The following is a 72,089-nucleotide window of genomic DNA, read 5'->3' on the forward strand; positions in this document are numbered from 1 at the left end:
GTAAAGCAAGTTGGTGATTCTGCTAATCCTAATGACATTGTTGGGACTAGTAAAGTTACTCGAAGCGGAAGGATCTTCTCTCCAGAGATCTCACCTCCAGTTCCCGAAAACCGAGGAAAGGAACCGGTCAACCCTTCCCCGTCAGAGGCACCGATCGAAGCTACTACTGAAGACGTTGCCAAACGAGAAAGGGAAGAAGTGCTGAAAATCATCCGCAAGAGTGATTTTGATGTGGTAGAACAGTTGGGGCATACCCCGTCTAAGATCTCGATGTTGTCCTTACTGTTATCTTCTGAATCTCATGCCAATGCCTTGACAAAATTCCTGAAGACTGCCCATGTACCTCAGGAGACCTCCGTCGATCAGTTTGAAAACTATGTTGCTAACCTGACTGTTGACGATGGCCTAGGTTTTTCCAATGCTGACCTGACACCGACAGGGAAGAATCACAATAAAGCCCTGCATATTTCTATTGAGTGTAAAGGGATCACCTTGTCTCATGTGTTGATCGATAATGGCTCTTCTTTGAATGTGCTACCGAAAGCCGTGCTCGATAAACTTGACTGCAAGAGCGTTGAACTGAAGCCTAGTGACATTGTGGTGCGGGCTTACGATGGTGCAAAGAGTGTTGTCCACGGCGAAGTTGTTCTCCCTATCAAGATAGGACCTCAAGTCTTCAACACTACCTTTTATGTAATGAACATTCGTCCTGCCTACTCCTGCTTACTGGGACACCCTTGGATTCATGAGGCAGGTGCTGTAGCTTCGTCTCTCCATCAAAAGCTGAGGTATCCAATAGAGGGTAAGATCGTCACTGTGTGTGGGGAAGAAGAATACATTGTCAGTAGTGTGCATACCTTCAGATACGTTGAGATGGATGGTGAATTCTTCGAGACTCCGTCCCAGTCATTTGAAGTGGTTCCTCCGCCTAGTCCTGTCCTTAAGCCAACTCCCCTTGTGCCCGAGGTTATTCGAGCTCCTCCTGCCATGGTCTCTCTGAAGGACGCTCAAGCTGTGGTGGAAGATGGTGGCTGTACTGGCTGGGGTCAACTGATCAGCATACCCTACAAGTCTGATAAATCTGGTCTGGGATTTAGCTCTGAAAAGATGGTCAAAGATCAAATCAATGCTGTAGAAGATGCTGACAATGATTGCGACCTGGATAGCTGGATTTTCCCAACAATTGGTGACGGGCTCAATAATTGGAAGGCTGAAGACACTATCCCGATTTCCTTTAGTCAGGAGTAATTGTTATTGTCCATTTAGTATTGCAAATTTTTAATTTTTCAATTGAACTTCTCCAAGCATTGTGTCTATGCCCGGGGCACAATAGCTAATTTGTTAAGGGTTTTGTCATTTCATAAGCATATTCATATTCAATAAATCAATGGACTTTTTTCGCATTCAAATATTGCGCTCTTTATCTTTCCTGTCGTCTTTCAAACAAGCTATGCTTTCTTACACACACTCACGTAACAAATTGCAGATCCGTATCCACTCTGGATCCTATTGATAATAATTCCGCTACTGCTCATTATGACTTTGAAAATCCAATCTACCAAGCCGAAGATGGAAGTGAGGAAGATTGCGAAGTCCCTGGAGAGCTTGCCAGACTATTACTGCAAGAGGAAAGGACTATACAGCCGCATGAAGAGTCACTCGAAGTCGTAAATCTAGGTACTGAAGTAGATAGAAAAGAAGTCAGAATAGGAGCAGGATTGGAAAACAGTGTCAAAGAAAGACTGATTCGGATGTTACATGACTATGTAGAGGTTTTCGCCTGGTCTTATGAAGACATGCCAGGATTGGATACTGACATAGTAGTGCATCGGCTGCCTACGAAGGAAGACTGCCGTCCTGTCAAGCAAAAGGTTCGCCGCATGCGTCCTGAAATGTCTGAGAAAATCAAAGTCGAGGTTATGAAACAATTCAATGCCGGTTTTCTAGCCGTTACTTCTTATCCTCAATGGGTTGCTAATGTGGTGCCAGTGCCAAAGAAGGATGGTAAGGTGCGAATGTGCGTAGATTACCGAGACCTGAATAAAGCAAGTCCCAAAGACGACTTTCCACTCCCGCACATCGATGCTCTGGTGGACAATACCGCTCAACACAAAGTGTTCTCCTTCATGGATGGATTCTCGGGTTATAACCAGATTAAGATGGCACCTGAGGACATGGAGAAAACTACGTTTGTGACGCAATGGGGCACTTTCTGTTACAAAGTAATGCCATTCGGTCTAAAGAACGCCGGGGCAACGTACCAGCGTGCTATGGTGGTTTTGTTCCATGATATGATTCATCGTGAGATAGAAGTATATGTGGATGACATGATAGCTAGATCTCATACTGAAGAGGAACATCTCGATCATTTATACAAACTGTTTGAGAGGTTGAAGAAATACAAGTTGAGATTGAACCCGAACAAATGCACTTTTGGAGTAAGATCCGGTAAACTCTTGGGCTTTATTGTCAGTGGTAAAGGAATTGAGGTTGACCCGGCTAAAGTGAAGGCTATTCAAGAAATGCCAGTTCCCCGTACGGAGAAAGAGGTCAGAGGTTTCTTGGGACGCTTGAACTACATTGCCCGATTTATCTCCCACTTGACCGCTACCTGTAGACCCCTCTTCAAATTACTGAGGAAGAATCAAGAGATGATATGGAATGACGAATGCCAAGAAGCCTTTGACAAAATCAAGAAATATCTCCAGGAACCTCCAATTCTGATACCACCAGTCGAAGGAAGACCTCTAATCATGTATTTGACCGTGTTAGAAAGTTCAATGGGGTGTGTATTGGGGCAACATGACGAGTCTGGTCGAAAAGAGCATGCCATATACTACCTGAGCAAAAAGTTTACCGACTGTGAAACAAGATACTCACTGCTCGAGAGAACTTGCTGTGCTTTGGCCTGGGCTGCTCGCCGACTAAGACAGTATATGTTGAATCATACCACTTTGTTGATTTCTAGGATGGATCCCATCAAATACATGTTCGAGAAGCCTGCCCTCTCCGGAAGAATAGCGAGATGGCAGATGATCTTAACGGAATACGATATCCAGTATACTACCCAGAAAGCAATCAAAGGGAGCGTGCTAGCTGATCATTTGGCTCATCAAGCGGTGGACGATTACCAATCTATGAATTTTGAGTTCCCAGATGAGGATGTCATGCTTGTTAGTGATAATGGAAAACCTAAACCAGATGAAGGACCCGAATGGGGATCCCGATGGACTATGGTCTTTGATGGATCTTCTAATGCATTGGGCCATGGTGTTGGGGTTGTACTCATTTCTCCCGAGGGTTACCATACGCCTTTCACAGCTAGACTATGTTTTCATTGTACCAATAATATGGCTGAGTATGAAGCATGTATTTTTGGACTCAAAGCTGCTATAGATTGGCGAATCAAGTTTTTGAGCGTATACGGAGATTCGGCCTTGGTAATCAGTCAGATCAAAGGAGAATGGGATACTAAACATCCAAATCTCATCCCTTATCGAGAGCAGGTAATGACATTAATCCCATACTTTGAAGAGATTACATTTGAACATATTCCACGAGAAGAGAATCAGTTGGCAGACGCATTAGCTACCATGTCATCTATGTTCAGAGTCAGATGGGACGGGGAAGCCCCCAGGATTACCATTGAGCGACTAGATGAACCGGCATACTGTTATGAACTTAACACTGAGGGAGTACGGGAAAAACCTTGGTTCCACGACGTAAAAAGATATTTAGAAGCTCAGGAATACCCTGAAGGGGCATCCATCAATGACAGGAAATTCCTGAGGAAGTTCTCCGTTAAATTCTTTCTGAGTAAGGGAGTGTTATACAAACGTAATCATGACTCGACTCTGCTTCGCTGTGTGGATAAAAAGGAAGCAGAAAAGATTATGGAAGACATGCATGACGGTATTTTTGGGACTCATTCTAATGGACATACAATGGCCAAGAAGATTCTGAGATCAGGGTATTATTGGTCTACCATGGAAGCTGATTGCCACCATCATTCCAGAACCTGTCATAAGTGTCAGATCTATGCGGACAAAGTACATATGCCTCCTGCTCCATTGAACGTGTTAACATCGCCTTGGCCCTTTGCAATGTGGGGCATCGATATGATTGGAGAGATTAAACCCACGGCTTCTAATGGACATCGCTTCATTCTCGTCGCTATTGATTATTTCACCAAGTGGGTAGAGGCAGCCTCATTCGCTTCTGTCACCAAGAATGTGGTGGCACGGTTCATCAAGAATAGCCTTATTTGTCGATACGGCATCCCTGAAAGAATTATCACTGACAATGGTACTAACTTGAACAACAAGATGGTTACTGAACTCTGCACGCAGTTCAGAATTAAACACCATAACTCTTCTCCGTACCGGCCAAAGATGAACGGCGTTGTGGAGGCTGCTAATAAGAATATCAAGAGGATCATACAAAAGATGACAGTGACGTACAAAGACTGGCACGAGATGTTGCCATTTGCTCTCCATGGTTATCGCACTTCAGTACGCACTTCGACAGGGGCCACTCCTTTCTCTTTAGTCTACGGAACGGAAGCCGTCTTACCGGTGGAAGTCCAGATTCCCTCTCTAAGAATCATGAAAGAGGCGGGCTTAGATGAAGATGAATGGATTCAGACTCGACTCAATCAGATAAATTTGATTGATGAGAAGAGACTTGCGGCTGTTTGTCACGGGCAGATATATCAGAAGCGCATGACCCAAGCATTTAACAAAAGAGTCAAGAGACAGGTGTATCAAATTGGCAACTTGGTGATCAAGCGTATCATTCTACCACAGGGTGATCCCAGAGGCAAGTGGACTCCCACATACGAAGGGCCATTTGTGGTTAAGAAGGTATTCTCCGGTGGAGCCATGATACTTGCTACGATGGATGGCGAAGACTTCCCGCATCCTGTGAACGCGGACATAGTTAAAAAATACTACGCATAACAGAGACCCGCTAGGTCGACGTACCTAGGCAAAAGTAAGGGCATCCCGGCGAACCAAAAGGGTTCGGGCAAAAATTAGGGATAAACATATAAAGACGTGCACCCGGCAAGTCGAAAACCTGAAAAGGCGGCTTGGGCAAAAAGGGGTATCCCGGTGGACTGAAAACCTGAAAAGGCGGTCCAGGCAAAAATTAGGGATTAAAGCGTATGACTATGTCCCGTTTTCTGTCAGCTTCAACCAAGTTCAAGGGACTGAACAAGCCAATCACCTCTATCCGACAGCAGGAGATGAGATGCCTGAGGACATGATGACAGTAGTGGAATTAGAATCAATAGGACTTTTTCTGCATAGCTTTCTCTTTGTTTTCTTGACAATTTCCTCTTACTAGGATTTCTGTCTCCTGGTACACAAATTGCCTGTTTATAGGCCCTCTTTCAAAATCAATACCATTTCATTTCGGGAAAAATGTTGTTATTTTACTTTTCTGTTTTGTTTGCATAAACGTCCATTGATTTAATTTGAATTGATATATGCATTTGAATATGATCAATGTTTATCAAAAATACATGCCTAAAATGGAAATTGCAATTACTACGAGACTTCAGGACCAAGGAGAAGGTCTAACCATGCTTTCCAATGAATCCGTTGCTAATTTGATTCCCCGGCAACGCCAATTATTCCCCAGAAGAGAGTGGCATTACTAGACAAATGGGTCATCTTTTCCATCCCCAGCCAGGCTCTGTGGAGTGTTTTCACCGTCAGACAGAAATCAAGCATCCCTCAGCCGAGACAGGGTCATCAATACCAATGTCTCCGACCGACAGACTGAGATTTATCTCCCCAGTAGTGTTCCCTGGAAGAATGTTCAGACGCCTAATGCATTCATTACATCATTTCATATTACACACCTACATACAATTTTCATTCCGCATCATTTCATAACATATACATGCATACAATGCCCGCATTTATTCCGGACGCATAATTCATCCATCACATCATATCACGGCACACGCATGCATCATGACATTGCATGAAACTAACTTTATTTTTCAGGCTGATTATCCTTCTGATCGCATTCAAGATTCGAATACAGCTCTCAGATATAATCCATCTGACGAACGTTCTGACATCTTCCCAATGGTGGCATCTCTAAGCCCACCCCAGATATTCACTGCAAATACAACAAATATTATCAGATACAGCCTAACATACGGTTCATTCTGATTCAGCCCAACATATGACTCCTTCAGCTCAGATACGATCTAACGTACGATCCATTCTGGCTTTTAGCAACTCCAATACGGTCTAACGTACGACCCATTTGGATCTTCAAATCCTCGGATGCTGCCTAGCGTACGGTATATCCCGGGGTGTAGTCTAGCGTACGACTACTTTCTTCTTCAGATACAGCCTAACGTACGGCTCATTCTGCAACTCCAATACGGTCTAACGTACGACCCATTTGGACCTCCAGCTCAGATACGATCTAACGTACGATCCACTTTGATCTTCAACAACTCAAGTAAGGTTTAATGTACGACCAAGTTAGACCTTTATCTCCTCAGATGCTACCTTCAGACAGGTACATTTCTGAATGGTGGTCTAGTATACGGCTACTCCCTTACTCAGATGCTACCTTCGGACAGGTACATTTCTGAATGGTAGTCTAGTATACGGCTACTCCCTTACTCAGATGCTACCTTCGGACAGGTACATTTCTGAATGGTAGTCTAGTATACGGCTACTCCCTTACTCAGATGCTACCTTCGGACAGGTACATTTCTGAATGGTGGTCTAGTATACGGCTACTCCCTTACTCAGATGCTACCTTCGGACAGGTACATTTCTGAATGGTAGTTTAGTATACGACTACTCCCTTTTCAGCAGATTCAGCCTAACGGACGGCTCATTCTGCTCAGATATGGTTTAATGTACGACCAAGTTAAACTTTATCTCCTCAGATGCTACCTTCGGACAGGTACATTTCTGAATGGTAGTCTAGTATACGGCTACTCCCTTACTCAGATGCTACCTTCGGACAGGTACATTTCTGAATGGTGGTCTAGTATACGACTACTCCCTTACTCAGATGCTACCTTCGGACAGGTACATTTCTGAATGGTAGGCTAGTATACGGCTACTCCCTTACTCAGATGCTACCTTCGGACAGGTACATTTCTGAATGGTGGTCTAGTATACGGCTACTTCCTTACTCAGATGCTACCTTCGGACAGGTACATTTCTGAATGGTAGTTTAGTATACGACTACTCCCTTTTCAGCAGATTCAGCCTTCAGATGCTACCTTCGGACAGGTACATTTCTGAATGGTAGTCTAGTATGCGACTACTCCCTTTAAAGCAGGTACAGCCTAACGGACGGCTCATTCTGTTACTCAGATGCTACCTTCGGACAGGTTCATTTCTGAATGGTAGTTTAGTATACGACTACTCCCTTTTAAAGCAGATTCAGCCTAACGAACGGCGCATTCTGTTACTCAGATGCTACCTTCGGACAGGTACATTTCTGATCCCTCATCCCCAGCAGTATATAGCACACGCTGACTCCCCAGCGAAGGCAACAGCATGATGGATGATTCATTATACGGTCTAGCGTATGACCCGGTATGACATCCATGTCTTCAGACATCGTCTAATGTACGACACAATCGGAAGCTCGTCATCAAACTTCCTGAATGGCATCTCTAAGCCCATCCCCATCAAGACTAATGGATAGGCGCAAATTTTTGGGGCATTATAGTGTTCAATAATCTTTCACCTCCAGACCACGAACGGCACATACCATTCTACTCTCTCAGTTCAAGAATATTGAACAGGGGCAGCTGTCATACCCCAAAATTTGCCCGTCGATATTTCAAAGTATTCCTCAAGACCCTCTGACTTGCTCTGCAAGGCACTGATATCAAATGGACAAAAGCCCAGCTCACAACAGGCCCAATCCAAAGGCGGCCCAAAATAGCTTGCTCGCTAGGCGAGCAGTCCCTTCGCCTAGCGAACATTTCATCATGACACTCGCCCAGCGAAGCATCAGACCCAGGAAAAAGCCCAGAACTAGCTTGCTCGCTAGGCGAGCAATTCCTTCGCCTAGCGAAGCTTGCGAAAATCTGAAGTTTTGGACCTCATTTTAAGCCCATTAGGTCACCACCACTACTACTATAAATACCAGCTTCTCAGCCACGAAAATAACAGACGGACCCAGAGGGAGAAACACAGAAACCCTGCTGATCCAGAGAATTCGGAAGACGGAAACCCTGAAGGTCGCTCACCCGCCTCGAAGCTACCACCGCCCAGCTCAATCCGATACCTAGAGTGATCAGTTCAACATAGCAATTGCAAACAGGTTTGCGTATTATCGCTGTTATATGCTTCCAATTGATAACCGTTACCTACATAATGCATCATGATTAAATTTTGATATGTAACCTGATTTCACATGCAAATTTAAGTATGCTTGAACATCATGAACGCTATCCATGCTGTGCCTGTAATTTAATGTCATAATTCAAGGTTCCGGAGACGGTACGATTGCCAAAATTCAAAATCTGTGGCCGCTCGCTAGCACATCGCTAAGCGAACCTGGAGCGAATATTCGCTAAGCCTTCGCTAGGCGAAGCAGAGGCGAACGTACCAGTAGCTGTTCTCATGTTTCGTTTTATGTTTGTCTTATTGTAATCATGCATTATTTGGCCTTGTGACTATTGTGTTCATTCTGTAGTGCAATTTTCAATTGCACTTTAACTTGGTATTCTCACCCGTGTGTTTAATTTGTGTTAAAGCTCGCATATACTCAAGGAAGTGGCTGGCTAGATACTCCACTTTATGTGGGGAAGACTTTCATGGAGATGGATTCTAAATTATTTCACTTTAACGTGAAAATTCATATTGATTGCCTAACCAATTTTAATGTATTGATTCTTAATGTATTGATTTTAATGTATCGATTTAATGCGGAATCATCATAATTACCTAATGAACTTAAAATATGGACTTTAAATAAACCATACCGGACCTCTCTTTATTACCCCACGATTACGTAATACGGTCATGTCCCGCGAATGTGGGGATACACTTAGCAATGGCCCTTCGATTAAATCATCATAAAATAAATCATGGTCCCTCGGATGTTGCCTTCGGAAATACGATTTTGTCCCTCGATGACCCTTCGGTGTAGCCTACGGTTAAATGATGATAGTCCCTTCGAATGCTAAGGTATCCTCACAACTGTTGCCTTCAATGACCAATCGATGACCCTACGATGACCCTTTAACATCCAAAGGATAAACTACTTACTTCTCAATAGTAAGGACAGTTTTACCCTCATAAGGATAGGAAATGCCCGGAAAGACCTCGGACAGGTATAACCTTAATTGCTCATTCATAACCTAAAAAATACTTTTCACACCTCACACCTTTCAAACATCCTTTTGGAAAATCACCACTTAGCATACATCCGTACTAGGATCATTGCCGAGTTATATTTTTCTAAACTACTTTCAAAACACTAAACGAGATAACCACTTTGTATACATTCATGCAAGAATCATTACAAAGTTAAATTCTCCCTTTTCAAAACATCCTTCACACATTTCTCAACCACCTTTTTCAAACTAGGAAACATAAATGATTGAGCAATTAAGAGCCCATGGATAGCCATGGATACAAAGGGTGCTAATACCTTCCCTTTGTATAAAGTACCTCCCGAACCTAAGAATCTAAATTAAGGTCTTTCCTGTTCTTTTCCACCTTTCCTTATGGGATAAAAGAAAAGTCGGTGGCGACTCTTGCTAACCGCGACATTGCGATCAAGAACACAAAAAGTCCAGTTCACCGTATGACACTAGGGAACTGATTCCACCATTGCACCTTAATCAAGGCAGCCATATTAGCCAAAGCATCTGCTAACGGATTCTCTTCTCTAGGCACATGGTGTACTACCACCTTGGTGAAAAACATCAACATCCTCCTCGTATAATCCCGGTATGGAATTAAATGAGATTGATGTGTATACCATTTTCCGTTAACCTGATTCACAACCAAAGCTGAATCTCCATATATGACAAGGTTCTTGATCCGCAAATCAATCGCCTCTTCAATCCCCAAGATACAAGCTTCATATTCAGCCACGTTGTTGGTGCACTCAAATGTTAGCCGGGCAGCAAAAGGAATGTGGGATCCTTTCGGCGTAACCAAAACAGCACCAACTCCGCTACCATTCACATTAACGGCCCCATCAAACATCAGAATCCATTCGAATTCAGGGTCAGGCCCCTCCTCCGGGATTGGTTCCTCACAATCTTTCGATTTGAGAAACATGATGTCCTCATCAGGGAACTCAAACTTCATCGGTTGATAATCATCAATGGGTTGCTGGGCGAGGTAATCAGACAATACACTCCCCTTGATTGCTTTCTGAGAGGTATACTGGATATCGTATTCAGTTAAAATCATTTGCCATCTCGCAACCCGTCCGATCAATGCTGGCTTCTCAAAAATGTACTTGATTGGATCCATCTTGGAAATCAATAAAGTGGTATGAACCAGCATATACTGCCTCAGTCGGCGAGCAACCCATACCAAAGCGCAGCAAGTTTTTTCGAGCAGTGAATATCTCGTTTCACAGTCGGTAAACTTTTTGCTAAGGTAGTAAATCGCATGCTCTTTTCGACCAGACTCATCATGCTGCCCCAGTACACACCCCATAGACCCCTCGAGGACCGTCAAGTACAGGATTAACGGTCGTCCCTCCACAGGAGGCATCAGAATCGGAGGCTCCTGCAAATATTCTTTAATCTTTTCAAATGCCGCTTGGCAATCATTATTCCACCTGACCGTTTGATCTTTTCTTAACAACTTGAATATCGGTTCACATGTGGCTGTTAGGTGAGATATGAACCGGGAAATGTAGTTCAATCTACCTAAGAAACCACGAACCTCTTTCTCCGTCCTCGGTTCAGGCATTTCTCTTATTGCTTTTACTTTAGCAGGATCAACCTCGATTCCTCTTTCACTTACAATAAACCCCAGCAATTTACCAGACCGCACTCCAAAAGTGCACTTATTCGGATTCAACCTCAGTCTGAATTGTCTCAGCCGGTCAAACAACTTGGCCAGATCCACCAAATGCCCCTCCTCTGTTTGGGACTTTGCTATCATGTCATCAACATAGCATTCGATTTCATGATGAATCATATCATGAAATAAAGTCACCATAGCCCTCTGATAAGTAGCACCGGCGTTCTTGAGACCAAATGGCATCACCTTATAACAAAAAGTGCCCCATGGTGTGATGAACGTTGTTTTCTCCATATCATCTGGCGACATTTTGATTTGATTATAGCCAGAAAAACCATCCATGAAGGAAAACACCGAGAATTGAGCTGTATTATCTACCAACACATCAATTTGAGGTAGCGGGAAATCATCCTTCGGGCTAGCTCTGTTCAAATCCCGGTAGTCCACACACATTCTCACCTTCCCATCTTTCTTCGGGACCGACACAATGTTCGCGACCCAAGGCGGATAATTGGTGACAACGAGGAAACCAGTATCCAACTGCTTCTGAACCTCCTCTTTAATTTTCATTGCCATCTCAGGTCGAGTTCTGCGCAACTTCTGCTTCATTGGAGGACAATCTGCTCTCAACGGTAACTTGTGCACAACGATATCGGTATCCAACCCTGGCATATCCTGATAAGACCATGCGAAGATATCAACATATTCTTTCAACAAGGCTACCATTCTGCTCTTGACATTTTCCTCCAAAGCGGCCCCGATCTTCACTTCTTTTCTGACCTCATCGGTACCCAGATTCACAACTTCAACCTGCTCCTCGTGCGGTTGAATCACCTTCTCCTCTTGTTTTAACAACCTGGCTAATTCCTCCGGCAGTTCACAATCTTCTTCGCCTTCTTCTTCGGCATGATAGATCGGATTGCCGAAATCATATGAGAGTGTAACAGGATTGTTATCAATGAGATCCGGCGAATGATCGCACTCTTCAAGCAGAGTGACAGTGATGATCTTTTCGGCCTTCCAGTTCTGGACTTCCATCCCTGGTACGCACGGCTTTATCCATTGATCAATCTCACAGTCACTATCGACTTCTTCACCCACCATACAGATGTGATATGGATCTAGCATTCCAGCACTGGTGAATGTGAATGACGGACGACGTCCTCTTCCCTGTCCAGACGAGCCTCGGCCCGACTGATAGCCAACCCCAAATCTGTCTTTCTTGGCGGCGATGTCCATCATCTTCCCCCAACCTGGAGCTTCTCCATTCTTCACCACCTCGACAGCTTGCTTGTACGAAGAAATGGACGACTTCTCCTCTTCTTTGGCAAACAAAGCATTCTCCACCTTGACGGTTTCGAACGCTTGACTTGGTGTCTCAATAATTTCACCGTCCATCTCCACGTATTTGAACGATGATAGGTGGCTGACGAAGATGTCTTCTTCTCCACAGAATGTGACGACCTGCCCGTCCCATATATACTTCAATTTCTGGTGCAAAGTCGAAGTCACTGCCCCAGCAGCATGAATCCATGGGCGACCCGACAAGCAACTGTATGCTGGCTGAATATCCATGACATAGAATACTGACTTGAACACCTCGGGCCCAATCTTCACGGGGAGCTCCACTTCCCCAAACACAGCCCGCTTCGAACCGTCGAAAGCTCTCACTACCAGGTCAGTGGGCCTCAAGATCAACCCTTCACAATCCAGCTTCGCTAGGGCTTTCTTTGGCAACACATTGAGCGATGAGCCGGTATCAACCAACACGTGCGAAAGCACGACTCCTTTGCACTCCATGGCAATGTGTAATGCCCTATTATGATTTCGCCCATCCACGGTCAGATCCAAATCAGTGAAACCCAGCCTATGGCTGGCATTCACGTTTGACACCACCGTCTCCAACTGATTAATTGTGATCTCTTGAGGAACATAGGCTCTCTTTAATATTTTCAGCAAGGCCTCTCTATGCCCCTCTGAGCTCAGCAACAATGACAAGATTGAAATCTTGGATGGCGTCTGTTGCAGATGGTCAACAAGCTTGTACTCTGACTTCTTGATGATCCTTAGAAATTCTTCGGCTTCATCATCAAGTTCTCTTTCCGACCCACTAGGCGCCGGTGTCACCGCAGGAGTACCCTCGCTCACCACCTGCTTCCCTCTCGCCCTGGCTAAAGCCTCGGCCTTATCTTTCTTTTCTCTCTCTCCATCCCCACTCCTCAAAGCGTCAGGTGCAAACAACCTTCCACTGCGAGTGAAACCACTGGGTCCGGCATTATCCACCTTTGAAACGGTGGTTTCACCTGCAGTTTGATCTTCCAGTTTCTCCCCCATTACAGTATACTTCTCCACCATAATGCCATGGCACGACGTCATCTTTATCATAAGGAATTGGCCCAGGTACCGTGATAGTAACTGGAGCCGCATCTGCCATCGTTGACAAATCAACCGGGTCGAAATAAATGGTTATGGTAGAGACATCCTCCTTCACCAAGTCAACCTTCTCAAACCTGAGGCTTCCCTCATCCATCAGCCTCTGGACAACCTCCCTCAACAATACACACCCATCAGGAACAACAGTGCACGCAGCACAACAGTCATCACAGCCCGGGAAGACCCCATTCTTCAACAACTGTCTCTTGATCTCAGCCAACGGAGTCTTCAACTGATCCACATTTATCAGCCCGATTCTGCCCTCTTCAGAGATTGCATTCACCCCCATTTGACCATGCGCGAGCATGGGGTTAGCATTAACATTTGGAGATGGTGCAAAGTTGATAGCTTTGGAATCCACCAAGTCCTGGACCACATGCTTAAAAGCTTTACAATTTTCTACGTTGTGTCCAGGGGCACTTGAGTGGAATTCTCACTTGGCGTTCTCATCAAAACTGGGAGGCCTCTGATCAGGTCTCAAAGGTGCCAACGTCCTCAGCTGGACCAACCCCAAATCCTTCAACTTCTTCAGCAAGAATGAGTAGGTCACAGGTGGTCTATCGAATTGACGATCATTCATTCATCCTCTTACCCGGTACCCGGCCCTCTGCGGTCTCTGTTGAAATGGCGGTCGTTGTTGTTGTTGCTGTTGTTGATTATCAGTAGGAATGGTTACCGCAGCAGTGTGCTGGTAGTAACGATCCCTACTCTGTCCCCTCTGGGTATACACAGCACTGGTATCACCCTCCTTCTTTCTCTGGCCATTCCCAAAGGGCTTCTTCGATCCTGATGACGAAGCACTACCCTGGATTTTCCCCATCTTCAACCAACTTTCGATTCTTTCTCCGGCCACCACTATATCAGCAAAGTTGGTAACCGGGCATCCAACCATTCTCTCTGCAAATGTCCCCTGAAGGGTACCCATAAACAGATCTGACATTTCTCTATCCACTAACGGAGGTTGGACTCGGGCAGCCAGCTCCCTCCACCTCTGTGCATATTCCTTAAACCCCTCATTATGCTTCTGAGACATACCCTGCAGCTGGGTACGACTAGGAGCCATGTCAGTATTAAACTGGTATTGTTTAAAGAATGCATCACCAAGATCCTGCCAGCTTTTAATATCAGACGACCTCGGCTTGGTGTACCATTCCAAAGATCCCCCAGACAGACTGTCTTGGAAGAAATACATCCAAAGCTTCTGGTCCATTGTATAAGCAGAAATCTTTCGGACGAAAGCCTGGAGATGGGTTTCCGGGCAAGAACTTCCATTATACTTGTTAAACGCGGGCGCTTTAAACTTTTGCGGAATCACAATTCCCTCAACAAGCCCCATATTCGACATGTTAACAACCCCCGGAGTAGCATGACTTTCAAGAGCCCTGATTTTCTCCGCCAGCACCTGAATCTCTCTATTTGGTGGTTGGACACAGTATTGCCCGAATTGTTCATTAAGCATGGAGAACTGATCTGCTTCTCTGTCTTCCTCTCTATCCTCCTCAGCCCCAAAGAAAGGAGGAAACAAGCTATCCTTCAGATTGTTACCCATCGGACCTGGTCCACCGCATGTGGCAACACCAAAACCACCTCCATTATTTATTACTACACCACCAGTAGTTTTCTTTCTGAGATCTCCTCCATCCCTAGAACCCCCAAGGCCATTGTTGGACACTCCTTCCTGATTATTACCACTGTTGGCAACTGAAGCCCGCTCGAGCTTCTCCACTTTATAAGCAAGTGCTTTCTGCCCCACGGCAAACCCTTGCATAACATTGATCAGTTCATTCATTTTCTCCTTCAGCTCGAGAATATCTGTGTTAGGTAGATCCATCAGCCTGGATGTGTTACGTCTAGTAGGATATCGGTGCGGACGTGCTGCGTGCAAAGGAATGATTCTACGTGCGCGAGCAATGATTCCTGAAACAATCAAGCACGTTAGAAACTGACACCTGCAAAATAGAAGACAAGTTATTATGATTCATGCATGAATGCAATGTCTATCCATATGAGGAACACTCTGTCTTTCAATCCTGGTTTCATCGAGACAGATAATAATTCGACAGCAATATTCTGACATCAATCATCTGGTTTCCTCATACAGATCAGAGAATTATGATTTAGAAAAGATATTACCCAACCATGTGTGTGCTGTGTGAGTGAAGCATGGCAAAGCAAATAAAGCTTGAAGATCAATCACCGAATGAACATAACCACTGTATATCAAAAGTGCACTATACGTGCGAGAATCATACATCAAGTCTGATACAAACCAACAATACAATTCTCCAAAATCAGAAAGGAAATACAAGCAAGTGAATTCCGTCAACAAGCCTGACGGTAATCCAACACAAATGAGAAAGGTCTAGTCTGACGAAGGTCCCACCGAAGGCCCTACATCATTAACCATCCTGGTAAACTTCACGGCAAACCTGAGCTCGGTGTTCTCCTGCTGCAGTCTCCCCACCTCCTTCTGGTGAATCTTCATCTGTCGGAAGTAATGATCCCTCTCAGCCAGATAGTGATCTCTCTCAGCTATAATCTTCGCTTTCTCATCTTCCCATTCCGTGGCAAGGACTTTGGCTCTAGTATCTCTCTGATTCTTCACAAGGATTTGTCTCCTCTTCTCATCTTCGATGACCCTCAAAGCTCTAGCCAACCTCTCATTGGTGATGTCGTGCTCTTTTGTAGATGACTCCAAAGCTTGGCTGACCTTGCGGTAGTAGGCGGTGTCTATCTCAAAGCGCTTCACCACAAGAGCATGTCTCTTATCCTGGTCTTCCATTTCCCCTTTAATTTCCTGATTAGCCAACTCAGTCTTCTCTGCATGCAGCTGATCTCTCTCCCTCTTCATCTCTAAGAACTCTTCCATACTGACAGAAGAATGGGATTCCTCAATCAACGGATACCAAAGATCACCCACAGGAAAAGGTAGACGAGTGAGCTCCACTCTCCTTCTGAGCCATTCATCAAACAGAGGGAAAGACCTACTATTAGCTCTACCAAAAGGAATCTTGCCTTTCCTTTGAATATTATGCCATGCCTCAGACACTATCTCCAATGCTGACCGGTTACTCTCAACAGGGAAGTAACAAGAGCCCTGAATCTCATACTCGAGAGGAGGAACCTCCATAGCAAATCCCCTTTGTCTCTTAAGAAGCGGCGGGTTATAACTGATACACCCTTGAACTCCTATAAGAGGCACATTAGGAAAACTCCCGCAGCTGCAAATGAAATCTCGTCCCGCCTCATCGATGTGAGTCCAAGTTATGTCCTTGGATCGCAAATATCCCAAAAGGACAAAGGCACCCTTGGTCGCCCAGCTGACAGTATGGTCAAGAAGAACAAAGGCACCCTTGGTAGGCAAATATCCCATGAACCATTTGCATAACAACTGAGCACAACACCTAATCAATCCCCCACGCCTCTTCTCGTTCCGATTATGGACCGAGTAATAAACATCCCCAACCAGGGTAGGAACAGGATTCCTCTGAACAAACAAACGGATGGCATTAATATCCACAAAATTCTTCTGATTAGGGAACAAGATGATTCCATAGACGCTCACAGCAATCAGAGCACAGACAACCCTCCAATTACCCAAAACAGCATACTCCTTGGCCTTAGCTTCCAAGAAACTTAGATGAAAACCTGGCAACTTCCCCTTCTCCTTAAAACCTCCTTTAATCACTTCCTGGCTCAAATAAAGAGCACGAGAGATCTCCCCAACATCAGGTTCCTCCTTAGTGGCAAAGAAAGGAACCTGGTTTCTGATCTGAATACCCAGGATGTCGGTATAGTCCTCCATCAAAGGTCCCAACAAGTAATCCGGAAAAACGAAACACCTCAAACCAGGATCATAAAACTGGAGAAAAGTATGGATGACGTCCCTATTCTCATCTGTGAGTCTGAAAACCATCTTCAGAATACCACCATAAGCCTCACGGAACATCCCCACATGGTCAGGAGTGATCAATGCTATCATACCCTTTAACACACTGATCTCTGGATCAAAGAAACTGTACACAACATCAGCTTTCAAGTCAGTCCTCATATCTGGAACAGGGATGTCTCTCAACCAGGATCTCAATCAAGAATGTACCCTGCATATGGATAAACATGAGTTAGATGCAGATAAATGCAAAATGTGAATGATGCTGATACATGAATGCAATGCATTGTGCCATCCTCCAAGTCATCTGATCATCAACTGTACTGAGTTCCGGTCTCTGAACTGACCACAACCATCTGAGGAACTGAATAACCATAATTCCGACTTAGGGTTCCGAAGTAAACGAAACAGGAGGATATATCACCATCATCACAGAGAAATAACTAAACTGATAACCACACCATCATCTGAATCAACCCAGGGAATCCTGAAATAAACGGATCCCCACTGATAAATACCGCGGACAGAACTCCAACGTCTCAGAAATAAATATCCATGATCCAACTGAACCAGAGTCATTCTCAAATAGTCACCAACAGAACATGCATCTGTAAGAATCAAACCCTCCCCTCACAGGTGAATTCTAATAAGGTCATCCTAAGGCGGATAATGGTCTCGACAATTGGACAAGATACTCAACGGGTTTGCCCTTTCGGGTGTGCCATTGCAGCTCTCATAAGATCGTCTAACCCAAAGATCTGGGACAGAACGGTCACCGAAGTCAACAGCTCAAAAGAGATAAAACTCAACCATAGTGGAAACTCCACAAGGAAGAGCCCTCTCAGAAGAACCTCGTCCGGCTTGTGGTATGTCACGTCACAACAATCATGTCAACCCAACATGTGAGGAACGTGAGACCACACTAATCCTAGGTGTATACTCGGGCCTGGGTTTTAGCCCCACTCAGAACACCCACCCCAAATCAGAGGACCAACCTGCACAGGATCCAGCACAATGATAATATGATGCATGCAAACATATACGCAAATAATCATAATATAATAATCATAAATGCAATAAATAGAGCAGCACAAGCAATCAAAACTATCCTAGAGAGCGCTAGGAGTGACTCGCTTAGGGAAGATGGACCAACAAGAGGTCAACTTCTCAAGCTCCCCAGCAGAGTCGCCAGCTGTCGCATTACGCGAAAAACCAGCGGGAAAACGAAACAACAGAGCCGCCACCGTGCGTTATTCATCCCAAAAGAGGGAAAGGAAACGCTCGAAGTAAACCTGGAAAAGACATGGTCTCGCGACCAGAGATGCAAGGATCGGGAGTCGGTTATGCGAAAGAAAGGTATTAGCACCCCTACGCATCCGTCGTACTCGACGGGATCCACGCTCAGAAAGAAAGAAGAAAGGTTGCTAAAACTGCTCAAAAACTGCACACACGCTGGAATCAAACACAGAAAGGACGGAGGAAAGGGGCTCGGCAGGATATCGCATCCTGGGCCTACGTAGTCTGTCAGACACAGACATCAGAGTCGACGTAGTTCGGGACAGGGGAAACGTGCTCGCTAGGATGTCGCATCCTATGCATACGTATCTTCTCGGACCAGAGAAGAATCAGAGCACTCGTAGCTCGGCTAACACATGCCAAACAAAACACAAACAGGAAACCGACTGCCAATCGCTGGACTTACGTCAGACTCCACACCAACAGGCAAACATGGAAACCGAATGCCAATCGCTGGACTTACATCAGACTCTGGACCAACAAACACACACAGGAAACCAACTACCAATTGTTGGACTTACGTCAGACTCCAAACACACACAAAGGGTTGAAAAAGAAAAAGGGCACCTGGAGAGATCTGCTCATCTCCTGCCTACGTACCTCGTCTGGTATGAGGATCAGGGCGACATAGTTCCCCTTTACAGGGAAAGAACTTCTATCCTAACCAGAGACTGGGAAATGACAAACTAGAAGGGAGCCTGACTCGAGCCTAATAGTTATCATGTGATCCACAATGGCCCTAGGTTGAGGTTTCTATCCTAACTTGCACAGGAAGCAAGCTATCCTAAACAACACAATCAAACAAATACAAGCACAATAAAGCAAGCACCCACACTATATGCAAACAATTGGGCTCATACAAGGCTAGGCTGCAGAAACAAGCCAACTAGAATGGGGTGTTTTTAGCTCTTAACCCTAACATTGAGAGTTAGGGTGAAGCAGATGAAATGGGAAGTGAGGGTAAGACCTCACAGCTCTTATCCCTGGCCTGGGAGAGCTTGAATTAAATAGAAAGTGTGGGAGTTCAGAATGTAGGAACTCTTCTCCACAAATGACTGACACAACAAGATTTTGGGTTCTTATTCACAATGCATCAACACATGGTGTGAGCAAAGTGAATGACACAACTGAATAGCAGGGGATGGATTGTATATCCCTTTTATCTGCCAATTGCCTCTTAAGAGGACTTTACCTGCTTGGCACAAAATTAAACATCCACAAGCATTGCCTCTTAAGGAGGGCTTCAGACAGGTGCCTGCCAAAGTAACATGACAGGTCTTCCAGACTACATGAAGATCAAGGGATTATACCTCAGTGGTATGCCAACCACAAGCAATAGCAAAGAAAAGTTCAAATGAACTTAAAGCAACTTAGGTACCTGTGGAAACAGCTAAACCAATCAGTACAATACTCAGACAAACAGACAACAGTTAATAACCAACAGACAATCCCAATGTACAACACAAAAGCCATAAGGCAAACTCAAATGAGTTATCATCAACCTACAAAACAGCAAGTGTTAGCAATCAAAAGCAAATATCAAAATCCAAATGATGAAGCATCATCAACCATGGAACTTGGATGCTTAAACCTGAAATTCAAAGCTCACATGTAAGCAACAAACCACTAGGTCAAAGCCTAGGGTCAAAGATGAAGAAAAAATTAAAAACAGGAACTGAAATTCAACACATTGCAACTTCAAACACATATTAACAAGTCCTAAAAAGGCTCACATCAAAATCAATCATCAAATGCATTTCATGATCAAAAGAAGTCAAAGGCAATTTCAAGGCTCATATATGGACATCATGAATGAAAATTTCAAATCAAAACAGAAATGATTCAAATAATTCTGGAAAAATCATGAACATTCAACACATTCAACATGATCAACATACAAAAAATCAGAAGCATCCAAGATCATTTAGTATGGAAATTAAATTGCACAAGTTGGACAATCAAATGTGTGACACAAATTGTCACACCATGTTAACACAAGCATAAAACAGAAATGGTAAATGAGAAAAATACCAAACCAAGCCTAAAACATCCATTAATATGTCTAGAATCATCATGTAAAATTTCATGTCCATTGGATTAAAATCAAGCATTTCACAATAGAAAGAGCAAGGCAAGGTCACATATGCATACATGTTCAAAGGGTCTAGAGCAAATAAAATTTCAGCCATGCACAACTTCAGGAAAAATCATCATAAAAAACTAAGCATCTCAAGGAATAATTAGCAAAAAACCAGGTATTTTTTGGATCATTATTCCATTAATTATGATTTTTGGAAGTTCATGCATGAAATGAAATAAAAATTGAAGTAACATAAAAAAAATAAAAAAAAGAATTAAAGAAATTCCAAACGCGTCCTAAAACGACGTCGTTTTGGATTAATGGAAAAGAAATAAAAAAAAGATGCAGAAACGCTGGAGCCTGGAATCGAAGGGAGGACCCTGGATCAAACGCGTCCTGGGCGCGTTCTTCATGCTAGAACCCTAGCGAACCAGAGATGAAGATCTTCATCTTCCTCATGAAGATGAAGATGAAGATGATGATGAACATTCATGCGCAATTTTCCGGAATTTCCAGAAACGTCCAGAATTTTACAAATTATATGTCGTTGGAAAGCTCTTTCAATGTAGAATTCAAATATCATATTATCTAAGCCTAAATCTCCATGGATTTTCTGAATCGAAGCAAAGAAGTTTCTAGATCTAAACTTGAAATCATCATATCTCACTCAATTTTCATCCAAATTCCACAAAATTTATATCAAAACGATCAGCAAAGCAAGATCTACAAGAATATGTACATAAATTGCAAAATTAAAAGGTTCGAAAATTGACCTCTTGAAGAACAGAATCTTTGAAATGCACGATCCAAGGCCTCAAATGCTCCAAATCAACTCCAGAATACTTGATATGATGTTTGATGATGAATTGGAAGCTTGGAAACTTGTAGATCTAGCTTAATTTTGAACCTCCATGTTTGAGTTCTTGAACTTGCATAGCACAATTCTTGCTCGAATTCAACAATCTAACACTTGATCTGCACTCAATTCACACCAAAGAACAAGAATATGAACTAAAATTGCAATGTTATTTGGAAAAAATTTGAATTATGAATGAGAGAAAATTTTGGAGGGAGAGAGAATTTGGATCTTGAAATGGTGAATTGTGATTAACCTCCCCAAATTCTGTTATGATTATGGTATTTATATGTTGTACTAATCACACTAAAAATGTTAATTAGCAATGGTTAATGGTAATTAGCAAAAATAAGGTGTTTTGACAAAAATTGAAAAATTGCATGGTGCATGTAGTAATCCTACGTGAACAGTAACATTTGCTTGGTTAAATCCACTTAAAAACTTCCAATTAACACAATGGCAATGGTGATTTGCTCCCATGATGCATAAATTTCAAATTTGTGAATTTCCCTCCAAAAATGGCTTGAAAAATCAAATGATCATGTGATGGAAATTCATGCAATGTGATGATTGTTTTGGAAAGTTCATGTCATGAGAAGAATTTTAGAAAAAGAGGCACCAAATTTGGAGTTATGAATCAAAAGTTATGGCCATTTGAAATCCCATGCACACTTGACAATGATTTGACCATATCTCCTCAACCATACATCATAAATTCATGATCTTGGACTTTTTGGAAATGGGGGAGAGAGATCTTCAACTTTCATGTTGGACAAAAAAATCATTTGAAGCTTCTTTGGTGATGCAAGATTGAATTGAATTTTAACCAAAACCCTTCCATTTTTGGAAACTTTCAATTATGGGTCACTTTCCATTTTTGGCAACTTTTGCCATGACCTCAAATTCTTCAAGATATGCATTTGTAATGACACATAAGCCTCTTTGGGACATGAATGAGATGTTGAAACTCATTTCTCCACTTCCAAGCCCTCAGTTGACTTTCTGTTGACTTTTATGGTTGACAGATGACTTGAACATGCACAGATGACTTTGAGCCTCAACCCCTTGATGAAATGACTCCAAAATGAAACCCTAGCTTGTACAAGCTCAATAACATCATATGATGATCTCCATCTCAATAAAGACCTCATCTCCTTGAAAATCCCTGTTTGGAAGAATGCCATTGATTAGGGTTGACCAGAGGTCAAAACCCTAATCCCAAGGAACATGAACAAACATAATGAACCCCTTGAGGATGATAAGACCATGATGATGGTGATATATCCTTGCCAACAAGATAATACTCAACCTCCTTGAGGAACCAATAAAACCCTAATTGAAGAGCAACCCTCAGATGATTGATTATCAATTCATGAGACCCTCAGGCTTGAATCTTTTAACCTCTTTATCTTCTGAGCAAGACTTAGGAGGATGACCTGTTTATTTCTCTTGATATGCAATATGCAATGACTAATGCCCTAAAACATGAAATGCAAAATTCTAAACTAGTCCCAATAGGAGGAGGGCAAATTTTGAGGTGTTACACATGGGTGCATGGGCAATCATCTGGGTCTTGAGAGTGATGTAATCCAACTCTAAATCATGCACAAAGTCTACTGAATTCATAATGTGCAAGCAAGCAAAAGCAAATGATCACTTGAAGTTCAAACTTGCCAAAACACTTCCCATAATGACGCCATGCACAAGTCCTTCATTTTTGATCCAAATGAGATGATCTTAGATGTTTTGGAAAGGTAAGATCAAGGGGAACAACTTTCATGCTGAACACTTTTTCATTTTAAGCTTGGATCTTGATGGACTTTGAGGTGGAAGTTTGGGAAATCAAACATATTTGAAAATTTTCTAAGTCCCAAGTCAAATGTTCACTTCTTCCACCTTGAATAACTTTTTCTATGGACTTCAAATGAGAAACGTTCCTTCATAAAAGTTGTATATATTTCAAACCTATTCAATTAGGTTGCAAATTTGACCTCATTTGGATTTAGCATGAAGGAGTTATTCATTTTAGAAGTTGAGGAAAATCACTTGTTCAATGGTATTGGTCCAAAATGACCTATAATATTTCCTCTTGGCACATGCATTTGCAAGTTGAATTTGCACTTCCTCCAAACATCAAAGTTTAATTAGACATATTGAAATTGATCATGCAATTTGAATTGCTTTCATATCATAAAAAATGAGCAAGTTATGGTCTTGGGAAGTTGACCTCCAAATTTGGGTTTAGACAAAATGACCTATAATCATTCACCATAAAAAATGACTTTCCAAGAAAAACTAGCTATTGACTTCAACGTGAAAGTTGTTTGGAATATCATTTAGAGTAAAGTTTATCTTTGAATCATTTTGATATGATAAAAAGTGTAGGAGATAGGGTCTAGGGAACCCCAATTTTGACCAGTTGACTTTCTCTGGTCAACCAACGTGAACCAACTTGCTAGCTTGACATTCTCTTGACTTTTGGGACTCATGGAGGATCATATATGCATAAGATGATGTAATTTGAAATATACCTTGAAATATTTGATCAATTGCTAAGGAAACGTGTTGAAGAAGTCACATAAGATACCCAGATGAATTAGGGTTTCCAAGGCAAACCAACTCCAAACTCTTGATGATTTCTTGATCAAAATAACATGTGAAGATCATGGGGATTCATATATGAAACTTAGAGCCAATGTAGACTAATTCTTGATTGATCTCCTTACAATGAGGGTCTTAAACCCTAGATATGAGCTTGATAGATCATAGGTGAGCATACACACTACCTACAAAAGAGTTAAACTATACAATGACATATATTTTGGTATTTGGTTAGTAAATAAAGAAAAATGAAGTATGATACAATCAAATGTGCTTGGCGATCTCTCCCAATGAAAACCCAATGAATGAGGGGTAAGGAGAATGCCAAGGTGTGATCCTAGTACTAATGCATATGATGAGATAACATGAGGGATCTTAGGTTCAAAATTAGGGTCTTACAGCTGCCCATATTTAAGGACATTCTAGCCGAGGAGGTGAAGGTTAAAATATTTGCATCGACTCAGTAGAATGAGATTAAATAACAACATATAGAAACAAATTTTGGTCCCTAAGAGTCCTCATGATGCATATGATATGAATGCTAAAATAATCTTTGTGGGGAAAACGTTACCATAAAGGAAAAGAATCCGGAGAGACTGAAAGTTCACAAGAGCATGATGCATTCTATTAAGAAAACTCACTGAGGAGACAGAGACTTTGAGGGGATAAAAGGTTGTGCATAGGCCAGGCTACAACTTAAAACTGATAGGGGACACGAGATATTCCATGAACATAAATCAATGGAAAGACTCAGCCGGGGATGAAAATAACACTTGCAGGGGAAACGGGTAGATCAGAACAAAGCTGAAATACTTGAACCAAGCAGGAAAAAGTGATCTCACTGAGGAAATATGCACTCAAACTCAACTGGGGAAGAGATAATCTTCTTCCCAGGAGTAACAGAAATGTATTATCCATTATTGGTTACTGGGTAAAGAGATGACAAATCTGACAGGGAGGACACCCGTTACCGGTTAGGGTAAACATATCAAGGATGACTCGCTGAGAGCAAACATGAGGTGCATTCATTACCAGTTACTGGGTAAGAATAACCTGTCGGGGAAAATGCCAAGAATATGGTTTACAACTACCGGTTACTAGGTAGAAAACCAAAAGGGAGAGAATATCTGTCACTGGTTAAAGTGAACATATCAAGGATAGACTCAAAGGGAAAAATATCTGTCATCAGTTAGGATGAACATATCAAGGATAGACTACCGAAAAAAGCAGGAATTACATCTATCGGTTACTGGATAGAATACCGAAAAGAGAATATCCGTCATCGATTAAGATGAACATATCAAGGATATACTCTAAGGGGAGAAATAGGAATTATATCTATCCGCTACTGGATAGAAATCCAAAGAGAGAATATCCGCCGCCGGTTAAGATGGACATATCAAGGATAGACTCCGCAAGGGAAAACAAGATTTACAACTACCGGCTACTAGGCAGAAAACCGCAAAGAGAAGGAAAATAGGGATTACAACTACCTTTTACTGGGTAGAATACCAAAGAGAGAATATTTGTCACCAGTTAAGATGAACATATCAAGATAGACTCAAAGGAGGGGAAGAAAATATTCGTCATCGGTTAGGATGAACATATCAAGGATAGACTTCCTGGGGAAACGTGAAAACGAATCCGCTGGGGAAAAATAGATTACTTTTACCGGGTTTTGGGCAAAAGAAATACTCACAAATTGAGAAGAATATTACCAGTTACTGGATAATAGACTCTCATGGGACCAAGAGCAATCTATTTGGGTAAGATCTAGAAAGAAACGGTCAATCAAAGACTCAACCCAATAAGGATATAGCTCAGGGGGAATGGTTCCATCCAGAGAATCAACTGGGGAGGAAACTCAAATAATGATCATCCACGAGGAAATAACTCAGTGGGTAATGAGAAAGGTTAAATCATTTCTGCTTAAGGGGATGACACTCTACAATTGAAAGAGGACAGACTCACCAAACTTGTGTGAAGGAAAGGATACCATCACAACAGAGGATCAGAGAAATAATGAATCATAAAGTGCAATAAAAAATGTGATAATGAAACTTATGAATGTATATGATTACAAAACAATCATAAAGGATACAAATGTCACTAATCTGAATCATCGATACAACGCTCGACCAATCTTTACAAGAGGGAACCAACTGGAGAAGGAGAGGTAAAGGATGAATGCAAACTATCTATCTCAAACGCTCAACCCTAGCCGGGGAAGAGGGAAAATCTGTTGGATCTGCATCATCAATTTTGTGGGAAATTTCAGGTCAACACCAAATCAAATGGGAACCAACCTCACAGAAGATCCAACGACTGCTCAAGAATCAGTGCTGAATGAACTCCACTGAAAACTTGAGGGGAAACCAATATCTGTTGAGATAATGCACCTACAACTCAAGGGAGGCATTCACAAACTCGGCTGGGGATATCAACAAGATTCGGCGGGAGATGCTGAAATGCTGGTGGGGAGGAAACAAAGCTTACTCTAACTGCTTGGGGAAAACCAATAATGCTTCACATTTAGGGCTTACCGGTTTTCTGACCGCTGTTGACATTCCTTAAGTAAAGTTGATTGCTCTTAAAGTAAATGCTTTTATTATTTAAGAAAACATGTTTTTTATTTTAAAAATTCAATTTCAAAATGATCATCATAAAATTTAAATCTATTTGGCTGAAAAGTAAATAAGAGCAGAAACAGTTGGATAAAAAGCTCAACTTTATTTAATAGGATGGTAGTCTGTAAATGACAAGACTCCATAGATCTTTACAAGAGTTGAAAAATGGTAATTTACATGGGAAAGGGCTACATTGAATACAATGATCACTAATCCTTCTGCCAACTTTGATATCCATTGTGCTCTTGGCTTCGGTTGAAGACGAATTAGAACCAAAGGTTGTGCTCAAGAATGTCTTCAAGACTGAAGATCAGCAGGCAGTTACTTGCCATAATCCCTAATTTTTGCATAAATTGCCCCAAGGTGGGGTACTTAATTTATCGGGATAATTTCTTCTATTTTATGTCTCTAACTTTTGCTTGGATCGCCCTTTCGGGTTTTCAATCCACCGAGACGCTCATTTTTGCTACGTGACTATTTCTCCGCAAGCCTTCACTTGATTCACCAACCGAGTGATTCTTGTTGTCAAATTGTTTATTGTCTCTTTTTCTTCCATTTGAATCAATTCAAGTTAACGCTTGTGAGTTTGTAACCTCACCACCTTTGCCTTATCAGCCCCTACATAGACATTCTCTAAGATCTCCCATGCTTACTTTAATGATTCATAATCACCAACTTTCTCAAATTTGTCACCATCCACACATTTATGGATCAAAAACAGTGCCTTGACATATTTCTTCTTCTATTCCTTATGTGTTTCTTATTATACATTTGTTACACATGTGACAAGAGGATTCACCTTGTTCTTGATCACTTTAAGAACATATTGGTAGCCAAACAACACTTTCATTTTCTTACACTATTTGTCGTAATTTTTTGAATCAAGGATAAGTATGTTTGTATGGATTATTTCATTAGAAACAAAATTCATATTTCACACTAGGTATTTGTGGATCAAAGTCAGCCTCTTGATGTTAAATGTTGGAACTTTGAACCACAAGATTAGTGAACAATGATGGAGAAAATTGGAATGTGGAGAGTGAAAGAGGAAAATTGATATCTCTCTTTCTCTCTCTCTCTCTCTCTCTCTCTCTCTATATATATATATATATATATATATATATATATATATATATATATATATATATATATATATATATATATATAGAGAGAGAGAGAGAGAGAGAGAGAGAGAGAGAGAGAGAGAGAGAGAGTTGAGGGTGAGAATTATATTTGCGTTAGTTAAAGATGATAATGCACTCAAGGCATTTATACAAGTGTTACAAAATGTTTGAGACCTAAAACATGTAATTACATAAAAAAAATTGCAAAACTCAGAGCCTGTAACCGGTTACAGCTGACATTACAAAAATAAAACCTCTAGTGGTAACCGGTTAACTTTAGATGTTAACTGGTTACAAGTTCGAATATTTCACTTTTCTACTACTCAGAAGTACTTATGGACTCGCTGTAACCGATTACACCCATGTGTTAACCAGTTACATCACTTGAATTACAAAAATCACTTTTAACACTGTTGGGGCTAATTCGGGAGGTCAACACGAGGGATAATTTTACACTTTGTGGACTTTATTTTTATGAGTAACACACATTTTTTAGAGATACACCACATACTCACCCAAAACCTTAAGGTGATAGATGTGTGGGTTCTCCCACTTATAAATGCTCAAGTCTCCACATTTCTAACCAATATGAGACTTTCCCTCACTAGTCACACTTGTTATTCTCAACACTCCCCTAAAGTAAGTCTATTCACAATGCTACCCCTCAAGTGGAAATTCTTTCATCTATATACACTTGTATCAATGTTGATACTCTACCCACGATCATGTGGGGATACTTTCGATACAAGTGATCTGGTCCCTTCGCTCAAACCAAAGGCTCATGATACCATTATTAGGGCTAATTCGGGGCCAACACGAGAGAGAATTTTACACTTTAGGGACTTTCTTATTATGAGTAACACACTTTTTAAGAGACACACCACATACTCACTCAAAACCTTAAGGTGATAGGTCTGTGGGTTCTCCCACTTATAAATGCTTAAGTCTCCATATTTCTAACCAATATGAGACTTCTCCATACTACTCACACTTGTTATTATCAACAATACCGTTGAAGAGGCAAAACCCAAAAGAGGTATGTTGGTTATTTTGCTCTCATAATCTGGATGTTGCTTTTATGTATTTTGTTTCACTACAACATATACTACCACAACACTTTTTTATCGTCATTTCTATTTTCCGTTTTCCGTTTGAATGTTTCATCGTTGTTTTACTAATTCATCTTTGCTCATATTTATGTATGTTTTTTTTACTATTCATATTCATATATGGATAATTTATGTTTTTCCATCTAAATGTAGTATGGCTAGACCATTTGACCTCATCAAGAATGTTATTGACATGAAAGAACTCTGGAAGTTGCACGTTAGGATTGAAGATCTTTGGTTTATTTTCACTAAAGTGAAGGAAAAACATTTGGAAATGCTTATGTTGGACAAAGAGGTACTCCTATATACATATAAAATTGTTACCCCTATATAAATATAGTTTGTTAATGTTTATTTTTTATATTAGAGACATTAAATACACGCATTTGTGCCTAGTGATATGCTTGCATCACTAAAGCCTAAGTTGGTTAAAAATGAGACTTATTTGATGAAGAAACTTAAGGTTCTTGCAAATAATTTACCATACAAATCATGTACTCATTGTTTAGGTTGATTTCTAATTATGGAAAAAAATTTAGTCTCAAAGAATGTCGTGACATTCCCCTATAGAAATTCAATTTCAAAGACTTTACATATATAAATTCTGAAAAGTATGCTCTTGATGTATTATATGGTGTGCGGAGTAAATTTGTATAAAACGTATGATCATTTTATTTTGCATTTATATTCACATAAAAATGTATATATTTTCCAAAATATTTGTCATGGATGTTGGCCATGTGATTTCACACACAATAGAGGGTGAGTTATGTGTTTCAGAAAAACATGGTTTTGAAAAATATTTAGAATTAAAATCAGAGTTAGAAAACATTTTTACAGTTATTCAGTGGAAAATAAAAATGCATAAAATAAATTATGGAAACGTAAAGAGTTAAGGGAAGAGAGAAGACACTTTGAGCTATAAAGGTTCGATCGAAAAAAGAAAATGACATATTTCTCTCCCCAAGAATTGATCTTGAGGGTATCCAATAAACTTATGAGCTTTTAGTAGGTCAAACTCTTGAACCCCCTTATACAAGGAAAAATGAAGTTTGTCGCTAACTTCTAACCAAACAACAAACATGCGAGAGAAGCAGTGAGTCTTCCTTCCAAACGGTGGATCGAAGTGGCTAGCCTTCTTTTCACGAGAATCTTATATCGGTTAATATTCAAGCTTAAGACAAACTTTGAGAGCTTTTAACACCGGGATGAGATCGCCAACCTAAACTTTGGTTTTATACCGAGCTAACCAATAACCTGTGAGATTTTACCATCTGGTTGATCTCGAACCAAAACAAGCTTTTAACACTTGGATGAGCTTTAATAAAAACTTGGTTTTATAGCGGGATAACTAAAAATCTATGAGATTTTATCACATACTGGTCTCGAACCTAAACAAAGACTTGATCACACAAATCCCAAACCTAAGATTTTTATTGGTTTAGCTTCAAACCCAAACAAACAATCCTTAAATGGATAAAAATTTCAACCAAGGTATAAATAAAACTTCCTTGATGAACTTACAAAACTACCCTTCTAGAATTACACCTTCCTCACTCGCAAAATGACTTTCACGAAAACCACTTCAGCTCCACAAGCCCAAATTGCCTAAAGAAGCACCATCACAATTGCTATTGATCCAATCCTATGGAGGCGGCTTCCAAATAACTTCCAGAATCTTGGGAGCACAATGATGTTGAATAATGACTTTGAAATTCTCCAACAACTCAAAATCATGGATATTGATAAAAGAAAGAGTTTTGAAATTGTTTCCAGCCAATCCATAGACCAACATAATACCAGAAATAGAAGAAGAAATATAAATTTTCTTGTCTTTAAATATGACATTATTCCTAGAAAACCAAACAACGTTCAATAGATGAATAACAACAACATTAAAAATTAACTTACATTGATCCGACCAATTACGGTTGCAGATACTCCAAATATCATCCCACTTCTTAATCAATAAACTAATATTAAGAGCTTTGGACAACCAATGCCAAAGATAAGAAACATAAGAGCACTAAAAAAATAGGTGATCAACATATTCTTATTCAACAAAGTAGGGGTTGCACCTAGAAGGAAAAGAAAAGTTCTTACGCTTCAGTTGATCATAAGTGAAACATTTAGACAACAATAATCTCCAAACCGTAAAAGACTTAGACGACGGGATAGACTTAGCCCAAACCCACATCCACCAATCATAACGGACACCAGGAAAGCGCTTAAAATCATAAGCATCTTCGAGATTAAGCTCCCCCGAAGAAGAATGCTCCCAAATCCTTTTATCCGGACGAAGATCGAAAGGAATAAAATAGTTTTGAATTTTTTCCTGAATCGAAGCTAGAATGACAATATTAGCATTTAAAAAGTTCCATCTACGATCAATAATGAAGGAGCTAACAAGAAGATCATTCGACATATACACCAATACCATCTCCAGGTGAAAGGGATCTCCACACCAATTATCATACCAAAATCTAATAGATCTACCGTTTCCAAGAATCTAAGACGAATAATCACAAGATTAACGAAATCACATATTTTTGATGCTACTCCAAATAGAGGAGTAAATATGATGATGAATGAAATGATTATTCTTCAAAACCCGACTTCTGAGAAGAGAAGCCTACTAATCATCATAATTTAAAAATCCCAACAAGCTTAAGATTGTAGGCCTAATTCAAAGCAACCAAAGATCTATGCCCATACCACCTTCTGAAACCGGTCTACAAATATTTTTCCAAGCCACCGTAATAGTTTTACTGTTTGAAACATCCCTACTCCAAATGAAATTACGAGCATCTCTCTCAATACGCCTAACCAAAGAAATTGGCCATGCATTGATAGACATGGAATGGATAAGCATACCTTGAATCAAAATCTTGACCAACTCGAGCCGACCCATAAAAGAGAGAAGGGATCCTTTCCAAGAAGCAAATTTTAGAATAATTTTATCCGCAATCGGTTGAAGATGTTTAGCCTTAACTCTTCTTTTAAGAATTGGTACTCCAAGATAAATAAAAGAGTCAGAATCAATGCAAAACCCAATGAGAGACGACAAAATATTGAGACGAGAAGAAGACATAGAGCCTCCAAAAATAGAGGACTTCCCACAATTAACAAACTATCTAGAAACCTCACTATATTCCTTGAAAACAGTGGTAAGCTTCTTAAAAGGTAGAAACACTACCTTTGTAGAATATAAGGATGTCGTCCGCATATAAAATATGAGAGGGACTATAATGTTCCTAGGCCCCTTCATCACATCCAGGGAACCAAACTCAACCAACAAATCGAGATTCCCGCTAAGCACTTCTTCAGCGAGACAAAAAAGGAGAGGAGATAACGGATCCCCTTGACGGACCCCTCTGGTACAATTAAAGAAGCCATGAAGCGACCCATTGATGGAGATAGAAACCCATACGAAATTCAGAATGCTCATAATCCAATTTTAGAAAGTAGCATTAAAACCAAACTGCTGCAGAACTTTGAGAAGAAATTGCCAATTCAGCGTGTCAAAGCCTTTGTGATATCCACCTTAAGCGCCACATTCCCGCACCAAGATTTAGAACCAAGTAAATTAAAAGCTTCTGAGGCCAAAGCAATGCAATATTTAAAACTTCTACCTTGGATGAATCTCTATTGTTCATGATAGACCAAATGAGTCATAAGAGGCGCAAGTTTCACAACAATAATTTTAGAAATAATCTTGAATTTGAAATTAGAGAGAGCAATAAGGCAAAATTGATCCAAAGGATCCGCACTAGAACATTTGGGAATGTGCACTAAAGAGTTAGAATTACATCCATGGAGAATCCACCATGAAGAAAAGAATTGGATGATTGCAATCGAGACATCCTTCTTAACAAGATCCCCGTAACTTTGATAAAAAGACGCACCAAATCCGTCTGGGCCAGGCACACTGTCCAAGTTAAGGGAGAAAACCGCAACTTTGATCTCGTCCAAAGAAGGAAGAAAAATAAGCAAGGCATTCATGTCATCATCCACCAAAGTAGGAATAAATCTTTCTACCAAAGAGAAATCCTGCAAAATAGAAATGTTAGCAGCAAACAAGTTTTGATAGTAATTCACAACATGAGAAGCAATATGTGTCGGCGTTGAAAAAATCTCGTGTCCATGCCTGCGAATTGAAATAGGCTTGAGAGAGTTCCGAATTTTAGAAACCCGATGGAAAAAGGCAGTATTATGGTCTCCCTCAAGATGCCACTTAAGCCTAGATTTTTCCTTCAAGAAAGATTCCTCCATATTCAAAGCAAAAGTGAGATTGTCTTGGGCCTCTAATTCTGGCCTAAATAAGTTAGCATCCGTCCTCAAAATCTGTGTCTCGGCCTGAGTCTTATCCAACTTATCTTCCGCCAACAAAAAATTCTGAGTAACATTCCCAAAGGTGGAGTGATTCCAGCTTTTAAGTAGTTGAAGCTTCATGCAAAGAACCAACATAGGACAACCAACTACCTTTTCATTCCAGGATTCAATAATCTTACTGCAATCATTGTGCAAAACCCAAGTTTTCAAAAACCAGAATTGAGTCACTAACTTAATATGATTAATATGAAATTCGAGAAGGATGGGGAAATTATCTGAATGCAGCTTAGTGAGGGCGCAAACAGAAGTGTTGACACAAGAATTCAACCAATATAAGTTTATAATATTCCGATCGGGACGTCTTTCAATGAAATAAGGATGAGCCCTTTTATTTGACCAAGTGAGGAAAACTCATTGGGTGGGAAGATGAAAGAGTTGATTCAAACCCGTCCAAGCCTGAAAATCAATAATAGGACCCTTAGCAGGAGCATTGTGACTACAATGTTCACGAGCCCCTATTATAGCATTTAAATCACCAATGAAATTCTAAGGGAGATGATGTTGAATTCAGAGCTCAGAAAGATCCTTCCAAAGCTCTTTCCTCTTGTACAAACTGTTAGAGGCATAAAACGCAAGACTAGCCAACGTCTTTTGGTTTAAAACAAAAGAAAACGCCACAAATTGGTCAGAAGAACCAATAATAGTTGGGTCAATATCAGTCTTGTAAAGACACCACAGAGATGGAAGAAGAGGACTATTGAAAGCAAAAAACTTAAAACCAAGCTTAAGGAACCAATTGCCCAGAATTTTGTCAAAAGAAGTTTTCGGTTCAACAATGAGCAGCCCCCAAATTCCTTAGGAAGTTCTTATCATTCAACACCATAATATAAACAATATCAACAATTTGGGCAATCTGTTGGTCTTCAACTGTCGCAGCCACACAGTCTGAAGAGGAGTCTGAGTCCACAGAAGGTTGAGACACAAAATTGGGAGGAACGTGAGGTTACAGGGGAGTAACCTCTAAAAGAACAGGCTAAGACATATCCAGACCAACAACAGGTTTAACAACCTTATCAACAACAATGATGTCGTTGACCACAACATCATTCCTTTTATGAGAATTAGCTTTCTCCACAAAAGCAATATTATGCAGAGGTTTGTTCAAAACTTTGCAATTCTACACACTATGCCCCACTTTCCTACAACGCAAACAGAATTCCGACAATTTTCATATTCAATATCCGAAAAAAATACAAATCTCTGTCTCTCTCTCTACAAACACATTGTCGTTGAGGGGTCATGCAAGATCCATATCAACTAACGCTCTAATAAATTGCCCAAAAATACGGTCAATCCTAAACTTAGAAGCATGAGACATCGATTGCCCTGAGCGTTTGTATTATTTCTTTATGCAATTTTTTAAAAACATTCTTAAGCCGATTGAATATAAAATATTCTTATCCAATTTAATGTAATTTGATAGTCGTTAGTCATTATGGTTATTAATAGGTTGGATAATCAATTTTGATACTTTACTTTCATATAATAAAATCAGTATTTATTTAATTCAAAAGGTTTTTGATTAATCAATTTCACTTCATGAAAGCTCCAAATTCAATGTTTAAATTAAAATTTATTCTAGTTGTAAAATCAAGAACGAAAACATTTCAAAAAAATCATCTTATATTTCTAAAGTCAAACTTACCTTCAATCCAGTCTCTCATTTTAAGATGTGAATAATTAAATATATGAATTATTATATATTTTATTGACCAAAGTGCTATATATATATATATATATATATATATATATATATATATATATATATATATATATATATATATATATATATATATATATATATATATATATATTAAATTGATTGTTTATTTAAAATAAAAATTATGGAAAGCAAAAGTAAAAACTAAAATCAACTATTTAAACTAACAGTTTTTATTGAAAATAATAATTTTTTTTACATTAACATTGTACATAAAATAAATGCCTAAAAAAATTAGATAATAATCTTTTATTACATGTTTAAATATTCTAATTCACGTTCAACACTATTTTCACACAACTTTCTAGAAATTTCAAATTTTATTTATAACTTTTACATTACCGTCATTTGATTCAATGTGCTACAATTCCAAACATGCTAACAATTAAAAAAAAGAAAAAACTTAATCAAAAATATAAAATACCAAATATAAAAAATTAAGAAAAGAAAAAAAATAATTAAAAGAAGTATATACAGTTTGCACATGCCTTTTGTTTGGAAACATAACCAACGGCTATATTATCTTTTGAAGAGGCACGTTCTATCGTTCGATAAACGTAAAAGAAATCCAACGGTTAAAAACAACTCAAAATTCGACCGTTGAAGAGAGAATCGTTGCTTCCATCAACTTCATAAAGAGCTATTACATTTTCCAAACTCATATCCATTTCTCATTCTTTTTCTTTCTGTAAACAAAAAGAGAGTGCGAGGGTGTGAACAGTGTTTGATTCCACCCTCAAGAATCATACTATTCAAATCGAAAACTAAAGTTTTGTAATGGCTTCAAGACCCATTGTTCCTCAACAACAACAACCTAGAGGTGTGTGTTTTCTTCAATCATCGTACAAATTTTGATTGGGTTTTTTCGATTTTTTGTTATGCTTCTTTGATTCTTCCTGGGTTCAAGTTTTTTTGTTCAAAGATTCGAACTTTGGGTCTTCAATATGATCTTGCAAATCTGGGATTTTGCAAGAAGCCTGGATGAGAAAGATTTTGTTTTGATTCACAGATCTGTTTAGTTTCAAATAAAGTTCAAGTTTTTCTCGTTTTTGATTCAGATCTAGCAAATGGGTCTTGTTCTTGTTCCTGTTTTTTTTTTCGTTTTGGAATTTGTTTGTGTTTGGATCGAAATCTATGACATTTTTTAATGTTTTTTTTTTGTTTTTTGTAATGTCATAGGCGATGCTGCTGTGGGGGGAGTGAAACAGCAGAAGAAGAACCTTGCAGCAGGCGAGGGAAGGAACCGTAGAGCAGCACTTCATGATATTGGTAATGTAGTCACGGCAGTAAGAGGTGTTGAAGTCAAGCCAAATCGTCCCATAACAAGGTTCTTATCCTCTCTTTCTCTCCATCTCTTATTTTCTCTCTTCACTCTTTTGGTTCCCTATTGATTTTGATCATTCTTTAGGAATTTCTGTGCACAACTACTTGCCAATGCCCAAGCAGCTGCTGCTGAAAATAACAAGGTTGCTTACATTATTTCTTTAAAATTTTCATTGGTAGGTTAATGATGGTGGTTGTTTTCTGAGATTGGTGTTGTTTTTTTGTATATTGAAATTGAAGAAACAGGTCTGTCCTCCTCCTGCTGCTGTCAAGGGAGTTCCAGTGGCTAGAAGAGTGGCAGTGGCCCCTAAACCTGTTCAGAAGAAAGTCACTGCAAAACCAAAGCCTGTTGAAGTGATTGATGTAATAAGTTCTGAAGAAGAGAGCAGTAAAGAAAAGTCTGTGCTTAACAAAAAGGGAGGAGAGGTTAATTCCAGGAAGAAATCATCACGCACTCTTACTTCTGTTCTAACAGCTAGAAGCAAGGTTGGTTGGCTTTGTTGTCAAAGAATTAACTAAGCCAAGAGACATGTTATATGTTCTTATCTTTACATGTTTTCTTTTAGGCTGCATGTGGTTTGACTAACAAACCTAAGGAGATTGTTGACATTGATGCTGCTGATGTTAACAATGAACTTGCTGCTGTTGAGTATCTTGATGACATTTACAAGTTCTACAAGTTAGTTGAGGTAACAATAAGAAACAAGTTTTGTGTTTATTTCTCATTCTTAAAAGGATTTTGTTTTGGATCTGATGTGTATATTATCTTCAATTGTGCATGTATTGTTGAATAATGAAGAATGAGAGCCGTCCACATGATTACATGGACTCACAACCTGAGATTAACGACAAGATGAGAGCTATACTCATTGACTGGCTAGTAGATGTTCACACAAAATTCGAACTTTCGCCAGAAGCCCTTTACCTCACAATCAACATAATTGATAGATTCTTAGCTATCAGCCTTGTGTCAAGAAGGGAACTTCAATTGGTTGGCATCAGTGCTATGTTGATGGCATCAAAGTACGAAGAAATCTGGCCACCTGAGGTTAATGACTTTGTGTGCCTCTCAGATAGAGCCTACACTCATGAACAAATACTCATCATGGAGAAAACCATCCTAGGGAAGCTTGAATGGACACTGACAGTGCCTACACCATTTGTTTTCTTAGTCCGATTCCTCAAGGCGGCTTCGGTGTCCTTACCTTCTTCTGATCTCGCTTTAGAGAACATGGCTCATTTTCTTTCTGAGCTGGGAATGATGCATTATGCTACCTTGATGTACAGCCCCTCAATGATGGCTGCAGCAGCAGTTTATGCAGCAAGGTGCACATTGAACAAAAGTCCTGTTTGGGATGAAACATTGACGATGCACACTGGTTACTCAGAAGAAGAATTGATGGGTTGTGCTAGATTGTTGGTGAGTTTTCACAGTGCTAGTGGGAGTGGAAAACTCAAGGGTGTCTATAAGAAGTATGCTGATCCTCAGAAAGGCGCTGTTGCTGTTCTTCCACCGGCGAAAAACCTTGTGTCATCTGCCGCAGTTGGTTCTTAAATTTGTCATTGAAATAAACAAAGGAAGCTGCCTGAGTTTTTAGGTTTATGTAGGGCTCTCAGCAATAACCATTTGTTATTGTAATTTTTTTCTTTCTTTTCATTGTTTAGACCCTTTTCAGATGTTATGAAATCAAACACTTTCATATATAAAGCTTCCTCATTTTCCTTATTTTCATTCTGACATCATAGAATTGTATAATCTCTTAAACAAAAGTGAATGTTCATGCCATGCCATTTCCAGGAGTAGTTTTTTGGTCATTGTTACCAACTTGTCTAGCTAGTTATTCATATGAAAATAAGATTCCTATATTTTATTTAATATGAAAATAATTCCTATCCTTTATTTAATATGAAAAATAAATATTCAAATACAAATCAAATTCTATTGTATTTAAAAAAAAAATAAAAATTCAGGACTCTTTGGTCATTGATACCAACTTGTCTAGTTTCATATGAAAATAAGAATCCTATCCTTTGTTTAATATGAAAATAATTCATATCCTTTATGAAAATAAATATTCAAATTCTATTGTTAAAAATATAAAATACTTAAAAAAAAATCATAAAAAAAATAAAAAATTTCCAAAACAGATAAAAATAAAAACTAATTTTTAAAATAAAAATAAAAGCACCTACTGATCCAAAGTAAAAAAACCCCATTTTATTCCCAGAACGAAAAAAATAAAAAGAAAGGAGTAAAACCCTACTACATTACCGTGAAGCATTTTATCAAACATATATACCACGCATTTTCCCAGCTTCTTCTTCTTCTTATTCATTCCTTTTTCTTCTCAAATATTTCACACTTAACTCACAAGCTCTCTCAATAATGTCTTCGAGTTCAAAGCTTAATAGTAGTAGTAAAAAAAAGCAATCGAAATCGCAATCGAGGTTATCATCATCTTCAATTTCCGAGCCGGCCACTCCACCCTGCACCATAGCCGAACCACAGAACCTCGCCTCTCTCCGCCAAGAAGCTTCTCGAATATTCCCACCCTTCATTTCAGAATCGGCTTTGGTAGGCGAAATCACCGACGTCGAGTCTACCGATTCTCTTTCCAAAGGCTCTAAAATTTGGCTTTCCGAGTCTTCCATGGTGGCATCTTCTCTTGCTCCGGGTTCACTTGTTTCGGTAATCTATTTTCTTTTTTTGTTTTTTTCTTCTTCTTCAGTTTTTGGGGTTTATGCTGCAACACTAGTTTATGATTCTTTCGATTAATTTTGTAGGTGTCTATTCCCTCTTCAAGTAAAGAGATTACGCAATTGCATAACTTTCCTCTCACGTCATTGACTATTGAATGTGTCAGATACTACGGATTGGAAACTTGCAACACATTGAATCATGTTGCAGGAAACTACTTTGCTATTGCAACTGTGTTTCCGTCTAAGAAGGTTAGTGCTTTTGTTTTGTTATTCATTGTGTTTATTGATATGTAAAAAAATTTACATTTGCATTCTGTCATTAAATTAAATTAAATTTTTCGTATTCATTTTTGTTGTGGAGGAGAATTTAGGGAGCTTCTTCCATGTTACAATAAAATGCTTTAACATGATGTTAATTAAAGCAGTTGTATAAACAGATTCAGCTGTTGAAAATAAAGAGAGTTGGATACTTTTGTTAGAGTTGGAATAACACCATGGTGGTAACGGGTTTAAGTACTTTGAGCATGTCGAGAGAAAACCTGAAGATTTTGCCAAAGAGTAGATAAGGTGAAGAGTAGTCAATTCGCTAATGGCAAGGGAAGATTTAGGAAATTATAAGAGAAACTATTAAGACATATCTCGAGATAGGGATATTGTACATGATAGAACATTATAGCGTTGTTTGTTATTGTTGATGTACTAATCCTAATAATATGCCAAAGTAGATATAACCAATACAGGAAGAAGCAAATAAAATACTGCTAGATGCTATTAAGATTGTAGATTGTAGATTGATCTTATCGAAGAACAAACAAGAAAATAAAATTACCTTCTACTCTGATATCAATTAAGAAAAAGATTGATTGATGGTATGATCCTACTATGAAATCTTGTACTTGGCATACGACTAAGACTAACAAATAGCTCGCTGAAGCTGCTTTTATTTTTACTCATTTGAGATAAGACTAATTGATAGAATGATACTAGAAAGTGACTTTCTTGACAATAAATAACAATTCGCCACCATATTGGTTGGAGTTTTTACAAGCTAATGTTCATTTTTCAATTAAATTCCTTTACACAGTTTTCTTTCTCTTTTTAGGGAGGGTGTTCTTGTTGGATTTCGGTTCATGTTCTCTTTTTAGCTAATGTTCAAAATCCTAAATTTTATGACATTTATATAGGTATTGAAGAGTGGAGTACGTCTATCTTCTAATCTTTCCATTGTCATGGGATGTCCTCCTTTGGGCATAAGTGTGTTTGTTCACCCATTACAGAAACAATACACATCTTGTATTGCAAATGGGAGCAATGGACTGCATTCTGGAGAAAAAGTATATAATTGCAAGGAGTTATATCTTCAGTTGGCTCCTTGTAAGAGTGGACTACCATTGAAAGTCAGTAATTTCCTCCCATTAGACGTGTCTAAGTCGAAATCCCGTGCCCAATCTGAGAATGATATTGTTGCATCTCCTAAAACACCTTCTTATGGATCGAAGTTTTCTAATGGAACTGTGTATTCTTCCCCCGTATTTGAAGATTCAGCATCAAGTGTAACGAATTACAAAGGTCAATCGGTGACTTCATTTGATGTTAGCAAGGCATTAGGAGATGAAAGTTCCAAAAAATTACTAGAAACATGTGCCACTTCATGGTTATACTCTCGTTGTTTATTGCTAGGGAATCTTGTCAGTGTCCCAATGTTTTCTGAGTTTTGCATTTTCCAAGTGATGGGAATTAAAAAGGTGCCAGCTACCACACATGACTATCGTTCATTGAATGGGAGCAGTAATTTAAATATTGAGGATTCTGATATAGTAGAGGATGGAAATCTGGCTTTCACTGTCAATTGGGAAACAAAGGTATTTTTATCTTTGCCATCAAATGAAGCATTTGAAGAGTCAGTTCTAAGGGATTTATCGTGTTTGAAACTTGATCACAAGGTTGTTAAACCTAGCATACATAATAATATTTCTAAATTAGGTGGTTTATCTAAAGAAGAAACGCTTTTAAAGGAAACAATTTCGTTTTTAGGGGACGATATTTTAACAAGGTATGCCTTATGTCTTCTCTATTTTATGTCTTCACCTGTATTTCATATAAAGCTGAAGAATAAGCTTTATTAATTCACTTGCCATAAATTGTATGCTGTTTATTGCATCATATGATATTTTGTGGATTCAAGTAGTGCTGACTGTAGACTATGTTTAATGCAGCAAACTCTGTCTAAAATTAAATATCTAATGGAATTTGTTAAGTACTATGCACATGTGCAAACAATTCCGCACATTTATGTGTTTATGTTTTTTTGTTTTTGCAATATGTAGATTTGGTATGCATAATACTAAAGGAGTCCTTCTTCATGGCCCACCTGGTACAGGAAAGACTTCCCTGGCTCAATTATGTGCTCATGATGCTGGGATCAGATTTTTCTCAATAAATGGACCCGAAATTGTTACCTCAAATTACGGTGAAAGTGAGAAAGCATTGCAAGATGTTTTTGATTCAGCCATTCAAGCTGCACCTGCCGTGGTTAGATGTTTTGTCAAGATAATGTGTTTTGTGTTTTATCATTTTGTATTTGAATGAATAATTTATGCTCTTCTATTGATGAATAATTTATGCTCTTATATTGTGTTTGAATGAATAATTTATGCTCTTATATCGAGATCCAGCAACAAGGGAATAGCATATAGAGCACCCTCATAATACTCACTTCTATTAAAACACTCAGTGCCCATAAACATCTCACGCACCATGCATATATAGTACTCTTTCAACTCTCTATTTACATGCATAATTAAATCCAGAGCCTTTTTTCTTTCTTCTCTTATTAACTTTTGATGGGTTTGGATCTCAGCCCACACAAGGGCTAGTCTTGTCATGTTGGATTGGATCGTTCTCTAGAATTGAGACAGCACTCGACACTGAAGTGAAGAAATTGCCCCTTAATCATTGCAACATTTCCCAAGTGACCTCAATTAACTGGTTGATAGCTCTATTTAAGAACTTGAGACATTGCTGACCATATTAGGGAGATTATTCTTGAATTAAGAACTTTTTCGAGTTCAAAGAATGGTTCATCACTTCAAGGTCATTTCGTAATTGGGTGAACAATATGTTGTCCCATCCCAATGGCTCTCTCTAAGTGAGTCACATGGAAGATGGGATAAACTCTCGACCTCTCCACTTGGCCAGGATTTGAAAAGTTCCAAAATATATGAAGGCTTGGAGATACTTTAGGATTTATATGTTGGACCTATGTCTTATTAGATAACAATATAAGAGGAGAGGGCTGAAATGAAATACGGCAGTTACGGTCAATTTTATGTTTTCTATTAATTGTCGGTTGTTATTGTCTGTCGTGTTGTCTATATAGGAATAAATAGACAAAGGAAAGGGAAAGTGGTTATTGGGTGGTTATGTGAGAGAGAGACCAAGCTCTCTAATTCTTGGAAGGGAATTTTCTGGTCACGGCAGACCAATCTGTTCTTAGAGTCTGTCAGTTGTCTGTGTCCTGGTCTGTTATTCTGTAATACCACTGTTCTCCTGCTTTGATACAGAATTCAGGGATTTACCTTCAATAAAATTGTCATTTTATTCTAAATGTATCAATTCAGATACCATTAGTAAAAAAATCATTATAGATACCATTTTCTATCATTATCCTTCTAGCAGCAATTGTTGGAGATGAGGCCTAACTTTAAATATTCCATCCTTTCGGTGTTTGTTGGCTTTTGACACATCAGATTCTGGGCTTGCTGTAGGAGAGTTAGACAATCTGACTGACGATCTCGTCTCTATCTTTCAAGTCATTCCTCACAACTTTCACTATACTTTCACCTTGTAGATAATGAGTAAATGTCACATCTCCTCAGTTACTATTGCTCGTACAGACGAGTATCTATACATTTTGTCTCTCCTGCTCTGCACCTATTGGATGTGTTTTGGGTTCTACTACAGCTGATCAATTGAATAGTAATTCCTCATTTTTCTCTAAATTATCACCACCTAAATCTCCACATCATATTACTCTCAAGACGGGTCAAAAGTCCAAGCTGCTAGGTGAAATTACCAGTAACTTTAAGTTCTGTCAATTGAATTTCCCAATGTTAGACTAGTAACCACATTGAAAACAAATGCAAAATGCCTAACCCCACTCTATTTTCAAATTTTCGGTCAAAGTCAATGTTTTCAAATTCTATCAATGGCCTGGTTTTGGCGTTCACCAACTTCTCTTGATAGTATAGAACAGTTTTCATGAGATGGAGTAGTTCTGTACATTGTTCTGGAACATAACCAAGAGTTTCTCCAAACAACTCATGTTGGTACTGATAATTTCAGATTGTAATTTCATTTCCATCTCTTTCATACATGTTCTCACATGTATAATACAATCAATATATTTACAATGAGATATTTTTTGAAAGCATCATGTCATAAGAACTGTGGTACGTGTGATGCTTACTAATGGAATTAGTAGAACACCTAGCATTATGAGGCTCCATGACATATATAAGAATTGTGCTGCTGTCATGTTGGTCTTGATTAATCAAGAGAAGTCAGAAATTGGTTTAAGCCGGGTGGCTGAAGAATATTAGGCATTTAACAAATAAAAATAAAAAATCATGGAAAGGAATAAAATTTGAAGGCCATTGTACTATATAAAATGAAAATGGAAGCATTTTATTGTCAGTCAGTGACCTGGTTTTTGTATTTCACATTCTGATTTGGTTTTGAAGTTAAAAATGCTAGTAAAAAATATATTGAAAGGTCATGTTTTGTTTGATTCTCTTCTATGATTTAAAAGTTCTGGAACTCACCTGAATTATATTGAAATTTATTTTAAAGCAGTTCTTTATTTCCTTAAATATTTGGGAGTGATGGTGAAAGATTTCAATTCTTTCAGTGTAAAAAGACAGTCTATTGCATTGTCTTGTAAGTAAGTTGTATCTATATTTTTTCCTGCTTTAAGCAGTCCAATAGACAAAACATAGAGGTGAGAATTACAATTTTTGAGCAGTTGTAATTTAAATGAATGATAGTTTCTTTTTCACGATTTATTAGAAATTCTCAAACTGGCATAATGTGAGGAGGCCTGCTCTCTGTCAATGTTCCTACAATTTTGACATATTTCTTAAAGATTTTATTGCTTTAGTTTGCATGGTTAACTATTTTGAAGGCTTGCACTTGATTTACTGGGAATATGTCACTTATTTTGAACCTGATATTTTTATGCTCTAAGTTCTTCTAAGTTGCTGAATCTCAATGATTGGATTTCTGTTACTGTGTTGCATACAGGTATTTATAGATGAAATAGATGCAATTGCCCCTCCAAGGAAAGATGGTGGTGACGAGCTATCTAACAGATTGGTTGGAACCTTATTGCTTCTGATGGATGGAATTAGAAGAAATGAAGGGTTACTTGTTATTGCTGCTACTAATAGACTTGACCAGATTGATCCAGCTCTCAGACGACCTGGAAGATTTGGCATGGAAATTGAAATCGGTAAGATGTAAGCTAATAGCTCCTTATGAATAATATTTTATTACCTAGAAATGCATAAGATAGTAGCTCATTAAATAATGTGGCAACTCATCATTGGATAACTATGTAAAACTTTTTTTCAAACAACGTATATAAATCAAACTCATAATTTATAAATCTATCTATTACTGTAAAATACGACTCTATCCGGTCTCAATTATAAACAAAAAGGTGTCTCTAGAGTAGGGTATAGAAGAGGTAGTTAGTGTTACTTTAGCCTATCCTTAGTACTTGAATTTCAATATTTCATTCAATTGGAGCTCTTTGCAAAATATATTTTCGTTTATAATTTTAATCTGAATTTAGTACAATGAATTCATTGAATTCTTTTATCAAACACCACTTCCTTATACTTTCATATGCAATGCAGGTGTGCCATCACAAACGCAGCGAAAAGATATTTTGCGCACTATTCTCTGTGAAATAGATCACTCTCTTTCGCAGACACAAATTGAAGAGCTTGCCTCAATAACTCATGGATTTGTAGGGGCTGATTTAGTCGGCCTTCGCGATTGGGCAACTTTTATTTGTCTTCGGCGTTATTTTGAACTTAAACATAAAGAGACTTGCAATGATAGTTCTCGTGACATAATAGAGCAACCCACTCCGTTGAATAGTGCAACAAACTCCAGATACCATTCAAGTATTGGAACTTATGAAACTATTGATAAGACGCCCGAAGAAGAGCCTATTTTGAACGTGACTTTTGAGGATTTTCAGAAGGCTAGGTCTGAAATAAGACCTAGTGCCATGAGAGAGGTATGGTTGATGTCATGATTATTATTTTTGGAGTCAGTTTTTAATAAAAAATATCTCTTAGCAGGATATACCTATTTGATTTGGGCTCATTTTGGTTTCCTGAATTTTTCAATAATCCCCTTCTATTTTCATATAATGAAATACATAAGCTTCCACAATGTATAACCTGTCTACTCAAAATTACTTTTACAAGTGAAAAGTGATTTCGATTCTCTAATCAGTACCTCCATTCAACAATGAATTGTCATAGGTTGTAGTTTTGTAATTGTCGTCTTAAGAAAAAAGAAATCTCTTTGTAATTGTGTTTTCACGATCTATACTTGATATAGGAATCTGCTTTAGTGAGATAGGAAATTTTAAACCTAAAAAAGTATGATTATCTTCTATCAAAAATCTGGTGAGTTATTTGTGCTCTCAATAACCATTTTCCTTCTGACAGTATTCTTTTCAACTGAGGTTTTACATAAAATGTTAAACAAGGACTTTTTTAATCAAATATTTTCCAAAATAAAAAGTGAAGAATAATAGTGTGGTGGTTTATTATCTTTCATTTTTGTCTATCTAGGTGACCCTTGAGGTTCCAAAGGTTAATTGGGAAGATGTTGGTGGCCAGAAGGAGGTCAAAAATCAAGTGTTGGAAGCAGTATTATGGCCCCAAAAGCACCACGATGCATTCACCCGTATTGGGACTGATCCTCCAACAGCTATTTTGCTATTTGGGCCTCCAGGTTGTAGCAAAACCCTCATGGCACGTGCAGTTGCTTCTGAAGCAGGGCTGAACTTTCTAGCAGTCAAGGGTCCTGAACTCTTCAGCAAATGGGTTGGCGAATCTGAGAAGGCTGTCAAATCAATTTTTGAGAAAGCAAGGGCCAATGCCCCGTCAATTGTGTTTTTTGATGAAATAGATAGTCTTGCTATAACTCGTGGGAAAGATGGTGAGAGTGTTTCAGTGTCTGATAGAGTCATGGCTCAACTTCTTGTTCAATTGGATGGTAAGTGATGAACCTCGAGCCAGTTGAAATGTGAATGGTCACTAATATAGCCGTTGGCTCAAAATTGACATTAATCACGTTTTTCTTTTAATGAAAAAATTATGTCCTACAGGTGTGCGGAAAAGAGGTGATGTTACTGTCATAGCTGCTACAAATAGGCCAGACAAGATTGATCCCGCTCTTTTACGACAAGGTATTATCCGTTTTGTTATTCCGCGTCTCTCACTTACATGCACACACAAATACACTAAGGAGGATGAGTTGGTATGTCTTTAATCAGTCGCTTAAATATCTCTATTTACAGGGCGCTTTGACCGTCTGCTATATGTTGGACCTCCAAATGAGATTGACAGAGAAGAGATATTTAGCATTCATTTGCGCAAAACTCCACATGATTCTGATGTTAGCATGAAAGAACTTGCTCAATTGACAGATGGTTTTACTGGGGCTGATATATCACTTATATGTAGAGAAGCAGCTCTTGCTGCATTGGAGGTTAGTCATTCAGCATTATTTATGATCGACGTGTTACAAAAAATATATAGTAATATGTAAAATCTTTGTGACATCAGGAAAGCTTTGATGCTTCCATTGTAAAAATGAAGCACTTTAAGATAGCAATCGAACAGGTTCAGCCAACAGAAGTTCAGTCCTACCAAAAGCTATCAGAAAAATTTCAAAGGGCCGTGTTCTCTCCTGTGATATAAATGGTTAATCTAGTCACATCCACTTGCAACACATTTGGTAAATATTTCCTATTCCACCATGCATGTTTACTATATCTTATTTTGGAGTCTATAAGGGGAGTTAGAAATTGGATGTGTTTGTTGATTTCAGCTGAAACAATATGGTGTAGAATGTAGAAACATAAATTATTTTATTTATATCTTAAGTTTTTTTTAGAAAAAATGAAAATATCTTGATATTATTATGTTTTCTTATATTTCTTAGTTGTTATCATGAGATGTTTCTCTATTTAGTTAATATTTGGAGTACTAGTATAATATCATGAGTTTCATTTGAGCATTATTGAAGATAACTATTTTTATTGTAGTTTTTAATTTTTTTTTGCAAATAGCTTACCTGCGCTCCTACTTGACCAGCATCAGCCTCTTAAAAAAGAGCAATATCCAAAATTTGGAAAGGTGCATAAGTGCATTAGTGTCAAAAACAAGAACAAGTAGAAGAGTGAAGTTCACTTGTTCATTGATCATTCATCTTATTTTAAAAAACTGAATTGGAATCTGACGCTGAAATATAGATTGCTAATTTGCTACGGTAGTAATTAAATTTAAATGAAACCAAAATAAAATCTAACTTCCAGCTCATAAATGAGTAAATGATCAAATTGATTCTTAAAATTGTAAACATGGTTATTTTAATATCTGGATTTTATGAATAGATAAATATGTTTTCGAGTTTGTAACAAGTTAAATGCTTAATTCTCAGTTTTTTTTTGGTTAGATGATACTATGTGATTATTTAAATTTAATAATTATTTATACCACATTCTCTATTATTTTTTTAAACAGTCCTTTCAATAGTAAACTGGATGATGACATGCGTGAGGTGCTAGGTAAAATTTATTACATTTATATTATTTAATATTAGAATTAGTGGATCAAGTTCATAAAAACTTAAATTAGAAATGCAACTTAAATTAGAAATGCGTGAGGTGCTAGGTAAAATTAGATATGCGTAATGGTATGTGATTATTTAAATTTAATAATTATTTTTTAATTTAATAATTATTTAAACAACATTCTCTATTAATTTTTGTAAACACTCCTTTCAATAGTAAACTGGATGTTGACATGGGTGAGGTGCTAGATAAAGTTTATTGCATTTATATTATTTAATATTAGAATTAGTGTATCAAGTTCATAAAAACTTAAATTAGATATAAAATAATCTCTTTGAATGATAGATTTATGTTAAAAAAAATCTAATGACAATATCTAAGTATGGTGGAGTAACTCAATTGATTTGAGTTAATGGTTTTAATGACAATATTTAATATTAATAACCTGTTGATAATTATAAATAAAAAATTAAAACAACTTAAAGATGCGGTGCTACTATCACAAACATAAATTTTAAATTTTTTAATGCATTCTATATATTATTTATGAAAATATTAAAATATTTCGAAATTTCAGAAATGCACCTCCAGATGCACTCCATTCACACACAACTCATTTGATTTTGAACCACGCTCCAATTTTATGACTTAAATTATTTTGAAAATGCATTTTCAAAGTATATTTGAAAATACATTTTTGAAACTCACAAAAATACTTATATCTTATGGTTAGTTAATCAATTTAATCAATTAAAAATATCAATATCGAACAGTGGAATTCTTCTATATCTAGTGGGTTGATCACCTTCTTGAATTGAGGATTTTAAAGCAAACTTGGGATCTAATCCTACTATCAGGAATTTCAATCGACCTGGGAGGTCATCGATTGGAGAAGCTCTGCTCGGGCTAATGAAGGTCAGCATGTCTCTGATATTGATCACACTTCTTGACAAATGCGATGATGTCTTTCAATAGCGTGGGCCACTAATACCCTACCTTTAGTAATTTATGAGCGAGACCTTTTTCGCCGATGTGACGATTGTAGGCTTCCTTATGAACTTCTGTGAGTACTAGGGCGACATCATTCTCTCTCAGGAACCTCAACATGGGTGTAGCCTTCCGCATTCTCTAAAGCTTCCCTGAGATTAGGGTGTACTTGGCAGCTTTTCTTCTGAGCTTTCTAGCTTCTCCCTCATCCGATGGGAGTTCACCCGATTGTAAGTAGTGTAATATGGACGACATCCAACTGGACTCAGGGACAAATTCCAAGAAGTAAGCTTCATCTCCCTCGATGTAAGGGGACGCGAGAGTCTCTGGTATGATTGTCCTATTAAACCCCGTAACCTTTTAGGTGGCTATTTTGGACAAAAGATATTTCTTGAAGTTTTGCTTATGGGCGACGTGTTCTACTTCAAAAGAGAGGAAGCACAAGGATAAATTCCGTACCTTATGTAGATATTTTATCAACTGGGGCTCCTGGCCTAATATTGTCCTGATACTTGATTGGAAATTAGCTGAGAGTCACTTTTGGCCTTTAATCTAGTGGCTCCAGTTTCTAAGGCGAGGATCATACTGACAATGAGAGCCTCGTATTCGTCCTGGTTGTTGCTGGCGGTGAACTCGAACTTCAACGCCAACTCAGTAACTATATAATATGTTCCTTCGAGCACTATTCATGCACCAATTTCTTTTACATTGGAGGCTTCATCCACGAATAACGCCCATTCTGAAGGGGGTTTTCGTCGACACACACACTGAGCTCGACTACAAAGTTAGATAGGGCTGGAGATTTGAAGCTTCCCCTCGGAATGTACTGGATGTTGTATTTTGAGAGCTTTACTGACCAAAAAACCATCCTTCCTGCTAGGTTAGGTTTCTTTAAAACTTGTCGGACGCGATAATTAGGTCTTTACCAGGATGGTGTGTCCCTAGAAGTATGGCCCGAGTTTTATCGCAGTTGTAATAACGACCAACACCAGTTTTTTCATATTCTAGTTGCGTGTCTCAGCTCCATTGAACACTTTGCTTAAGAAATACACATGTCTTTCTGCTTTGTCTATTTCTTGGATGAAGATTGAGCTCATTGTCCGTTCGGTGATCGAGAGGTAGAGGAGAAAATGCGAGTCCTCCATCGGGCGAGTAAGGATCGAGGAAGTTAGGTTGTTTGTATTGTGATTGAAAGCATTTTGTTAAAATAAGTGAAATAGCAAGATGTTGGACAAGATGTCTTGACATGCTTGTACCACATAGTGTCGTGTTGTGGTTTTACATTCTTGGGAGATTTGTTTTTTTTAGCATGAGTTTAGTGAAGATTCTTTGAAGATTTGATTCACGTATTTTGTGGTCCAAGAAGCGTTTATTTTAGAAGCAAAAGTCGGTTTAAGCTTTGCCTTGTTTCCTAAGAAAGGATGTCAAAACATTTAAGGAGACATCATATTTGATTTGATCATATTTGATTTGATTTAATTTGATTCTGCAAAAGATTCTGCAGCAATCTGATTTGGATTCGCTGATTATTTAGCCTGAAGCCCATGCTATTTTTGGGCTATTTAAAGGACGATTATAAATCTAAGAAAACAACTAAGATGCGTATGTGATAGTCTTTGTTAGGGTTTAGTTTGTTCATTGTTATTTGCGAGCTATTCTCGTATCACTTAGATGCTTGAATTAGACTGAGTTTTTGTGTTGTAATTGTGAATCACTCATAAGCTTTTAAGCAAGAGTGAATTATGTTTCATTATAAATGCGTCTTCTGTTTATTGTTGGAAGTTGTTATCATTGTTGTGTGATTGAATGTAAGTGATAAGTGTCTCATATCTTCTGGATGATCAAGCAATATCAATACACAAATAGTAAGATGAAGATCAAGGCATCAAATAAAGATAGCCACATCCAAGCTTAGCAACTTCATGATCTTCTTCATAATCTTCCATGTATCGGATGACTTCAAATATAAGCATTAGACACAGGTTTAAAGTAACAACTCCAAAAGATCATGTTGCAGATGAACTCAAATGGGATCACAATACTTGTATCAAATGAAAGTTCACTTCACAAGCACTTGGTTTCATGAAAGTTGGCATTGGCCAAGTCCTTTTGCACAGGGAGTGTTGCCTAATTCTAAGTCCAATCTCTCAGAGCAAACCAACAGTCCATACAAAATGTCTTTTAGGGTTTTTGTTGTTATTATGTACATTAAGGTCAAAAGAAAACAAACAAGTATATACAATCACAAAATAATCACAAGATATGGCTCAAATGAGCAAAGTGAAAATGATATTAAAGTAAACAAGTTAAATTGTATGAATAATGGAAAATGAATAAGAGCTCAAAACTAAAGTGCATAAAAAATAAATGGCTTGAAATTGAATGTTAGTTGTTAGTTGATTAGAAGTTAGTATTGCTTTTGCTTTTGTTTTGTTTAAGTCATTCTTTGGAGAACACTCAACCCACTATTCATAAGCATGAATCCTTGAACCAAGACATCTTTCAAAGGAAGGAAAAAAGATAAAGTTTCCACACAATACCATGAAAGAGGGGAGACTTACAATCTCACTTACTAGAATGCTATGCCTTTTGTGTCACAAATTTAGCGTTATGTTAAGCAATCATAATTGGACTTATGTAGAAGTCACAACTATTTGAGGCCGGGCAATATAAATTTTGGTGTTAATGCATTTTAGAGACATAGTATAATGGACCATGCTCCTAAAACATACCACACACAAAAAGAATATGCAAAAGAGGTGAACCTAATCTCATCCACACTTATGTTGATTTTCATCCACACTTATGTTGATTTTGCAATCAACTAGCCTTAGGATCTAGAGATATCATAAGTCCATGACATGAATGAACATAGAAGGGGATTAAGATGAAGAGGGATGGAGAATGGAATTAACACAAATTGGTCAAAGGAAGACTTTTATCAAATTAAAATAATTCATTCATTTTGGGAGATGAAATGTATATCAATCCCCTATATCCAATGATTTTAACTCAACAAAGTCAAATCAACCTTGACCAAGGCCCAACAACACAAGTTCAACTCAACAAGTCAATGTTAGAAGCTCAACACAATTTATTTTGCATTTAAACAATTACAATTAATTAAATAATACATTAAATTAAATTATAGTTTGTCAAAATCCTAAAACCTCATCAAAACACCAAATAAATGGCCATGAGATGTATCATAGGTCAAACAAGGTCAAAGGACCTTGGAGAAAAAATTTCATAATTTTTGGAAGCTTAAAAGTATTTTTAAACAATTAAAAATATTCACAAAATCAATTAAATCATGAAAAATATTAATAATGATCCAAAAATTAATTTTAATTCAGAAAATGAAAGAGGAATTTATTTGAATTTTTTTGGTGAAACTCTCATATTTTTGGGATTAATATTAAAATTAATATGAATTAATGAAAATAAACCAAATAAAATGAAAATCAGAAAATGAGAAAAAACGTGGGCCACTTGATCTTCCTCATTAATTGAGGTGGCTGATCAAGTGGCTGCTAGCGCACATCCACCATAGTCACGAGTCAAAGCGTAACACACGTGGTAATCAGTTTCAACGCATGAGCTTAGATCAATTCAAATGGATCAAGTGGCTCAGATGAAAGCCAATTCACCACCGGAGCCAAAACTCCGGTCTCCTTCTCCGGTGAGCTTCACAGGACTGGTTCATCCATAACCATCACCAAAATTAAAAATAAGGACATGAATTTAAAGTAAAAATGCCTCTGAGCTCGAATCTGGCCTCAATTTATCCTAACTCCAAGTATATTGAGAGATACAAGGAGTTAAAATTTGAGGTGCATGATCTGAGTTGCTTCGGTTTGACCTCAAAGCAACTCAATCTTGTTGCCTACATTGGTAGGACTTCAGACAACCAAAGATCCAAGAGAATTATGGAGAATTGAGTGAGAATCAAAGAGATGATTTTTTTTGGAAAATACCTTCAATGCAGGTCTGTGCTTGATTGATCTTGCTCTTGCTTGCTCTTGATCTTGTTCAGGACACTTGAAGGAGTAGAATTGAATGGATGAAAAGCTCAGGACTCTTGCAGTTTCGAATCTCAAAACAGTGAGATTCAAACTCAATTTCCAATGGAAATTGTCAAGGTTATCTTTGAAATGAGAGGGTTTGAAGGTATGGATTCAAAGCTGGCACGCAGGGTCCTTGTTTATGAGCATAGAGGGCTCTATTTATAGAAAAACCAATTGATATTTGCACACTTGAAATGGAATCCAAAAATAGAAATGTACATCGCATGGGTGCATGAGCGTGTAACAGGCCCATGCAATCACTTCTTCTGATCCATAATTGAGTACAAGCAATGCTGAGATCATGTTGGAATGCTAGGCAATGGTGTATGGAAGTTTCAAGTTGAATCTTGCCAAATGATGATCCAATGTTCAAGCCATGTGCAACCTATTCAAATCTTGTCCAAAATGGATGAAATAGGACTTTTTGGAAATATTAGATCAAGAGGAACAACTTTCATGTTGAACACTTTTTCATTTGAAGCTTAGATCATGATGAATTTTGAGGTGAAAGTTGGGAAAATCAAACATGTCAAAAAAATTTCTAAGTGTCAAGCCATATGTTCACTTATTCCACCTTGGCCAACTTTTTATGTGAGCTTCAAATGAAAACAGTTTCTTCATCAAAGTTGTAACTCTCAAATTCCTTCAAAATGGCCCAAAATTTGACCTCATTTGGATTTAATATGAATGAGGTATTCATTTTTGAAGTTGAGGAAAATCACTTGTTCAATGGCATTGGTCCAAAATGAACTATAATGTATCCTCATATCACATGCACATAAAAGTTGAATCAACTCTTCCTCCAAACATCAAAGTTGAAGTAGACATATTGAACTTGATAGTGCAACTTGTAAATATTTCATCTCATAAAAATTGAGCAAGTTATGGTCTTGGGAAGTTGACCTCCAAATTAGGATTTAGACAAAATGACCTATAATCTTTAAACCATACAAAATGACTTTCCAAGCAAAACTAGCTCTAGAACTCAACATGAAAGTTGTTTGTAATTTCATTTAGAGTAACTTTGATCTTAGAATCATTTTCATATGATAAACATTGTAGGAGATAGGGTCTAGGGAACCCCAGTTTTGATCAGATGAATTCCTCTAGTCAACCACCATCAACCAACTTGCTAACTTGCAGTTCTCTTAACCTTTGGGACTCATGGGAGATCATATATGCATAATATGATGAATTTTGAAGTATCCCTTGAATTATTTGATCAATTGTTGAAGAAGCTTATTGAAGAAGTTACACAAGATACCTAGATGAATTAGGGTTTCCAAGGTAAACCATCTCCAAACTCTTGATGATTACTTTGATAAAACTTAGCATGTGAAGCTCATGGAGATTCATATATGATGCCTAGGGACATAGTAGACCACTTCTTGATTTAGCTCCTTGCATTGAGGGTCTTAAACCCTAGATATGAGCTTGATGAATCAAAGGTGAGCATGTGCACTACCTACAAAAGAGTTAGACAAATACAAAGACATATTTTTGGTATTTTGGTTAGTAAGTGATAAAGATACAAAGTATGATACAATCAAATAGTGCTTGGTGATATCTCCCAATACAAATCCAATGAATGATGGGTAAGGAGGATGCCAAGTTGTGATCCCAATGCCAATGCATATGATGAGAAAGCATGAGGGATCTTAGGGTCAAAATTGGGGTCTTACAACCACCCCTATTTAAGGAAATTCTAACTGAGGAGATGAAGGTTAAAATCTTCGCATCGACTCAGTAGAATGGGCTTAAATAACAACATATAGAAACAAATTTTGGTCCCTAAGAGACCTTACGATGCATATGGAATGTCATGTTGAAATAATCTTTGTGGGGAGATATTGCCACAAAGGAAAAGAATCTTGAGAGACTGAAAGTCCACAGAAGTATAATGCATTCCGTAAGGAAAACTCACTGGGGAGACCGAGACTCTGGGGGGATGAAAAGGTTGCGCGTAGGCCAGGCTATGACTTAAAAACAACTGGGGGACTCGAGGGATTCCATGAAAATAAATCGATGGAAAGAGTCAGCCGGGGAACAAAAGGAACATCTGCAAGGGAAAAGGGTAGATCAGGACAAAGCTGAAATACTCGAACCAAGTAGGAAACGACGATTTCACTAAGGAAATGCGCACTCAAACTCAATTGGGAAAGAAAAGATCTTCAACACAGGAGGAGCAAAAGTCTATTATCCATTACCGGTTGCTGGGCAAAGGAATAACAAAAATCTGACAGGGAGAACATCCGTTACCGGTTTGGGTAAATATATCAAGGATGACTCGCTGAAGGCAACCAGGAGGTGTATTCATTACCGGTTACTGGGTAAGAATAAACTGCTGGGGAAAAGCCAAAATAGGGTTTACAACTACCGGTTACCGGGCAGAAAACCAAAGAGAGAGAATATCCGTCATTGGTTAAAGTGAACATATCAAGGATAGACTCAAAGGAAAGAAAATCCGTCATCGGTTAGGATGAGCATATTAAGGATAGACTTGCCTGGGGGATCTAGGGAGAATATCCGTCACCGATTAAGATGAACATATCAAGGATAAACTTTCTGACAAAATAGGAATTACATCTATCGAATGCTGGATAGAATACCAAAAAGAGAATATCCGTCATCGGTTAGGATGAACATATCAAGGATAAACTCAGAGGGGAGAAATATTAATTGTATCTATCAGTTACTGGATAGAATACCAAAAAGAGAGTATCCGTCATCGGTTAGGATGAACATATCAAGGATAAAGTCTACAAAGGGGATAAAAGTAGGATTTACAATTACTGGTTACTAGGAAGAAGACCGCAAAGAGAAGGAAATCCGTCACCGGTTAGGATGAACATATCAAGGATTAACTCTCTGGGGAACAACAAAATAGGGATTACACCTACCTTTTTACTGGGTATAAAATAAAAAGAGAATATCCGTCACCGGTTAAGATGAACATATCAAGGATAAACTCAAAGCAGGGGAAGAAAATATCCGTCATCTCTTAGGATGAACATATCAAGGACATACTTCCTGGGAGACGTAGAAACGAATCCACTGGGGGAACAAGGTTGTTCTTGCCGAGTATTGGGCAGAAGTAACAAACATGAGAAGAATATTACCATTTACTGGGTAATAGGCTCTCAGGGGACCAAAAACTTCTATCTAGGTAAGATTTAGAAAGAAAAGGTCAATCAAAGGACTCAACCCAATGAGGATATAACCTAAGGGGAGTGGTTCCATCCAGATAATCAACTGGGGAGAAAACTGAAATAATAATCATCCACGAGGAAATAACTCAGTGGGGAAAAGAGAAAGGTTAAAGTTTCTTTGCTTATTGGGCTGACACTCTACAAATTGAAAGAGGACAGATACACTAAATCTGCATGGGGAAAGGGTACCACCATAGCAGAGGATTAAAGGCATAATGAATCATAAAGTGAAATGATGCGATAATGAAATTTATAAATATGTATATGTATATGTATATGTATATATGATGACCATGCTGACAAAACAATCATAAAGGATACAACTGTCACTGATCTGGATCATCGATACCACCCTCGACTACTCCACGTAAGAGGGAAACAACTGCTAGAGAAAACATCAAACATCTCGAAGGCTCGACCCTGGCTGGGGAAGAAAGGAGAGGATCTGCTGAGGAAGCTGCTACAAAGTCTGCGGGGAATTTTAAGTCAACACAATATCAAATGGGAGACAACCCTGCAGAGGATAACACAAAATTTGCTAGAATCAAGGAGCAATCCTGACGACTTGCGGAGAAACAAAATTATGCCGAAACCATATAATTGCTGGAATAACGCGCCTACAACTCAAGGGAGGCCAACAAACTTGGTCGGGGAAACAAACTCAGCTAGGGATATCATCAAAAACTCAGTTTCCAAAAGGCTGCTGAGCATGAAAAGAGTCACGCCAACTGCTTGGGGAGAACCAATAATGCTCTTCACTTAGGGCTTACCATTTTCAAACTACTGTTGATATTTCTTTAAATGAGATTGATTGCTTAAAATAAATGCTTTTATATATTTAAGAAAATACGGTTTTAATTTAAAATTCAATTTCAAAAATGATCATAATAAAAATTTAAATTCGTTTGGCTGAATAACAAATAAGAGTAGAAACAATTGGATAAAAAACTCTACTTTATTTAATAGAATGGTAGTCTGTAAATGACAAGACTCCATAGATTTTTACAAAAGTTGAAAACTTGTAATTTACGTGGAAAAAGGCTACATTGAATACAATGATCAATAATCCTTTTACCAACTCTTGACGTCCACTGTGCTCTTGGCGTCAGTTGAGAATGGTGAATCAGAATCACACGTTGTACTCAAGAAAGTCTTCAAAACTAAAGATCAGCAGGATGCAGTTACTTGCCATGATCCCTAAATTTTGCATAAATTGCCCCAAGGTGGGGTACTCAATTTATCGGGATAATTATTTCTGTTTTTATGTCTCTAATTTTTGCCTGGATCGCCCTTTCGGGTTCAATCCACCGAGAGCCTCATTTTTGCCTAAGCCTCCTTTTTAGGTTTTCAACTTAGCGATCTATTCTTTTCTTTTTAGGCGAAGTATTTCTTGACTGCATCTGCGTTCACAAGACGAGTGAACTCTTCACCATCCATAGTTGTAACAATCAAAGCACCGCCTGAAAAGGCTCTCTTAACAACATATGGGCCTTCATAACTAGGAGTCCATTTGCCCCTAGAATCTGGTTTGAAAGATAGAATCTTCTTGAGCACAAGGTCGCCTTCTCTGAACATACGAGGTATGACCTTCTTATCAAAAGCTTTCTTCATTCTCTGCTGATATAATTGACCATGACACATGGCCGTCAATCTCTTCTCCTCAATTAAATTCAACTAGTCAAACTTGGTCTGACACTATTCAGCTTTAATCAACTTGGCTTCCATCAGCACACACAGTGATGGGATCTCAACCTCTACCGGGAGCACAGTTTCCATACCATAAATAAACGAGAAAGGGGTTGCCCTTGTTGAAGTGCGGATGGATGTACAATACCCATGCAAAGCAAATGGGAGCATCTCATGCCAATCTTTGTACGTCACAACCATTCAGGTAGAAACTGCCGAATAATCTTCTCAAAGTTTTCTTATCTTTCAAAGATGGCCCAGGCGGGTAAATCTGACTTTGGAGAAAAGATTTAATATCAAAATACCACGACTTTTCATCTTTGGCCTCTTCAACAGCAAACACATGAGCTGGCCTATCAAGACGCATCACAATCAAATTGGGAACTTCATTCCAATACTTTACCACAATCATTGAAGCCAAAGTTGCAAGAGCATCTGCCATTCGGTTTTTATCTCGAGGGATATGATGAAACTCAACCCTTGTAAAGAAAGTTGAAATCCTCCTCGCATAGTCTCTATATGGTATCAAATCGGGTTGATTCATCTCCCATTCACCTTTGATCTGATTCACAACCAAAGCTGAATCTCCATAGACATCTAAGTACTTGATTATGAGATCAATGGCCTCTTCTAGCCCCATAATGCAAGCTTCACACTCAACCATGTTGTTTGTGCACTTGAAAGTCAATCTAGCTGTAAAAGGAAAATGCGTGCCTTGGGGAGTAATGATTACTGCCCCAATGCCATTACCATATTGATTAACAACTTCATCAAATACCATGCCCCAACGGGAACCAGGCTCTGGCCCTTCTTCAAGCAACGGTTCATCGCAATCTTTCATTTTCAGGTACAAGATCTCTTCATCAGGAAAATCATACTGTACTGATTGGTAGTATTCAACCGGTTAATGAGCCAAATGGTCAGCCAAGACACTACCTTTGATCGCTTTCTGAGATCGGTATTCAATATCATACTCAGATAACAACATTTGCCAACGGGCAATCCTCCCAGTTAAAGCAGGCTTCTCAAAAATATACTTGATTGGATCCATTTTGGATATCAACCTAGTGGTATGATTTAACATATATTGACGCAGACGCTTAGCAGCCCAAGCCAATGTGCAACAAGTCGTTTCTAGCATAGAATACAGAGTCTCACAATCGGTGAACTTCTTACCGAGGTAGTAAATTGCATATTCTTTCTTTCCAGTCTCATCTTGCTGACCAAGGGCACAACCCATACTCTATTCAAGCACAATCAAATACATGATCAACAGTCTTCCTTCAACAGTCGGAGATAGAATCGGACGCTCAAGAAGATACTCATTAATACTATCAAAAACTTTCTGGCAGTCTTCGGTCTAATCACAAGACTGATCTTTCCGAAGAAGCTTGAATATAGGAGCACATGTGGCAGTCATGTGTGAAATGAATCTTGAGATATAATTCAAGCGACCGAGAAAACCTCTGACTTGCTTCTCAGTTTTGGGCGCATGCATTTCTTGTATTGCTTTGACCTTGGCATGATCAACTTCAATACCCTTCTCACTGACAATAAAGCCCAACAACTTACTAGAACGAACACCAAACGTACACTTATTGGGATTTAAGCGGAGTTTATACTTCCTCAAACACTGGAATAACTTCAATAAATGCTCAATATGTTCCTCTTCATCAATGGATTTGACAATCATATCATCAACATAAACTTCGATCTCTTTATGCATCATATCATGAAAAAGAGTAGTCATTACCCTATGGTAAGTTGCACCAGCATTCTTTAAACCGAAAGGCATCACTCTATAACAAAATATTCCCCAGGGTGTAATGAACGTGGTCTTCTCCATATCTTCGGGTGCCAACTTGATCTGATTATATCCGAAAAATACGTCCATAAACGAAAAGACTTTGAACTTAGCTATATTATCTACCAACATATCAATGTGTGACAGAGGGCAATCATCTTTTGGACCGGCCTTATTCAAATCTTTATAGTCGACATACATACAGACTTTTCCATCCTTCTTCGGAACAGGTACGATATTGGCCACCCATTGCGGATACTCAGCGGTAACAAGGAAACCGACATCAATCTGCTTTTGCACTTCCTCTTTGATCTTCACTTCTATATCAGGATAAGTTCTCCTCAATTCTGTTTGACTGGCGGGCATTCTGGCTTCAACGGCAATCTATGCTCCACAATCTTATAATCCAAACCGGGCATGTCTTGATAGGACCAAGCAAACACATCTGAATACTCTCAGAGAAGATCAATCAACCCCTTCTTAACCCCTGGGCGCAGTCGAGACCCAATCTTGACTTCCTTCACATCATCTTTGGAACCCAAGTTGACTAGCTAAATCTGCTCTTTGAATGGCTGAATGGTTTTTTCCTCGTGCTCAAGTAGACGAGACAGTTCATCAAATACTTCTTCATCACTTTCTTCCTCATCCTCAAACACAGGGAGTTTAAAATTTGGCGAAGGAGTAGGATCATTGTATTCAATGGGTTTAGAAACCAATCTGCATAATGATTTGATATTTTGATTTTAGAGAAGTGAATTCTGACCAAATATTATGCAGATGAATAAATCATACTTATTGATTTATGTTTTTTGTGATTACCATTTTTGAAAAAGCAAAAAGTAAAAATAAAACATCATAGATGTGGATGAATACAATTAAATTTTATTGATGATCAAATTTGAAAATGCCCAAAGAATGTTCACTTCTCCCTTATACACAGGAGAAGGATTTTCAAAAAAACAAATAAAATCAATTACTTAGATCGATTCACAATAATAGGAACATCAACAGCAGTCCAATTGTTACAAGCTTTTCCATGCGTCACAAAATTGGTGTAGTCTTCGTCTTCATCACCCTCGATCACAGCAACTAAGTGTTGTTCATTACCATGAATGAACCATCCGCTACGGAAACTGGGTTGCATATCTTCAGCTCTAACCGCAAAAGAACCTCGTTGGATACCCAAACCAGCTCTGCTCTTGTTGTCGGTGACCTCTACCATCTGACCCCATTGGTAAAAAATACCATCTTCAACAATCTTCTGAGCGTCTTTCAATGAGGACATAGGTGCCCCAACCCTCTTTTCCTCAGCAATAGATAGAGCTTGGAAAGGAGTTTCAATCTCATCCCCAGCTTCTACGTAAGAGAAAGACGACATGGGGCTTACCAACAAAGCCTTCTCCCCACCGATAATAACAAGCTTACCATTCTTGACAAACTTCAGTTTCTAATGTAGCGTTGAAGTAACGACTCCTGCCTCATGTATCCATGGCCTTCCTAACAAGCAGCTATAGGCCGGGTGGATATCCATTACCTGGAAAGTAATTTGGAAATCACTCGGACCTATCTTTACAGGAAGGTCCACTTCACCAATCACCGTCTTGCGAGAACCGTCAAAAGCTTTGACAATCACACCATTATATCTCATCGGATCTCCTTGACACGATAATCTTGACAAAGTTGACTTCGGGAGTACATTTAATGAAGAACCGATGTCATCTAATACATTTGACAGAGCATCCTCCTTGCAGTTCATTGAAATGTGTAGAGCCAAGTTGTGATTTCTGCCCTCCTCAGGGAGTTCTTCATCACAAAAGCTAAGATTGTTGCAAGAAGTGATGTTGGCCATAATATGGTCGAACTGATCCACCGTAACATCATGCTCTACGTAAGCTTGTTCTAATACTTTTTACAATGCTTCTCTGTGCGCTTCAGAGTTCATAAGCAGAGACAACACTGAAATCTTGGAGGGAGTTTGGAACAATTGCTCCACCATATTAAATTCGCTCTTTCTGATCAAATGAAGCACCTCATCATCATCGTTAGGCTTCAAACCGCTGGATTCACTAGACTGACATCTTGGAGCACTAACATGATCTACGGCAGGCACTTCAACCTTCTTATTGACTGAACCATCTGTAAGACCCCAATTTTGACCCTAAGATCCCTCATGCAATCTCATCATATGCATTAGCATTGGGATAATACCTTGGCATCCTCCTTACCCCTCTTTCATTGGGTTTGTTTTGGAAGAGATCACCAAGCACCATGTGATTGTATCATACTTGTATGTTATCACTTTTACTATCCAAAATACCAAAAATATATCTTTGCATTTGCCTAACTCTTTTGCAGGTATGGCATGATCACCATTCATCTATCAAGTTCACATCTAGGGTTTAAGACCCTCATTGCCAAGATATCAACCAAGGAATGATCCATAATGGTTCTAGGCATCATATATGAGTCCCCATGATCTCTACATGTTATTTTGATCAAGCATTCTTCAAGAGTTTGAAGTTGATTTGTCTTGGAAACCCTAGTTCATCTGGGTATCTTGAGTAACTTCTTCAACAAGCTTCTACACCAATTGATCAAATTTCACAAGGGATACTTCAAAATTCATCATCTTATGCATATATGATCTACCATGAGCCTAAAAAGTCAATAGAGTTGCAGGTTAGCAAGTTGGTTGATGGTGGTTGGCCAGATGAATTCATCTGATCAAACCTGGGTCTCCCTAGATCCTATCTCCTACAATTTTCATCATACGAAAATGATTTCAAGAGAAACGTTACTCTAAATTATATTACAAACAACTTTCATGTTGAGGTCTAGGGTTAATTTTTCTTGGAAAATCATTTTCTATGTTGAAACATTATAGGTCATTTTGTCTAAACCCTAATTTAAAAGTCAACTTCCCAAGGCCATAACTTTCTCATTTTTTATGAGATGAAAGATTTCTAAGTTGCACAATCAAATTCAAGATGTCTACTTCAACTTTCTTTTTTTTGAGTGAGAGCTAAATCAACTTTTATGAGCATGTGATATGAGGATACATTATAGGTCATTTTGGACCAATTCCATTGAACAAGTGATTTTCCTCAACTTCAAAAATACATAACTCACTCATTCTAATTCCATATTATGTCAAATTGATAACCATTTTGAAGGATTTTGAAAGAGCTACAACTTTGATGAAGACACGTTTCTCATTTGGAGCTCACATAAGAAGTTAAGCAAGGTGGAATAATTGAATATGTGGCTTGACACTTAGAAAATATTTTGACATGTTAAAATTTCCAAACTTCCACCTCAAAGTTCACCATGATATAAGTACCAAATGGAAAAGTGTGCAACATAATAGTTGTTCCTCTTGATCTATACTTTCCAAAGAGTCATAATTCATTCATTTTGGACAAAGTTTGATAGGGATGCGCATGGCTTAAACATGCCTGTATCAGTTGGCAAGATCAATGCTTCCAATGTTCAAACAACTTTGCCTTGCCATCCAAGATTCATGCAGACCTCATTTCAGTTGATTGTGGACCTAAATGGAGTGCTTCATGGGCCTGCACACGCCCATGCAAGCATGTGCATTACATTACCAAATTTGGAGAATTTTTCAAGTGTGCAAATAACACTTCTCATTGCTATAAATAGAGGTCCAATGCCTCAGTTCAAAGGACCTTGCACGCCAGCTTTGCCCCTAATATTCCAAACCCTCTCAATTCAAAGGAAAACCTGAGAAATTTCAACTGAAATTTGAGTTTGAATCTCACTGTTTGGAGATTCAAAAACTCCAGGATCCAAAGATTTGCATTACTCTTAAGCAACTTCCACAAGCTCCATAAGCAAGATCAAGCATGAATTGAAGTAAGAGAGATCCAGTTCTGTACAGTATTGAAGGTATTTTTCCAGATTTTTCTTCTCTTCGATTCTCTCTCAATTCTCATCAATTCTCTTGGATCCTTGGTTGTCTGAAGTCCTACCAATGTAGGCAAGAAGATTGAGTTGCTTTGAGGTCAAATCGAAGCAACTCAGTTGACACACCTCAAAATTCAACTCCACATATCTCTCTATATATTTGGAGTTAGTTAAAAAAGAGGTGATATTCGTGATCTACGCCATTTTATCTTAAAGATCATGTCCTCTTTTTTCATTTATGATATAGTGATGATTGAACCAGTTCGGCCAGGGTCATCGGAGAAGATGACCGACCTTTGGCTCTGGCGATATGCTGGAAGTGTTCAGAACCATTGATCTGTTTTAAAATGTTTTAATCAGGAGCGTACATTGTGATTACCAAGCATGTGGACATTTGACTCAAGCGTACCATGGAACGCACACTCTCCACCACTTGATCTGCCACCTCAATTAATGAGGCAAATCAAGTGGTCCACGTTTTTTTATTATCTGATTTTTATTTTTACTCCTTTGATTTTCATTAATTCATATTAATTTTAATATTGATCCAAAAAATAAAGTTTCACCAATTTTTTAAAAATAAAATTCTCTTTCATTTCCTGAATTAAAATAATTTTTTGGATCATTATTAATATTTTTCATGATTTAATTGATTTTGTGAATATTTTTAATTGTTTAAAAATACTTTTAAGTTTCCAAAAATTCTAAAAGTTTTTCTCCAAGGTCCTTTGACCTTGTTTGACGTATGATAAATCTCATGGCCATTTCTTTGGTGTTTTGACGAGGTTTTAGGAAATTGATCAACCATATTTAATTTAATGCATTATTTTTAATATTTTTAATTGTTTAAATGCCAAATTAATTTTGTAGAGCCATTTTAATTGACTTTGTAAGTTTGATTGTGTTGTTGGGCCTTGGTCAAGGTTGATTTTACTTTGTTAGGTTAAGATCATTGGATTTAGGGGATTGGTGGAATGTACATTCCATCTCCCAAAATGAATGAATGATCTTAACTTGGTAAAAGTCTTCCTTTGTCCAATTTGAGTTTGATCCATTCCCCCTCCCTCTTCATCTCATTCCCCTTCTTTATGCATTCATATCATGGACCTATGATATCTCAATATCCTAAGGCTAGTTGATTGCAAAATCAACATAAGTATGGATGAGATTAGGTCCCCCACTTTGTATATTCTTTTTGTGTGTGGTATGTTTCATGAGCATAGTTCATCATACTATGTCTCTAACATGCATTAACACCAAAATTCTATTGCCCGACCTCAAATAGTTATGACTTCTACATAATTTTAATTACAATTGCTTAACATAGCGCTAAATTTTTACACAAATGCATAGCATTCTAGTTAGTGAAATTGTAAGTCTCCCCTCTTTCATGGTATTGTGTGGAAAATTGGCCTTTTTCCCTTCCTTTGGAATATGTCTTGGTTCAAGGATCCATGCTTGTGATATGTGGGTTGAGTGTTCTCCAAAGAATGAATTAAACAAAAGAGCAAAAGCAAAAGCAATACTAACTTCTAACTTATTAACAACTAACATTTAATTTCAAGTTCATTATTTTAATGCACTTTATTTTTTAGCTTTATTCATTTTCCATTATTCATACCATTCTAATTGTTTATGTTAATGTCATTTTCACTTTGTCCACTTGGACCATATTGTGTGATATACTTTGTTTGTGTATATTGTGTTTGTTTGTGTGGTCTTTGACCATTAATGTACATAATAAGAACAAAAACCCTAAAAAAATATCTTGTGTGGACTGTTGGTTTGATCTGAGACAATTGGACTTAGAATTTAGGCAACATCCCCTATGCAAAGGACTTTGCCAATGCCAACTTTCATGTAACCAAGTGCTTGTGATTTGAAACTTCATCTGATACATCATTGAAGATCCATTTGAGTTCATCTGCAACATGATCATTGTGAAACTGTTATTTTGAACCTGTGATTTGTGCCATCTTGGAATTCATCTACTACATGGGCAAATTTGAAGAAGATCATGGAGTTGCTAAGCTTGGATGAGGCTATCTTTATTTGATGCCTTGCTCTTCAAGTTGATATTTTGTGAATTGTTTGTTGCTTGATTCTAAAGTCGAAAGGAATTTGGGTTTCTATATGACATTCTTGTCTATTGGATTGCAGCCCATTGGTCAAATCTTTTCAACTCTTAACTTTAATTTTGTGTTTAGGATTAGTCTCTTCATCTCCTCCCCACTCCTTTAATTTCAAAATCTCTCCCTACTTTAAAAACAAACTTCTTTGTTTGTGCCTGTTTTCCAAACTTTTACCACATTACAAACTAGAGACTTTGGCCTTAAGCCATTGCATTTTCAAACTTCTTTTCTTAATCAAACTTGTAAATATATTTAACTATACTTGACTTTAAATTTTCAAAAGCCAAATAGAACTAACTCATTCAAACCATTTTAGACCTTTGTGCCTTTCAAACTTAAATTTTTGTTAAAAAGCAACGCATCCATTTTGAAATTTGTAAGACCCCAATTTTGATCCTAAGATCCCTCATGCAATTTCATCATAAGCATTAGCATTGGGATCATACCTTGGCATCCTCGTCACCCCTCTTTCATTGGGTTTGTTTTGGGAGAGATCATCAAGCACTATGTGATTGTATCATACTTATATATTATCATTTTACTAACCAAAATACCAAAAATATGTCTTTGCATTTTTCCTAACTCTTTTGTAGGAAGGGCATGATCACCAAGTTCATATCTAGGTTTTGAGACCCTCATAACAAAGAGCACAATAATGAATTGATTCAATAATGGTTATGAGCATCATATATGAGTTCCATTGATTCCTACATATCATATTGATCAAGTTTTCTTCAAGAGTTTGAAGTTGATTATTCTTGGAAACCCTAGTTTGACTGGGTATCTTGAGTAACTTCTTCAACAAGCTTCTTCACCAATTGATCAAATATCTCAAGGGACACTTCAAAATTCATCATCTTATGCATATATGATCTACCATGAGCCTAAAAAGTCAATAGAATTGCAGGTTAGCAAGTTGGTTGATGGTGGTTGGCCAGATGAATTCATCTGATCAAAACTGGGTTTCCCTAGATCCTATCTCCTACAATTTTCATCATATGAAAATGATTTCAAGAGAAACGTTACTCTAAATTATATTACAAACAACTTTCGTGTTGATACCTAGGGTTAATTTTTCTTGGAAAATGATATTCTATGTTGAAACATTATAGGTCATTTTGTCTAAACCCTAATTTGAAAGTCAACTTCCCAAGGCCATAACTTGCTCAATTTTTATGAGATGAAATATTTCCAAGTTGCAAAATAAAATTCCATATGTATACTTCAACTTTAATGTTTGGAGTGAGAGCTAATTCAACTTTTATGAGCATGTTATATGAGGTTACATTATAGGTCATTTTTTGAGCTATACCATTGAACAAGTGATTTTTCCAAACTTCAAAAATGCATAACTCTATCATTCTAAATACAAATGACATGAAATTGGTGCCCATTTTGATTTTTTTTAAAGATCTAGAACATTGATGAAGACACGTTTCTCATTTGAAGCTCCTATAAAAAGTTAAGCAAGGTGGAATATTGAGATATATGGCTTGACACTTAGAAAAAATTTCAACATGTTGAAATTTCCAAACTTCCACCTCAAAATTATCCATGTTCCAAGCTCCAAATGAAAAAGTATTGAACATCAAACTTATTTCCCTTGATCCAAGCTTTCCAAAGAACCCAAGTTCATGCATTTTGGATGAGGTTTGCTAGGTCTGCACATGGCTTTAACAGGGCTGCGTAATTGGAAAGAATAAAACTTCAAAACTTCAGTTCAAAATGCGTTGCCATTCAAGCTTCCATTCAGGCTTCATTTGGAATCATTTTGGACCTTTTTGCATTGCATCATGGGCTTGCACATGCCCATGCACTCATGCCATCAACATTGCTAAAATTGGACAAAATTTGAAGTGTTCAAATATCATTCATTCATGCTATAAATACATGACTTCTGTGCTCATTTGAATTTCATCTTGTGCGCCAACTTTTCCCCCATTGAAACCCTCACATTCTAAAGGAAAACCTGAGAAATTTCAATTTAAAATTTGAGTTTGAATCTCAACTGTTGGAGATTCAAGAACTCCAGGATCCAAAGCCTTGCAACCTCTCTAATCACTTCCTGCTAGCTTCTCAAATGTGATCAGATCGTGTTTGAAGCAAGAAACATCAAGAACTGCATAGCATTGAAGGTAATTTTCAGAAAACTTCATCTCTTCGATTCTCTCTCAATTCTACTCAATTCTTTTGGATCTTTGGTTGTCTGAAGTCCTACCAATGTAGGCAAGAAGATTGTGTTGCTTGGAGGTCAAATCGAAGCAACTCAGTTGACACACCTTAAAATTCAACGCCTCATATCTTTCTCTATATGTGGAGTTAGTTAAAATTGAGGTCAGATTCGTGCTCTACGCCATCTTTTCTTTCAGGTCATGTCCTCCTTTTTCATTTATGTGATGGTGATGATTGAACCAGTCCGGTGAGCCTCACCTGAGAAGGTGACCGGAGGTCCAGCGCCGATGGTGTGCTGGACAGGTTCTGAGCCACATGATCATTCCATAACGTTTTAATCTCACGCGTCCATTGTTAATACCAGGCGTGTGGATGAGTTGACTTGCGTGCATCATGGAATGCGCGTTCTAGGCCACTTGATCTGCCACCTCAATTAATGAGAGAGATCAAGTGGCTCACATTTTTTGCTATTTTCTGATTTTTATTTATATCCTTTTATTTTCATTAATTCATATTAATTTTAATATTGATCCAAAAAATATGAGAGTTTCATCAAATAATTTCAAATAATTTCCTCTTTCATATTCTGAATTAAAATTATTTTTCGGATCATTATAAATATTTTTCATGATTTAATTGATTTTGTTATTATTTTTAATTGTTTAAAAATACTTTTAAGTCTTTAAAAATTTTGAATTTTTTTCTCCAAGGTCCTTTGACCTTGTTTGACCTATGATAAATCTCATGGCCATTTCTTTGGTGTTTTGATGAGGTTTTAGGAATTTGACAAACCATATTTAATTTAAATGTATTATTTTAGTCTTTTTAATTGAATAAATGCCAAATAATTTTTATTGACCAATTGTGATGACTTGTTTGAGTTTGACTCTTGTTGTTGGGCCTTGGTCAATGTTGATTTGATTTTGTCAAGTTAATATCATTGGATATAGGGGATTGATGGAATGTACATTCCATCTTCCAAAATGAATGGATGATATTAATTTGGTAAAAGTCCTCCTTTGATCAATTTGGGTTTTGATCCATTTCCCTCCCTCTTCATCTCATACCCATTCTTTATGCATTCATCTCATTTGGCCTATGATATCTCAAAGTCCTAAAGCTATTTGATTGAAAAATTAACATGAGTATGGAAGAGATTAGGCCACCTCTTTTGCATGTTCTTTTTGTGTGTGGTATGTTTCATGAGCATAATCCATTATACTATGTCTCTAACATGCATTAACACCAAAATTCTATTGCCCGACCTCAAATAGTTGTGACTTTTACATAAGTCCAATTACGACTGCTTAACATAGTGCTAAATTTGTGACACAAAAAGCATAGCATTCTAGTTAGTGAGATTATAAGTCTCCCCTCTTTCATGGTATTGTGTGGAAACTTGGACTTTTTTCCTTCTTTTGGAAGATATCTTGGCTCAAGGATCTATGCTTGTGATAAGTGGGTTCAGTGTTCTCCAAAGAATGACTTCAATTAAAAAGCAAAAGCAAAACAATACTAACTTCTAACCAATTAACTACTAACTTTTCATTTCAAGTCCTTTACTTTAATGCCATTTAATTTTTACTTCTATTCATTTTCCATTGTTCATATCATTCTAATTATTTATGTTAATTCAATTTTCACTTTGTCCATTTAGACCATATTGTGTGATATATTTTGTTTGTGTATACTTTGCTTATTGGTGTGGTCTTTGACCATTAATGTACATAATAATAACAAAAACCTTAAAAGACTTTTGTGTGGATTATTGACTTGATCTTGGACAAATAAACTTAGAATCTAGGCAACCTTCCTATGCTAAAGGACTTGGCCAATGCCCACTTGTTGAGAAACCAAGTGCTTGCAATTTAAAATTCATCTGATACATCTTTGAAGACATCTCTAAGTTCATCTGCAACATGATCATTGTGAAGCTGTTATTTTGAACCCGTGACTTGTGGAATTCATCTGTTACATGGGCTATTTTGGAGAAGATCATGGAATGGATAAGCTTGGATGTGGCCATCTTTATTTGATGCCTTGCTCTTCAAGATAATATAATTATGCATTGTGTTGATTCTAAAAAGTCCAAGGGATTTCTGGGTTTCTATTGACATTCTTGTCTATTGGATTGCTTCCCACTTGGTCAGATATTTTCAACTCTAAACTTTTAATTTTGTACATAGGATAGTCTCTTCATCTTCTCCCAATTTCTTTAATTTCAAAATCTCTCCCTCCATTTTTTAAAATCTTCTTTGTGTGAACTAATTTTGTTCTAAACTTTGACCACTTTGCAAAAAAAAGATAGAAACTTTGGCCTTATGCCATTGCATTTTCAAACTTATTTTCTTAAATCAAACTTGTAAATAAACTTAATCATACTTGACTTAAACTTTAAAAAAGCCAAAAAAGAACTAATTCACTCAAACCATTTTAGACCTTTGTGGCTTTCAAATTTAATTTTTGTTAAAAATAATGCATCCACTTTGAAATTTGTATCATGAACTACGATGTTTTGATTCTTCATTTTTATGTTGGTACGTAGGCACAAGACCGAAGGTCTTGTCAAACACAAAAATATAATTAATGAATTCTTTTCTCATCCCCCATTCTATTTGTTTGTAAACATCACTTTATACCAAGTACATATGCACACAAAAAGGGCTCCCTAGGAGTACCTAGGATACTTTGGGTGCTAACACCTTCCCTCCGTGTAACCAACCCTCTTACTTGTAATCTCTGACATTTTATTAGTTTTGATTTGAAAACTTCTTACTTTTGAGTTTTGTTCGTACTTTTTCCCTTTTCTCTTGGAAACCAGAAAAACGCGGTGGCGACTCTTGTTATTTGATCTCTAGCTTATCTATAGCTTGATGATCATGAATTTACCGCTATAAAAATTAAGTGGCGACTCTGCTGGGGAGTAGTCTCCAGTGGGTTTAGCCTACTTTTTATGTGTACATATTTGTATATATGTGAAGTTTGTATATATGTATGTGTGATATAATCTGTTTATTGTGCTTGGTGATCTCTGAGTGGTGAGATAAGTTCTAACCCGAACTTGAGTGCAATTAAGATAGGAGGACAGTATAGTCATGTTCGACTTGTGTGGAGTAGTCCTTAACAAGTTGGATTGAGATCCATCTACTTAGTGGAGACTCCTTTGTATTTGGAAATGTCACACAAATATTTGTGGTTAGGCATTACTATTTCTAATTGGGTATGAGAAGCTGAGGACCTTAGAACATTTAACCCATCTTGGCCTATTTAGGACGTAGTGCGGAAATTGTTCAAGTGTAGACTTGATAACAGTTGTTACGCGATACTACACTCAAATGAGTTTCTCTTGAGAATATTATGGGTCGATAAGTCTATCATCTTATTCTGTAATATCCGATAGATGGAATTAAGACTCTGGGAACTTTTTAGCACATGGTCTACATGTTTTTATCCTTAGTTCACTCCTTTGGGATGGTTCTTACCCAGACTCCATGCTCGTGACTTACAACAAACCCTTGATTCTTGGTTGATCCAATCAAGTCTTGTCAATATCAATGGAACTTAGGTGTTGATAAAGTGTAAACCATAATCCACCAAAATGGATGATTGATATTGACAAAGATTTGATTCATCCCTTGACCTTTGTTTGCCTTGTGTGTGATCCCTTATTTGTGATTGTTATATTCATGCATTCATGTGCATCATAACATTCATCACACGAAAATTTCAAGGAACTAAGGTATCATTTGCAATATTTTCAGACCATGGATTGTGGACGAAGGAACACTAAGAAGTACAGTTTTAGATGTCCCGACTTGAAAGAGTTAAGGAAGCTAGTATCTTTTGTATTAGATCCCTTGGACTTCAAACAACGTCATGGGAAGCTTCATTCCAACTTGTCTGCTGATGTGGTTGAAGGACTTTTGAGTATACTGGTGCAGTTCTATGATCCTCTCTACCGTTGTTTCACTTTCCCAGATTTTTAGCTTGTACCTACCTTGGAGGAGTATTATCAACTTTTGGGGATACCTATTTCTAGTAGAGTGCCTTTTAGTGGATTGGAGGAGATTCCCCGATCTAGTA

At 38.0% G+C, this 72,089-nt stretch overlaps 2 protein-coding genes across 3 annotated transcripts; both read left to right on the plus strand.

Annotated features, from left to right (window-relative positions):
* Nucleotides 1-35,736: 35,736 nt before the first annotated feature.
* Nucleotides 35,737-38,167, plus strand: LOC127126470 (G2/mitotic-specific cyclin S13-7). Of its 2 annotated transcripts, none has more exons than XM_051055399.1 (6): nt 35,737-35,938; nt 36,298-36,445; nt 36,527-36,584; nt 36,682-36,927; nt 37,008-37,130; nt 37,241-38,167. In XM_051055399.1, exons 1-6 carry the CDS (start codon nt 35,896-35,898, stop codon nt 37,994-37,996), a joined length of 1,374 nt encoding a protein of 457 aa, XP_050911356.1. In that variant the 5' UTR covers nt 35,737-35,895; the 3' UTR covers nt 37,997-38,167. The 2 variants fall into 2 exon arrangements, with proteins under 2 accessions (XP_050911356.1, XP_050911357.1); XM_051055400.1 differs by having other exon boundaries at nt 36,688-36,927.
* Nucleotides 38,168-38,692: 525 nt separating this feature from the next.
* LOC127126471 (calmodulin-interacting protein 111) lies at nt 38,693-47,371 on the plus strand. The gene is made up of 10 exons (XM_051055401.1): nt 38,693-39,130; nt 39,226-39,390; nt 40,326-41,194; nt 41,469-41,673; nt 44,443-44,650; nt 45,060-45,448; nt 46,014-46,440; nt 46,553-46,633; nt 46,745-46,935; nt 47,013-47,371. The coding sequence occupies exons 1-10, from the start codon at nt 38,828-38,830 to the stop codon at nt 47,145-47,147; spliced, it is 2,973 nt and encodes a 990-aa protein (XP_050911358.1). The 5' UTR covers nt 38,693-38,827; the 3' UTR covers nt 47,148-47,371.
* Nucleotides 47,372-72,089: the final 24,718 nt, after the last annotated feature.

The sequence above is a fragment of the Lathyrus oleraceus genome, chromosome 3 (assembly GCF_024323335.1).
Source record: "Lathyrus oleraceus cultivar Zhongwan6 chromosome 3, CAAS_Psat_ZW6_1.0, whole genome shotgun sequence".
Taxonomy (NCBI): domain Eukaryota; kingdom Viridiplantae; phylum Streptophyta; class Magnoliopsida; order Fabales; family Fabaceae; genus Lathyrus; species Lathyrus oleraceus.

Coding starts and splice junctions, on each gene's coding strand:
- LOC127126471 (XM_051055401.1), top strand. CDS start 38,828: ATGTCTTCGAGTTCAAAGCTTAATAGTAGTAGTAAAAAAAAGCAATCG. Junction 39,391..40,325: donor CTGTGTTTCCGTCTAAGAAG/GTTAGTGCTTTT, acceptor ACATTTATATAG/GTATTGAAGAGTGGAGTACG. Junction 41,674..44,442: donor TTCAAGCTGCACCTGCCGTG/GTTAGATGTTTT, acceptor TGTTGCATACAG/GTATTTATAGATGAAATAGA.
- LOC127126470 (XM_051055399.1), top strand. CDS start 35,896: ATGGCTTCAAGACCCATTGTTCCTCAACAACAACAACCTAGAG. Junction 35,939..36,297: donor TCAACAACAACAACCTAGAG/GTGTGTGTTTTC, acceptor GTAATGTCATAG/GCGATGCTGCTGTGGGGGGA. Junction 37,131..37,240: donor AGTTCTACAAGTTAGTTGAG/GTAACAATAAGA, acceptor TGAATAATGAAG/AATGAGAGCCGTCCACATGA.